This window comes from Andrographis paniculata, unplaced genomic scaffold (assembly GCF_009805555.1).
Source record: "Andrographis paniculata isolate CXL003 unplaced genomic scaffold, ASM980555v1 Contig46END, whole genome shotgun sequence".
Taxonomy (NCBI): domain Eukaryota; kingdom Viridiplantae; phylum Streptophyta; class Magnoliopsida; order Lamiales; family Acanthaceae; genus Andrographis; species Andrographis paniculata.
Window position 1 is genome coordinate 1536716 of NW_026137580.1, and position 57219 is coordinate 1593934.

At 31.5% G+C, this 57219-nt stretch overlaps 7 protein-coding genes across 10 annotated transcripts; 4 read left to right on the top strand and 3 right to left on the bottom strand.

Annotated features, from left to right (window-relative positions):
- The first annotated feature begins 9937 nt into the window (after positions 1-9937).
- LOC127252719 (uncharacterized) lies at positions 9938-13146 on the top strand. Of its 2 annotated transcripts, XM_051277020.1 has the most exons (4): positions 9938-11604; positions 11804-11850; positions 11934-12095; positions 12865-13145. In XM_051277020.1, exon 1 carries the CDS (start codon positions 10011-10013, stop codon positions 11304-11306), a length of 1296 nt encoding a protein of 431 aa, XP_051132977.1. In that variant the 5' UTR covers positions 9938-10010; the 3' UTR covers positions 11307-11604; positions 11804-11850; positions 11934-12095; positions 12865-13145. The 2 variants fall into 2 exon arrangements, with proteins under 2 accessions (XP_051132977.1, XP_051132976.1); XM_051277019.1 differs by having other exon boundaries at positions 11804-12095; positions 12865-13146.
- Positions 13147-18681: 5535 nt separating this feature from the next.
- Positions 18682-21409, bottom strand: LOC127252597 (glycine-rich RNA-binding protein RZ1A-like). 2 transcript variants are annotated; one of them, XM_051276839.1, is made up of 4 exons: positions 21283-21409; positions 20177-20307; positions 19243-19765; positions 18682-18918 (listed from the first exon to the last, which is right to left on the bottom strand). In XM_051276839.1, exons 2-3 carry the CDS (start codon positions 20285-20287, stop codon positions 19253-19255), a joined length of 624 nt encoding a protein of 207 aa, XP_051132796.1. In that variant the 5' UTR covers positions 20288-20307; positions 21283-21409; the 3' UTR covers positions 18682-18918; positions 19243-19252. The 2 variants fall into 2 exon arrangements, with proteins under 2 accessions (XP_051132796.1, XP_051132795.1); XM_051276838.1 differs by having other exon boundaries at positions 19257-19765; positions 21283-21408.
- Positions 21410-24114: 2705 nt separating this feature from the next.
- On the bottom strand, positions 24115-25670 carry LOC127252343 (uncharacterized). 2 transcript variants are annotated; one of them, XM_051276484.1, is made up of 2 exons: positions 25556-25670; positions 24115-25028 (listed from the first exon to the last, which is right to left on the bottom strand). In XM_051276484.1, the coding sequence occupies exon 2, from the start codon at positions 24971-24973 to the stop codon at positions 24389-24391; it is 585 nt and encodes a 194-aa protein (XP_051132441.1). In that variant the 5' UTR covers positions 24974-25028; positions 25556-25670; the 3' UTR covers positions 24115-24388. The 2 variants fall into 2 exon arrangements, with proteins under 2 accessions (XP_051132441.1, XP_051132440.1); XM_051276483.1 differs by having other exon boundaries at positions 25189-25604.
- Positions 24980-26116, top strand: LOC127252370 (putative clathrin assembly protein At1g03050). The gene is made up of 2 exons (XM_051276525.1): positions 24980-25019; positions 25092-26116. The coding sequence occupies exons 1-2, from the start codon at positions 24980-24982 to the stop codon at positions 26114-26116; spliced, it is 1065 nt and encodes a 354-aa protein (XP_051132482.1).
- Positions 26117-29032: 2916 nt separating this feature from the next.
- On the bottom strand, positions 29033-30395 carry LOC127252625 (NAC domain-containing protein 104). The gene is made up of 3 exons (XM_051276890.1): positions 30092-30395; positions 29748-30019; positions 29033-29385 (listed from the first exon to the last, which is right to left on the bottom strand). The coding sequence occupies exons 1-3, from the start codon at positions 30252-30254 to the stop codon at positions 29245-29247; spliced, it is 576 nt and encodes a 191-aa protein (XP_051132847.1). The 5' UTR covers positions 30255-30395; the 3' UTR covers positions 29033-29244.
- A 13494-nt stretch (positions 30396-43889) lies between these two features.
- Positions 43890-45770, top strand: LOC127252570 (40S ribosomal protein S25-2-like). Its single transcript, XM_051276800.1, has 4 exons — positions 43890-43968; positions 44063-44137; positions 44261-44395; positions 45402-45770. Exons 1-4 carry the CDS (start codon positions 43966-43968, stop codon positions 45513-45515), a joined length of 327 nt encoding a protein of 108 aa, XP_051132757.1. The 5' UTR covers positions 43890-43965; the 3' UTR covers positions 45516-45770.
- A 6681-nt stretch (positions 45771-52451) lies between these two features.
- On the top strand, positions 52452-54079 carry LOC127252661 (uncharacterized). Its single transcript, XM_051276942.1, has 4 exons — positions 52452-52497; positions 52942-53225; positions 53317-53531; positions 53636-54079. Exons 2-4 carry the CDS (start codon positions 52958-52960, stop codon positions 53801-53803), a joined length of 651 nt encoding a protein of 216 aa, XP_051132899.1. The 5' UTR covers positions 52452-52497; positions 52942-52957; the 3' UTR covers positions 53804-54079.
- Positions 54080-57219: the final 3140 nt, after the last annotated feature.

Below are 57219 nucleotides of genomic sequence, written 5' to 3' on the forward strand. Positions count from 1 at the left end.
GACGCAACATCAATGCAAATCCACAAAACATGTATCAACAATTCTAAATCTAATATAAATTTTCGAAAGCAGCAGACAAACTAGATTTCATCCTTAAAATTAGAACTAATCTCAAATCAAAAGCATTAAGAACAAGTTTACCTCTCAATTAAAGAAGAGATCACAAGACAAAGATCAGCAGTGAATACGATGACTGAGGGATTGACGCTGGCGAGGTTCTCGTCGGACAAGGCAATGGTTGAGTTGGGGCGAATCCGCCGTCAATTGGGTGAGGTGAGCGACACTGACATTGGAGTAGAACTCGTTGGAGTTGGCGGCGACGGCGAGGTTGGGTGAAATCAATCGCTGGTGAGTATGTTGGACGGTGGAGAGAGGGAACAAGGTGAGAGAGATAAGAGACGAGGGAGAAAGGCAATGAGGATGGCTGGGTGTGCGTGAAATTGAAGAAGATGACGGAGATACACATACTTTTATTGAAGACCACTTTGTGTAATTTTTATTCAATGACTTGGAGTCAAATTTGATTGCATCGACACGTCGTATTTAGAAGTTTTTTTGCACTCATATTTGCTCTAAGATCGGATTTTTTTTTTATTTTTATTTTTTGTCTCGAAACAAATCAAAGCCAACTAAAATAAGCCCACAAGAAAGCTTGTGTTTGCATGTGCATGGCATATTATGATATAGCCAAGAAACCTCGACCCGATATTATTGCATATTGTTTGAATTTAAAAAACTGTTTACATTAAATGAGATTTGATCACAAATGTTATAACTTACAACAATAATGGTCGGGGAATTTTGTCCCCTGTCATCAAGATCTAAAGGGTGGAGGTATCCATAAAAAGACAATTTTATATTATATCTAAGCACATAAAATCTTTCCCTTTTTTTTTTTCTCTCATTCTTTCTTAACATTTTAAAGTAAGTTTTCTAGCATATTCTCCCCTTAATAAGCCTTTCCGGAATTGTCCGGTTCTTGTTTGATGTTATTCGCAAGAGCTTTGAGGATCATTCGATGGACCATGAATCAGAATGACTGATTACTTTTAAAAACTTATATGAGTATTAATTTATATAAGAAGAATGTCTTGAAAATTTTTTGAATAAATGCCGTTTTTTGCAAATATTATTAAAAAAGGAAAATACTTAAACACAAATATTTTTAATTATTTTATTATTTTTAAAGTAATTTAAATTACCTTTAAACAATAAGTTCTATATATAGAAGGGAAATTTTTTTCAATTATATAACTTTAAAAATACTGTAAATAAACAAATAAATTAATAATCAATTTGGCTACATTGTTTTAGTAGTGAAGCATTGCATTAAATCAATTGTTATATAAATAAAAAGCATAAACACTTCCCCGTAAGGAATAGTCTGGTGGTGTAGGGGTTGGACGTGTGAGATGAGAATATATATATATATATATATAAGCACCACAATTTTTAGTAAATTTTATATTTATATATTATCTATATTTTTTATATTATGGAAAATCTTGCAATTTATTTTTTCAACCTTTGAGGTCCACCGATAATAATGATTTGACATGATCCTTGAATGTAAAAATACATCTAGTCTCTATAAGTCTTATTCATACAATTTTTAGTGAAAATATAACTATAAGCCAAGATCGGGTTAAGATTATAATTTTCATTTGTCATAATTTATACATTGTTTTACAGTCTGAATATTTGACGATGAAAGGTCTACTCGATTTGTAGAATGAATTAACGAAGAAATTTGGACATTTAAAATAAATTAATCTCCTGAAAACTCGAAATGATTGACTTAACTTGCGTTTGCAAGGATTTTAAAATTGCAAAGGAGTTTAATTCTGTTATCCATCATATTATATCTCATTTAAAATTTTGCAAAGAAAATGTAATTGAGAATGATAAGTTGAAAAAGACTTTACCTTTAATAAAAAAAATTAAAAAATACTCACAACTCATAGTATATCTTTTATTAGTTACGTAAAATAATGAGTTATCGATGAAAAGTCATTGGTCCAACCCATTAGTTTCAGTCCATTTTCTAAAGCAAGCATAACATTTTCAAAACAAGTCCCATTAAAACTAAAATTAAGCAATTTTGGTCTCATTATAAAAAAAATCATCAATTCTAATCCTAATATAAACTATCTTAATCAATTTTAGTCTCATTTTTATAAAACTAACAATAACTGCTGACGTGGACGTAACAAATCGTGATGTGGACCAAAACGGCCGTGTTAAACGAGACACGGCCGTGCATATATAATCATCACTTACACGTCGGTTGTTACTCCTCCATTGAAGCATCTTCTCTAATCTCCCAGCTCAACCTCAACAACTTTGCCACGCCAGAAAACTCGTGGTTGGCTTTCCGGCATCGTTACCGTCCATCTCCCCCTCTGCTCGTTCTTATTGATCTCACCGGCTATGATATCCAGTATCTCTTCCTCTCCATCCATATCTTCTCTCTCCTACTACCACATTTTAACCTTCACTGGAAACTGTAAGATGTGACCTCGCATAACTTATTAATTAATAGTATAAATATAATTAAATTAATAATAAATTTAATAATAGATTCAATAATAATAGTAATAGTAATATTATTATTATGATTATGATTATGATTATAATAATTATTATTAAGTGGTACGTGGTCTAGTCAAATTAAAAGTGGTTTAAAATTACGTTATTATTATCCCACGTTGATAGAACGTGGGATAATGATTTTTTAACATTAGGATTCTGGTCCTTCATCTGCCTATAAAATGTCAGAATAAATTCATTTTATCACCAAAAAATAACTTATGTGTTCTGGCATTGAGGCTAAGAGGGAGAAACCATAAGATTCAACTCATCGTCCTAATCAGAAATCCAACTTATCGTTCTGTACATGAGAATGGTTTCGAATTAAGGTCAGTATGCATGGATATATATTTAATAAATCGTAATTGCAATAATTTTGTAAGAATCATGAAGTTCAAGGTTCTGTGAATTGTTTGGTTGTATTTAATTTTAAACTCACATATGGTATCAGAGCCGTAGGTTTTGAACTTGTGAATTCTCCGATTAATTGTTGAAATTATAAGGGTAGATTTTTCACTGCAATATGTGATTATTTGATCTATGAAAATTTTATTTATAAAAAAAAAAAATAATTATTATAATATCAATTAGATGATAATACACATATGTTTATGATAACTTTGTTATTTAAAGAATAATAATAATATTTGAGATATATGAATGATGATATTGTTATGAGTTGTTGAAAATTATATATTTATGAGATTAATTATCTGCTAGAGTTTATATTTAATTTTATATGCCGTTGTTATTATGTAAATTGATCACCGTATATATCAGATTAATAAAAATATTAACGTATCATTTTAGGATATGTTTATGTATATGCTTATATTTTAATTAATCACTCTTAAGGATTAAATTTAATAAAAATATATTATGTGATTAGTTTATCCATAATTAACTAAATTTTCATCCCACAAATTATGGAGTATTAGAGTATAATCATCCGATTTGAATTTATGTACGTATAATTCAATACGCATTGAGGATAAACCAAAATAAATAATAAATAATATATTTGTAGAATTTTTATTAATTAATTTGTTTTCCTACTGCATGCTATTTAATTAATACATAATTATGGCTATAAATTATTTTAATTAGATTCAAATATATTATTAAATTTGGTATTTAAATTATGATTAATACAATTAAATTTATATAATTCTGTTTGTGAATTGTATTAAATAAATTTAGATATATTTGAATATATTATTTAATTTAATATATTTTGTAGTCTCGTAACTAGACTCCTTATCATTTTAGTCCCGCAAGTGGAACCTGCCGCAAATTAGTCTCATAAGTGGAAAATTTTCGTTGATTTAGTCCCCCGACGCTAGAGACGTCCGCGTGGCTCGCCGAAAGCCACGTGTCCGCCAAGTCATTTTATTTTTATTTTTTCATTTTTTTTAAAATTTTTTTAATTAGACCAAAAAATAAAAATAAAAATAAATTTTAAATAAATTTTTTTTAAAAAAATAAAAGTAAAAATAAAAAATAAAATCCACATGGCCTCCGACGAGCCACGCGGGCGTCTCCGGCGCCAAAGGACTAAAACACAAAAAAATTTCACTTATGGGACTAGTTTGCGACATGTTTCACTTACAGGACTAAAATGATAAAGGGTCTAGTTACGGGACTAAAAAAACAGTTTACCCATATCTAAATTATGAATAATTTGTTAATCACCAAAGTGATCATATTAGAAAGATATTTATGTAGATATTAAATTAAATACAAAATTTACTTACTCATTAGAATGAGAATGACATTATGTTTTAATAATTGGTAAATTAAAATTCATTAATTATAAAATATTTAAGGATCAACCCATAGGTAGATAAATTATTCTATAATTAAGAACATGATTGAAAATTACTGAAGTACTTTCGTTAAATGTGCAAGATTATCTAAAGATGACATGCATGTTCAATTAAAGGGCATTAATTGTGTGAATTATGTTAGCGTCAATTATGTTTAATTACTAAGTTGTTGTTCACCCAAAGGAGAATTGCAACGTACATTTATTGTTTTTACCTTAAATCTGATTTGGAACTAAACGTGATTTAGTGAATAAAAACTCTGCTTACTTGTGGCATAAACGTTTAGGGCATGTTTCCAAAGAAAGAATTGTAAGATTAGTGAAGAGTGAAATCCTTCCGGATTTAGATTTAACTGATCTTGGTATTTATGTGGATTGTATAAAAGGAAACCAAACAAACAACACACACAAAGAAAGAAGCTACAAGAAACACACAGCTTCTTGAAATAATACACACTGATATTTGCAGACCATTTGATGTTTCCACTTTTGGAAAATAAAAATATTCCATCACCTTCATTGATGACTTTTCATGTTATGTTTATGTCTATCTATTACATGGGAAATCTCAGTCAGTAGACGCTCTAAAAGTACTTATTAAATAGGTTGAAAAACAACCAGATAGAAAAGTGAAAATCATCAAATCTGATAGATGTGGTGAATATTACGAAAAATATAATGAATCGGGTCAATGCCCGGGTCCGTTTTCCAAATTTCTTGAAAAATGTGGCATATGTGCTCGGTACACTATGCCAGGTACACCACAACAAAATGGTGTAGCTGAAAGGCGTAATCGAATACTCTTGGATATGGTTAGAAGTATGCTTAGTAATTCTTCACTGTCCATATCTTTGTGGATGTATGCACTTAAAACTTCCATGTACTTATTAAATAGGATTAACAGTTCCTAAAACTCCTTTTGATTTGTGGACTGGCAAGAAACCTAGTTTAAGGCACCTGCATGTTTGGGGTTGCCCGACAGAGATAAGAGCTTATAATCCACATGAAAGAAAGTTAGACTCAAGGACGATTAGTGGTTTCTTCATTGGTTATCCCGACAAGTCTAAAGGGTATAAGTTTTACTTTCCTAATCATAGTACAAGAATTATTGAAGTTGGAAATGCAAAGTTAATTAAGAATAGTAAAGTTAGTGGGAGTCAAGAACCTCGAAAGGTTGACATTCAAGAAGTAAGGGTGCAAATTCCTGTACCACTGACTCCTAATAATGTTGTTGTTCCACCTGTTATTGAACTTCCTAACACTGGACAAGAACAACAAATTAACGAACAATTAACCCACAATGAAGATAATGAACTTGAAGTAGATGAACCACGTGAAATAGTATTTCGAAGGTCTGAAAGACAAAGACGCCCTGCTATTTCAAATGATTATAAGGTATACCTACAAGAGTCTGAATGTGATTTAGAACTTAATGACGATCCAACTTCATTTTCACAAGCCATGGAAAGTGATAATTATAATAAGTGGTTAGATGTCATGAATGATGAGTTAAAATCTATGAAACATAATGATGTTTGGGATCTTGTCGAGTTGCCTGAATGTTGTAAACGAGTCGGGTGTATATGGATCTTCAAGACCAAACGCGATTCAAATGGCAACATCGAAATATACAAGGCCAGACTAGTTGCCAAGGGTTTTCTAAGAAAAATGATGTTGATTATAAGGAGACATTTTACCAATTTCTAAGAAAGATTTGTTTAGAATTATCATGGCTTTGGTGGCTCATTATGATTTAGAGTTACACCAAATGAATGTGAAAATAATATTTTTAAATAGAAATTTGGATGAGAAAGTTTATATGGAGCAACCTGAAGGTTTCTCCATTACATGAAAGGAAAATACGGTGTGTAAACTTAAGAAATCAATATACATGCTTAAACAAGTTTCCTAACAATGGTATCTCAAGTTTCATGATACCATAACTTCTTTTGGATTAAGTATAAACACCGTCGATAGATGTGTGTATCTGAAAGTCAGTGGGAGAGCAAGTTTATTTTTCTGATTCTATATGTTGATGATATCTTGCTTGCAACGAATGATCTTGGTTTATTATGTGATACCAAGAAGTTTCTCTCTAAAAACTTTGAAATGAAGGATATGGGTGAGTCATCCTATGTGATTGGAATAAAATATTATGTGATAGATCACAAAGATTGTTAGGATTGTCTCAAAAGGCATATATCGACAAAGTTTTGGAGAGCTTCAGAATGGAAAAATACTCTTCTAATGTCGTTCCAATTCAGAAAGGAGACAAATTCAGTCTCATGCAATATCCACATAACGAATTGGAATGCAAACAAATGAATGAAATTCCTTATGCATCAATTGTGGGAAGTCTAATGTATGCGCAGATTTGTACGAGGCCGGACATCAGCTTTTCTGTTGGAATGCTTGGCCGATACCAAAGCAATCCATGATTAGATCACTTGAACGCCGCAAAGAAAGTGTTGAGATACCTACAATTGACAAAAGACCACATGCTTACATACATACAGAAGGTCTGATTGTCTAGAGGTGGTTGGTTATTCAGATTCTGATTATGTTGGATTTGTTGATACTAGAAAATCCACTTTTGGATATTTGTTCCTACTAGCCGGAGGAGCAATATCATGGAAAAGTGCAAAGTAGTTTGTCATAGCTGCGTCCAGTATGAAAGCTGAATTTATGGCATGCTTCGAGGCCACAGTTCAAGAAAATTGGTTGCAGAACTTTGTTTCAGGGCTTGGAATAGTCGAAAGTATTACCAAACCGTTCAAAATTTATTGCGGTAATTCCGCAACAATATTCTTTTCAAAGAACGACAAGGACTCCAAATGTGCCAAACATATGAATCTAAAATACCTTGCCGTTAAAGAAGATGTTCAGAAACAAAATATGTCAATTGAGCATATTAGCACCAATCTTATGATTGCGGATCCGTTAACTAAAGGATTGTCTCCAAAGACATTTATTGCACATGTTGAAAGAATGAGCATTATGAATGTAATTTGATGAACATTATGTTTATGTATTTGACATATCGAACTCCTTTATGCATTGTTTTTTAAATTGAATATTTTTCTGTTTATTTATTTGTGCGCATGATTTTTTGAACAAGATGTAGTCCATCTTAGACATTAAAGTGGGTCATTATCGATGTTTCCAATTATGAATGAATTAAGTAGAAAATTAGTATGTGGTACATGGAATGAACTATGTTGATTCATTGACATAAAACCGCCATGACTCATATTAGTATATACTTAAAGAACGATGTTAGACTTGTACCAATAAAGTTTATTTTTTTATTTAAACCATGAAGGTATATTCTGTCACTCGGCCAAGTGAAAGAATGTAAGAAGTGACATCGTATCACTTATTAATTAATGATTTAAATATAATGAAATTAATAATAAATTTATTATTATTATTATTATTATTATTATTATTATTATTATGAAATGGTACTTGGCCTGGTCAAATTAAAAGTGGTTTAAAACCACGTTATCATTATCCCACGTTCTATTTTTTTAATGTTAGGATTATGGTTCTCCCTCTACCTATAAAAAAATCAGAATAAATTCATTCTATCACTCACGAAAAAAATAACTTACGTATTCTGGCATTGAGGCTAAGAAGGAGAAACCAGAAGATCTAACTCATCGTCCTAACCAAAAGATCCAACTTATCGTTTTATATATAAGAATGGTATCGAACCAAGGTAGTATACATGCATATATGTTTAATAAATTGTAATTGCAATAATTTTGTGAAAAGCATAAAGTTAAGGTTACGTGAATTGTTTGATTGTATTTAATTTTGAACTAACAGAAACAACATCTGCGGAATCAACACCGCTATCTAAAATTTCCCCCTTAACCGCCAGATCGCCTAACAGTTACGTTAGTCGCAGCACCAAGATATACACCAACATCGTTGACGCCGTAGCGCAGCCATTGCCATCCGATCGAGCGAAAGCATTCCTTCTTCTTAATTTTGTTATGTCGGTTGCCGTTTGCTTCGCCGCTGCGCTGTTAGCAGCAACATGAGTGTAAAGAAAACTAGGAATCTGACGGCCAGATTCTTCACCATGTCCGTCATTATCGGCCTTGGTTCCCCGCCTCCCGCTCAATCCCTAATATTGTAATCTTCATCTTCATTGTTTTTGTGTTTCTTCTTTTTCTTCTAATGGCTACATAAACTTTCTCAGCACTTTATTGCAACTGTTTCAGTTTTGATTTCTGCTTAGATTTCCCGTTGGATTGTTGTTGCAGGAATAACACTCTATACATACACAATAAAAATTGATTATGATGGGAGGAAGGGAGAAGAAGGGGAAATGTGCATAGAAAGATTGGGGAAATTAATAGCAACGCATGTGTGGGAATTGAATGGATGAATCAATCCTTATGGCCTGCAATTAAGAAACAATACACGACTTTTCCGATAAAAAAACAATACACGGCCGTGTGGTGATTTATTACGAACGTGTTTTAGTGACGTGTAAGTAGACCTGTTAAACGAACCGAGCCGTTCATTAACTTGGCTCGGTTCGGCTCGATTCGGCTCAGTTAAAGCTCGTTCGCGAGCGTTAACGAGCCGAGCCGAACAACATAAACAGGCTCATTTGATTAACGAACTAGTCCGAACTTTGTTCGCAAACATTCGTTTAAATAATATATTTATTATAAATATTATATATACATATAAAATTATAATTTATAAATAAATAAAATATTAATTTAAAATATTTAAATAAAATAATTTTAAATTTTCTTTATAATTTATATATAAATTTAAAAAAAACAAGACAAACGAGCTCGAACGAACTCGAACGAGCTTAATCGAGCCTAAACGAGCCAAATACGACACGAGCTCAAACAACAAAAATTCTTAACGAGCCGAACTCGAACACCACAAACGAGCTCGAAAGCTTAACAAACAAGCCCGAGCCTTGTTCGCGAACGTTAACGAACACTTAAATTTTGGCTCGGCTCGGTTCGATTCAGATAGTTAATAGCTCTACGTGTAAGTAATGATTATATATACATGGCTGTGTTTTGTTGAACACAGTCATAGTTAGTTTTGTAAAAATGAGATTAAAATTGATTAAGATAATTTATATTGAGATTTGAATTTTTTATAATAAAACTAAAATTGATTAATTTTAATTTCAACTGGACTTGTTTTGATTTTTCCCTTTTAAATAAGAAAGTATATTTTTATTGAATTATAAATATATATTAAATAATTAAAAAAATCAAATAACTGAAAATATAATTATATTCAAAATTTGCTCGATATGACGATAAAGGAAAAAAAAAGAAATAACACCCTTACATGTACATTGAACATGCCCCAAATGAATACGAAATTGGCTGTCTATGTAATACGGTCGTGTTCAAGTTAACCCGGTTCAACTCAAATAAATTTTAATTTCAATGAGAATAAAAAATTTTAAATTGATAAAATTGTAATATAAACATCACAAAAATAAGTCTTTTGTTCTATAATTTTGTAATAGTAGAAGAAGAAGAAAAGCCTTTTGGGAAAAATCTCCAGCGCCATCATATCTGTCTCACCGTCTCCTTCTTCAATGAAGCTCCTTTCCTCCGAACCGAATCCCGCGTCAATCGCCTCATCAAACTCGCCACCGAGGAAGAGGACTCGTGACTTGCCCAATATGTTCGATTGCCATTGCTGCGGCCGCCACGCAGACCGCGACAGCCCTAAAGATCGCCCTCAAGTCTTGGAAAGCGTCTGGCGGATCGTCCTCCTCTGCAAGAAATGTCGCAAGGCTATTCAATCTGGTGAGACTTGTTCTTATTGCTTTCAGGCGACGGGGACTTCGGGAGATCTTTGTGAATGCACCGTGTGCGGGCGCAAAATTCACAAGGATTGCGTTAGGTGTAACGGCGATCACAGTCCTTGGCGCTATTCGGGGGCGGAGTTGGATAGGTATGGGGTTTGTGTGGATTGCTGGGTTCCTAATTCGCTCAAAAATTCGTCTAGGGTTTGCAGGAGGAGTTCGAATGAGCGTAGGCTGAAAAGTAGGACTGTCAATAAGCATTTGTCAAAGGTTGAGAAGAATGCACAATGTAGCCGTCAGGCATCGAAGAAGAATGAGGAGACGGAGAATTTGGCGGATTTGGAAAACAGTGAGTTGGATTCATTGGGTCAAAATAATAAGAATTTCAATTCAAATTCTGCTACAATTGAAACTGCATCACAGGTGAATCAGTTGCAGGGAACTATGAATAGTTTGTTGAACTGTGTTTCAAAGACTAGGGGTTCAAACAATTTGGAGAATGAAAAATCTGGCTCAGGAGTGAAGAAGTTTGAGGCATGTGCCAATAATTCGAATATTGAATTTGATGGATTTGGGATAGAAGTTCTAAGTTGCAGTCACAAGCAGAAGAAGGCATGCCTGGTAAATGGTTCTGGTGATGTATTTGATGGTTCGAGCAATGTTCGCAGATTGAATGTTGGATTATTATCTTACGAGCAAGATAGGGAGCAAAAGAAATGGCCTTTAAATGATGAGAGAGCTGGGGATTCTGAAGGTAGCCGTCGTAGGAGCAATACTGATGTGTTTGAACTTTGTGAAATGTTTACAGATTCTGATAGATTTAGGAAAGGTCTTGTGTACAAGCGGGACGGGAGAAGGAAGAAATGGCAGCTGGATGAAGGGAGCAGTGTCGCGCTTTCTAGGTTTGGTCGGGAGCTTTTATGTTACAAGCGCACGAGGTTTAGGAAAGCGACATGCCAAGTAAATGGTTCGATTGGTGTTTATAATCTGAACAGTGGTGAGGGGTTACGTTCCGAATGGTTGACTTACAAGCGGGATAAAAGCCGTAATAAATGGATATCAGCTGGGGCCCAGTCTGTCTAGTCAGCTGACCAGTAGAGTGCGTCGATATTTGAGATGGGATTAAGGCGGGGTTTCAATCAAGAACAGTGCTGATGCATCGGATAATTCTGTATATAAATGGGTGAAAAGAATGATAGAGCAATGGAGAACTGGTTTAGCTAAATTGGACCGGCACTTAGACATTCTGTTGTTTTTCGCTTAACAGTTCCAGTTTCGAAACTGTCTGCTGTTCCTGCTTATTTACTGTGAATTTCTCTACCAGATCTAACTTGTCTGATGTTTGGACTCCTTTATCATCATCTGCGCAAAGCAGTGAACGGTATCTAGTGTCTTAATATAATGTAATGTTGTTTGTAATTATTTCTGTGTTTGTTTGTGATTCCTTGCCTAAATCATTGTGCGCGCTATAAATTTAGGGGTAGTTGTTGCCGCTTTTGATTTTGATTTGATTTTTTACGCTGCGAAATGATTTTTACTTTCCTTAAGTGCTGGTTGATTTATATGATTCTGATATGCAGGGTATCTATTTTCTTTCCAACAAGAACAGCGCTGATTTTGCTATTAGGTGCGCTTGAATCGGAAAATCTGGGTATAAGATTGGTCATTATTCGTGAGAACCTAAGTAAAACTCCATGGTATATATTATAGGAAAAACTGAAGCTGATATCAGCTTTAGTTTTACATTGGTCGAAATTCTTGGAGACATTTTGTTGGGATGAAGTGGTCTTGGATCATTGTTGCACATTTGGGAAATCGCATAATAAAGTTGGCGTCAACAACCAAAACCTAAGGAGCCGTAATGAAAATCAGGTTAGCAACAATAACTCTAGTTATATAGATGATAGATCCCCTTTACCCTTCTTTGACTTTTCTGTAACTGGATGATTGTTCTTCCATTTTCATTTGTTTGAAGGTTGGAATCTGTCTAATTCCAGTCATTTTCTTTCCAGTTATAGGATATAATAGTTTTACAAAGTAATTTTGCAGAAAGTGTCTTAGTTAGATTAGCAATGGTATTTATTAATCGATCTTGAAAATTTAGCATCATTTTAAGTGAGGATTTGAAAGCGAGGTTGATCGAACTCTCTTAACTCTGCTGAATCCTAAAAGCAATTTGTTAAGACTTTAGACCCGTATGACTGAATTCTAGAAAAACCTTCCAACTTGTTACAACTGGAAAAAGTTGCGATCGCAATGTCTGAACTGACTTTAGGTCTGTGCCAAGAATATAAATTTCACTTCCTTTTAATCCATCATAGTTTTCGACTTTGTGAGATATATTCCTTGTTAGATTTGTGATTAAAATACTTTACCTGTACTCATAAAACAAATAGCTATTTGCTTGCTATTTACAATATTCAATATATTAGTTATATTGCAATTATGACATCTTCAGTTTATATGATTGAAGCAACAATTCAACCATTAGTTCTTGAACTGGTGAAGTTTCCGATTTGATGACCAGTTTGATTTTTTGACTTTATTTATTACTGTTCAAAGAAGGAAATAGGAGCATTGATGCATAAGGATGAGTGTTGTTCTGTCATATTGATTGAAATGATTATCCATTATAAACTAGATGTTGCAGCCATGTCTCTAGTTGAAGACATTTAAGACTGCTGTATTGCACGTGGAGCAGAGACTAATTTGTCCAAGAACACGGAACATCATCAATAACTTTCCTGATCGGTAAGTTGATTAGCTTCCCTACTTGTCCCATTTCTTATGAAATGAAATGGCTTAATGTGATCTACTGCTGTCCGAGTGCATTTAAAATAACTGAAATAAACTTTTGAAATAGTTCTAATGGTCTTGAATTTTTGAATTTGATCAAGCTTGTGATTGGGTGGAAGAAATTGCTATCTATGTCTATAATCTTGATTGTGTGATAAATTTATAATCTTTAATCAGAGTTTCAGATATTATAATTCTATAAATGTGTATCTTGATTCCAGTCTGAATTATTCACATACTTTAAACACATAAGTTCGTGTTTACTTCACTATATGGGGTTAGTTAATCTTCCTTTTCGTAAATATATGATGGGGATGGATAAAATAGTATATTAGTTGTAATCACTTATGTGGTAACATTGAAATAGATAGTTGTATGTATGTATGTATGTCTGTAATGTAATGCAGATGATCATCTTCAAAATCAAAACCGTTACGCGGGATAAATATGCGATTTTGATTTTGAACTAATAATAGAATAGAGCAGAATTGAGTGACTGTGGCTGTGCTTGGGAGTGGCAATCGATCGATTGATTGATTAAGAACAGTAGATGAATAATGCTAAAGCTTGCATGTATTCTTCGAAGATGGCACTACAAGTTCATCCCTTAGGGTGTGTTTGTTTAGGGGTTTGGATTTTAAGTTGGGATTTGAATAGTACAAATTTTGAATTTGAATAGTTGTATGATGTGATATAAATAGGTGTTGATGTGATGTTTTGAATGTAAAATCGATTTTTAGTATAATATAAAAAATAAAAAATAGGTGTTTGATTTGATGTTTTGGGGGAAAAAAAATGAAATGAATAGTATAAATCCAATCAAATCCCCCAAACAAACACACCCTAAGTTGTCTCTTGTGTAGTGTGTTGTTCTAGTGCTTAGAGCTCTTAAACGACCGAGCAAGCTCGAATATCGGTTATTCAAGCTCGACTCGAACTTATCATCTATGCAAGCTTGGCTCGGCTTATTAAGAATTCGAGCCAAAATAATGGTTTGAGCTCAGCTTGTTTATAGAAAAAATAATTTTCGAGCTTGAACTCGGCTTGTTTATCTCTGTAAACAAGTTGGATCGAGCTTATGATAGTTTAATAGCTTTAGAGTAGTGCTTAAAGCATAATTGTTCTGTCGTGGATTTGGATTAAATGAGCTGTGTTGTGTTATAATAACATGAAAGTAGTTTTTTCTTTTTTTGTTTCATGGTGATCTTCTAATTTCTGTTTTGATGTATTCTTGTAGGCGTTTTAGGGAATTTGGTGCTTGGGAAAAATAGGAAGATTCATAGTTAGAAAATTGAAATAAACAAATAAATAAAGCTAGCAAATCCATGTGTTTATTGATAGTTTAGTACCAAGAATAAAATTGATAAGAAATGACAATAATGTATATATATATAATAAATCTTTGAGAATAAGAATTAAATTATTATATTTATTGGTAAAACATCAAATTCAATTGAAAATTGAAAAAAAAAAAAAAACTGCAGGATTTGATTAATCGATCAAGAAGAAATGGTAATTCGACCAAGTCTCTTTGGTTTATGGATTTTTTTTGTTTTTGTGGAATTGAAATTGTAGGTAGGATTTATATTTTTTGGGATTTATTATATTTGAGATTTGGAATTTTATGTTTGGTTGGTAAAATTATGTGGGATTTATATTTCTGATTTTTTTTTTTTTTTATATGAGTTGAAAAATTTGAATTCTTTATATTTTAAAGGACATAATTATCCTCTTAAGAATTTTATTTATTTTGATAAATTAAACTTTTAATTTATTATTAATATAAATTGAAAAGATATCAATAATTTTAAAGGAATGACAATAGGTACGTCTAAACTCGAGACCCGACCGAACTTAACCTATTTATTTGAAAAGTTGAATTCAATTATTTTAGTATTAGGTGTAAGTCAGAGGTAATATATTAATAATATATCAACTATAAATATGAAAAAATAATTTATAATAATATAATTATATTAAAAATATTTTTTGAGTTTAACTTATTAATTATTTTATTATAATATTTTTTTAATAAAATACGAAAATTTTAATTTGGATCAAGTATATATGTAATTTTAAATTTTTTTTATAGTAGATATAATATTATTTTTTTTTTATAAAAGTAAAATTAAAATTTTAGAAATGAAATTGGAAAGTATCAGAGTACCTGTAAAATCAAAATTTTTAATCTTTTTTTTAAATCTCAGCATATTTTAAACACTCTCGTATTATAAAAAATAAGAAATACACTTTACAATAAAAACTATGTCCAAACTCAATGAAACTATTTTTCCATGATTTTGGCAGTATATGATATAATGAAAATTATGATGATGTAGTTCTCCGCAACATTTTCCATCCCTCTAATTGCCTCCTTCCTCGTGCATACCACTTCTGTATACCTTTTACAAATACTATAGCCACAGAGGCGGATCTAGAAATTTTTTTTTAATGATGGATATATTATTAAAAAATATATATTAAAATAATAATATTAATATTTATAAAAATAAATTATTATTAATGATATATAAAATAATATTATAATACTATTATATATATTTAATATATAAATTAATTATTTTCATTGGATTGAATTTTAATTATACGAACACTCATGACAGTTTAAATTTTAAATAATTCATTAAAATATTTTTGGATAACAATGATATTTTTAGTGGTGATATAATTATTTAATTATAAAAAAATTTCTTATTGTGTGATAAAATCAGTATGGCACTTGCAACCATTGCCTTTACTAGAATCCGCGCATCACATGCTTACTTTATATTCAAATTTTATTATTTGAATTCTACATTATTTTTTTTAAATACTTGCTTTTATTTTAATTGTCTTCATTTCTTTTTTTCTTTTTTTTTCTCACTTCAATTAACACAGTTTATATTTTTGGTAAAATTTATTACATTTAAATATATGTTAATAAATCTTAATAAGATTCATTCAAAATTTCTTCATTTTTATCTTTCTCTTTGATCAACAAATACTTTTACTACATTTTAAACTTATATTTTTTTATAAAATAGATTTATCTTAATTATAACTCATTATTATTAATGTATTAAACCACATTTACTAGAAATAAGGTGTCCAAATGATATAAGTCATTTTAAATGGGATGGATGAAAGTAAATTTTTTCTTTCTTGAAACAAAATATTTTTTAGAAAATATTATTTTAATACCAAATCCAATTAGTTTTCCCAAAATTCGTCCAAAAATTTTATTTGACTATTTCTACAACAATATATATATATATATATATATTAGTACTTATAATGCTGATTAAATCAAATAAATGCGATACTAATTTGATAAATTTAGCACACTAACATGTCATCACAAGATATACCATACCACATGAAAAAATTAACATACTAAGTTAAACAATTAACATTTCATTACCGGACAAATAATATGTTATATGTTATATAGAAATGTATATTAGGTGGATTATATATTATGTAAAAATAATATATTGTGATATACTATACATTGATTAACATTTGCAATGTGAATTATATACTGCGTTGTATAATACTCCATATCCGTATTCTTTTAAAAAGAAATTTTAGAAATATTAATATTATATTAAAATATACTAGGAATAAAATAACTCCATATCCGTATCCTTTTTAAAAGAAGTTTTAGAAATATTAATATTATATTAAAATATACTAAGAATAAAATAAAAATAATTAAAAATAATTTATTAGTATTATGTGATATAAAGTAATAATATTTGTGTAATATATTATAAATTGAAATTAATATTTTGTTATGAAACAGACCAAAATAAAAAAATAAATAATTTGTCGAAGGAAGGAAGAAATATATTTATTGTGTTATTGTTCACTTCCGTACTACATGTATTTATCTAATATGCTATCAAAATGTATATATTATATTAATATATATTGTACTGATCCAATCAGGATGATAATGAAAGCATCTATATGTGTGTATATATATATATATATATAGCTATTAGACGAACCTAGCCGTTCGTGAACTCAGCTCCGTTCGGTTAAAACTCATTCACAAACATTAACGAGCCGAACAACATAAACAGACTTGTTTGGTTAACGAACGAGCCCGATATTTCTTCGCGAACGTTCGTTTAAATAATATATTTATTATAAATATTATATATACATATAAAATTATAATTTATAAATAAATAAAACATTAATTTAAAATATATAAATAAAATAATTTTAAATTTTCTTTATAATTTATATATAAATTTTAAAAAATACGACAAACGAGTTCAAACGAGCTTAATCGAACTCGAACACAAACACGAACTCAAACAACAAAAATTCTTAACGAGCCGAGCTTGAACACTACGAACGAGCTCGAAAGCTTAACAAACGAACACGAGTCTTGTTCGCAAACGTTAACGAACACTTAAAATTTGGGTCGACTCGGATGTAAACAGCTATATATATATATTGATGCAGATAAGGCTAACAATTAATCACATTTGCACTGTTTAGCCTGTTTAAGCATTTATTTCTGAATTGGCCATTTAGAAATACTATCCCTGCCAACTTCCCTTCCAATGCATGTATTACTGACTAGTCTCTCGAAATAAAAACACGAGAAATGATAACATAAATATATACTGAAAAAAAATAAGCACAAAATCACAAAGAGCAGGAGTATAATAAACTCGTACCTAAAAAAAAGTGAACCATATCACCAAATAATGAAAACTAACAGAGACAATCAATCTATTAACACAATCAATCTAGCATGAAGATCCCCTAAAATGCAAAATATATCCAATTTAAAGGCTTAGTTGAGCAAAAATGAAGCAGTAGCAAAATAGAAAACAAATTATACTCTTGCCATAGCATAGTAAGCCAACAACAGAGAACACAATCAGCACAATTTTGCGTACCTGTGTAGCCAGCCTTCTCCATCGATCTCTCTCCAAGATATGAAGGCCAACATGATATGAGAGTAAGTAGAGTAAGAAACGAAACACACATGATGTGGATGAGGATGAGGATGAGCTCAGGCGATAAAAGAAAGCGTTGAGTCGAGTCAACTCAACAGAAACACAACAAGAAAAGGCCTCCCTCCGTCCCTCCAAACAAGACAACACCAGACATGACTGACTGACCGACGGACCATGGCAGTTGCTTTACTCCCCTTACCCAAGAACTTGCAGACTGTCTTTCACAACCAAAAAGCTTTTCTTTTTCAACTATATTTATGTTTAAATGGAACTCAATTAGCAAATGCAACCGGACCGGACCAACCATCAACCAACTCCCCAAACACGCCACTTATTAACCAGGCACCCTGCCAAAAGTTTAGCAAAATTAATGCCTGACATTAATAAATATTATGATCTTGCTCTAAGACATCTAATCCAAGATGAATAAAACCATAATAATAATAAAAATTACCCGGTGAAATCCCTTTTAACTAAAGAAGAGTTTAGAAGAAAGGGTTATGGCTTCTACAATGGCCTCTAAGTTTCGTGGCACAACCATAACCGAGGATTAGTCGTGCGTTACAATCAGCAACTCCACATTTTCACATCAATCCAGGAACCGTACAATTCTCCATACACAGTCACATACCGTACTCCCGTGAGAGCAATTATATAATTCCAGCAGCATTTAGCATAGGTTAATCAAGCAAGCAGACAACCAGCAGCATATTATCATTCAAAAGCGCAAGACCAGATTCGAGTTGCACATCACGCAGTAAAAGGACCCCAATGAACAAAACCAGCGATCATTTCAGGGACACAATTTAGTAGATATTAATCTGGTTTCACAATTTCACAAGTACGAACGGTTTTAGGAGATGACATGAAAGGACTCCACCATAACTGCATCCCCAGTCTAAGGGCCTCGACTTCAGCTGTCACAAGTATAAAATGAGAACATAAGGCTCTATAAAAGCATGAGAAGATATTATTCCCTCCGTCATGTAAACTTATGCCCATTTGACCGAGCACAAGTTTTTAAAAAAGTGGGTAAAAATAAAAACCTTTTCTTTTTATGGTAAAAAAAAATAATAAAAAAAATGGTATTTATTTTACTAAAAAGGGAAACAAGAATAAGTTTGGATGACAACAAAAAAAAAAATGAAAATGAAAATAAATTTGGATGACAACAAAAAAAAATGAAAGAGAAAATAAATTTGAATGACAAAGGGAGTATCAAATTATTTCATATCACGAACCAGGAGCATATTACCCAGATCGAAAGCCAGAAGAACCCCGGCGGTCATATGGTCCTGCACGATCACGATTGTATCGATCACCACCTCCACGACCACCATCATCTCTATTACGTCCTCCTCCAAATCGATCCCCACTTCGATCTGGGCCAAAACGACCACCACCTCTGCCACCATATTGATTATCCCTGCCTCCATATTTACCACCTCTAGAACCCTCACTAGGACATTCTCTAGCAAAGTGTCCCGGTTTGCCACACTTAAAACACTCTCCTCCACCAGATCCCCTCCCACCTCCATAATCATTACCTCGGGGACGATCACGCCCTCGATCACGGTCTCGTGGACGTTCATTATCATAGTCCCTGCCAGAACTTTGGTTAGGCTGTGCTTTGTCAACAGTTATCGTACGGCCATCTAAGTCAATCCCATTCATGGCTTCAATAGCCTCTTCCATTGCTTCCTTTTCATCATAGGTGACAAAGCCAAATCCACGAGAGCGCCCAGAGACCTTGTCGATGACCACCTAGATTGAAGATGTTAAACTGCTTTCATGGTGTGAAGCTATGCTTGTATATCTTCGTAACAAATCAACTTTTAAATCTTGGCAATAAAATGACTAACTGATAGTGCAAATTAAGCTAAATTATTTCTTTTTATATTGTATATGGAAATGGGAAGGGGGAGAGGGTTGGCAGGGTTGCAGCATTTGATTATCCAGTGAATATAGGTGCTAATGGATGGCATCACAATCATTCACCACAAGAATGTGCACATCATAATTGAAATGATATATATATATATAATAAGAAATCACAAAAAGATGATGCTGAATGAGTTACAGATGTAGTTAAAGCCCTAATGCATCTGACACTCCCTTCAGCGAACGCTAAATACTTAAAAGTAAGAAATGTAATGCAATAAATTAACATGTTACCTTCGCCTCAAGAAGATGCCCAAACTTCTCAAAAGCATCTTTCAGACCCCGATCAGATGTTGACCATGATAAGCCACCAATGAAGCATCGGTACTCGGAATCATCAGACATATTTCAGACTAATTTTCTTCCTAAAAGCACAAAAGAATGAATTGGGAAAGGGAAAGAAGCACAATGAAGTAACTGGATCTACGCAACAAAAGGAAAATCATGTCAAGCCATAACGGCTAACCCCAACATAGTCCGAGCACATATCAGGAACCTAGGATGATTTTCCAAATCTAATATTCACTAGGGAACAAAAGGCATTGCAAGATTGATTCTTTCTTTCCGGAATTAGATTTTGCATTAGCACTTTGAAAGTAATAACATATGAATTCTTGCTTCGCAGAAATATCAAGGTGTTCATCTTCTAAATTGTAGAATCAGTATCCCCCAATATGATAACAATGAAGCATATTACCATTATCAAATAATTAAAACTACATTTGTTTGCTAAAGACATTTTTCTTGTTTCTCTCCGGAAGAAACAGGTGCTTGTTTAACAAAACATGAAAATGGAAAAACAGAGAAATTAGCATTCAACTTCAGAAGATAATCATTTTATTCCAAAATATATAAAAAAAGTATTTTCAAAGCCAAGATATGGTTTTAAACTTGATAAACCCTAAATTTGTGACAAAAGTGTGTAATTGAAACTTGACAAGACAGTCGCACCAAGTTGCTTATCTATCTTCAAGCATATCATAAAAATTCTTCCAGCATCTCAATATCATCTCCTGCTTTTCGATATTCTACCGGAAAGGTTTCATGATTGAAAACACATGTACCGCGATCACAAAAAATCATTTTAATATGCTCGTATACCACTTCCATAACTGCTTCTCCGAACTCAATCATTATAAACTCAAACATCCTCTACCAAATTCTCCGAAAATCCGCAAATCACCTATAGCACCGAACAATCGATTTTTGAAAAAAATAAAAAAATAGAAAAGCTATTTTTTTAGAAAAAAAAGCATCTTACAGAATTCAATTCAGATCTATTGGCTACATAAATTTCATTAGCAAGCGCAATTAAAAAACCCTTCAAAACTGAATTGCACCTGAAGGAGAGATGAGAGCAAGGGATTTCCACAAACCCCCCTGGGTAGTCTTGGAGGATCGCAGTACAGAAGTGCCGGAGGAATTTCCGCTTTCGGATATTTATTTGCGAGCATATTGTTGACTCCATCAACGTTTAATCTTGTCCGTCGCCAACTGATAATTCTGACCGTTGGATGGAAATGGTACTCCTTCAATGCCAACTTTCTCAATTACGATGGAATTGGAAATTTGAAAGGACTACATGAGTTGATCAACAATCATTAAAAGAAATATATTCATTTTTTGTTTTTAAAATTTAAAAAACTTTTATATAGATAGAAATTTTGAATTTAATAAATTACTTAGTTACACTTTTTTCATAAATTCAAATAAAAATAATATATGTTATTGTTGTAAGAAAATTATTTTTTTCTATTTTATTTGGTAATTTCAAATATTTTGAGTCTCCACATGAGATTACCAGCCTAATTCGGAGGAGTGAATCGGTCCGCCCAAACGGCCCCAATTCGGCCCAAGATGGAATATGATGAAAACTTGGTTAGGGTGTGTTTGTTTGGGGGTTTGGATTTTGAATTGGGATTTGAATAGTAAAAATTTGAATTTGAATAGTTGTATGATGTGATATAAATAAGTGCTGATGTGATGTTTTGAATGTAAAATTAATTTTTAGTATAATATAAAAAATGAAAAATATGTGTTTGATTTGATATTTTTTGGGAGAAAAAAATTAGATGAATAGTATAAATCCAATCCAATCCCCCAAACAAATACACCCTTAAAGTCCATTTTTGAGTAATCAAGAAATAAATTAAGAATCTTTTGGAAAAAATAGAAAGTTGGATGTGAAATGTGAAGATTTAGTGAGCAAGCAAACTAGAGCTATTGTACACATCTAATAAAAATTGAAAAGAAGAAAATTTACGTGTAGTTGATATGGTATAGATGCGGTGATGACATGTCAACGGTGTCACCACCACGTCAGGATCGGCGGACCATCGTGGCAATTTTTAACACCAAAGGGTCCTTGTAGAAATTTTTTTATTTTTATTTTACTTACGAGACTATTTTCAAACATAATCCACTTAAGTTCTAAAATAATAAATAAGATCAAATAGTTTACCGAATAGAAAATGCTTTAAACAAAAAGCTTTTTTCACTATACAAATAGGATTTTTGTATTTTTGAAGTTTTATTTTTTAATAATTAATAAATATTTATTATAACTTTTTCTTAAAAAAAATTACTAATAAATAGTATTAAGATTTTATTCTATAAAAATATTTTTGAGAGTTTTAAGTTTTTAAAAAAAGTTTAAATAAAAAATAATAATATTGTCCCATCATAAATGCTCATTTTTTTTTTGTTTGTTTCATAAAAAGATGATTTTTTAATAAATTTATCAATATTAAACATACTTAACAAATATAAATCAATTTAATTAAAATTTTAACCTATTAAGACTCCTTTATCTTCATCTATTTTCAATTAACAAATATTTTTATTTACCAATAACAATTTTTTAAAAAACTAATTTATGATAATAATTATATATTGTATATATATTAATGAGATATTTAAAAATATTTAAACATCATATTTTAATTTTTTTAATTATTAAATAACTAATCCCTATTATCTAAATAATTAATTTATATCACCTATATTGTTGTGTTTAAACAAAAAGCTTTATTTTTGTTTGAGACGAAAATAGAATATAGTATGATAATTAATAATCTTTTTAAATAAATTTAAACAGTGTAAAAAAAATTTTCAAAATTATTGTCTAAGCAAAATCTTAAAAAAAAATATGCATATAAACAAAAATTTATCCAAAATATCCTAAACATTTATATACAAAATATCCTAAACATAATAATAATAATAACTAGTGTGCTAATCTATTGCAATAGTATTAAATTTACTATATTGATAATATCCGGTAAAAAGATACAAATATTCTTATGGTAAATTAATAATTGATACAAAATTTATTATGCCACGATTTTTTGGTCGTGCCCATGAAAATAAAGTTGGTACTATAAAAATAAAAACGTAATATATAAAAGTATTAATAAACTCTTGTATTAATGATATACTAGATTTTTGTCGTCAAAATAATAATGAATAGATGAAATCTATCTTGTAATGTTATAATTATTTACTATTTTATTTTATTTTCTTTTCTTTCAATCTAAGATATAAAATAGTTTTTCAATAAATATTATATTCAATAATTATTTTTATTGATTAGCAATATAATTATTATTAATTTTAAAAATAATAAAAATTATATTTCAAAATTATTAAATTTTCATCACCCTTAGTTAGAGGTATAAATGGACATAAAATTATATTATACTTTTTTTTAATCATAAAATTAAATCAATTTTTATCTTTAAAAATGTAGTAATTATAATTTTATTAATTATGATATACTTAATAATATTTAATACATATTTATTTTATTAAAAAAATAAAGAAAATGATAAAAAAAAATGATGAAGTGAACTCCATATCGATCTCTTATACATATATATTCCCTCCGAAGGATTCTATTTTTTCATTTTTTTCGGTTCCAAAACAAGGATACCATTTCTTAATTTAATTTAGTAACCGTACTACCTACTTAACATAATAAATATCCTTCCAACTTAAAATATAATTTACAATATATTACACAAATGTCACAACCTTTGTATCACACAATATTAATAAAAAACTTTTTACTACAACATAATATAATACGAATATTAAAAAATTTAAATAAAAAAATAAATGTTACTTTTTATTGGAGGACACAGGGAGTATTATAATATAAAACAAAAAAAAAAAGGAAAAAAAGAGAGTGCTGCAAACGCGATTTTAGAAAAGCGACAGCTGTTCCACATTTAAAAACGCGACTTTAGTAAACCTGTCTATCTGTCTGTGTTGGCGGAGGAAACGTCCTCCTGGCCTGGCTGCCCATTGACTTCCAACGGATGCCCTTCATTCTAGCTCAGAAACTTCCGCAGAAACACCCTGCGTCGATCAAATCAGATCACCGACGACAACAAACACACCAATATCATCATTCAATCCAATTAATTATTAGAATCCAATAATTCATTAATTCTCCCTGATCGATCTTCGATGGGGCCAAGCAAGATGCGAAAGGCCATCGGGCTGGTGAAGGACCAGACGAGCATCGGAATGGCGCTGGTCGCCGGCAGCAACAGCGTGTCGGACCTGGAGATCGCCGTCATCAAGGCCACCAGCCACGACGAGCGGCCCCCGCACGAGCGGCACGTGCGGGAGATCATCCGCCTCATTGCCTTCTCCCGCCCCCTCGTCGCCGCCTGCGTCGCCAAGATCGGCCACCGCCTCAGCAAGACCAGGAACTGGGCGGTGGCGCTCAAGACCCTCCTCCTCGTCCACCGCCTCATCAACGACGCCCACCATTGCTACCGCCACGAGCTCTTCTCCGCCTCCCGCCACGGCTCCCGCTTCCTCAACATGTCCACCTTCCGCGACGCCACCTCCAAGGCCGACTCCTGGGACTTCTCCGCCTTCGTCCGCACCTTCGCCCAGTACGTCGACGACCACCTCGACTTCAGAATAATGCAGCACCAGGCCGAGACCGCCTCTGCCGCCGTCTCGACAACGAATCCCGTGCACGATATGAGCAACGACGCCGTATTCGCCAGGGTGCATCGCCTCATGCGGCTTCTCGAGAAGTTTCTCGCATGCAAGCCCACTGGTAACGAATCTGTCAATTAAATTATCATCTCACCTAAAATGTTAAGTTTAAATAAATAATTTGAATTTATAGGTGCGGCGAAGCGCAACAAGTTTGTTATCGTTGCGCTGCAACCGATAGTGACGGAGAGCTTCAACATATTCTACGACATGACCGAAGTCATCGCGACCTTGATCGACCGGTTCATGCAGCTCGAAGTGTTGGACATGGTTCAAGTTCATAGGATCTTCTTCCAAGTTTCGCAGCAGTACGACGAGCTCGACACGTTCTACTACTGGTGCAAGAGTAACCGAATCATGGGCGCTTCCAAGTACCCGGTCGTGGAGAAGATCCCCAAGGCGAAGCTCGACACGATGTACGACTTCATCCACGAAAAGTCTAAACTTCTGCGCAGCAACAAGACAGGCGCGGAGCCAGACGACGAGCGTGTAATCAAGGCATTGTCGCCGGTGAATGTATATATAGAACGACCAGATAACACCAACGAAGTAAGCAAAGAGATGATAAAGACTCAAGAGGTAGGCGATTTGCTCGACCTGAGCGAGGATTCGCCGTGCGATAATCAAGATCCCGGGAATAAGATGGCGTTGGTTTTATACGACGGGAATCCTCCAGCCGCAACCACAACTACTCCAACAAGTATGATCACCGTCCCCCAATGGGAAGCCTTCAGCGATTCATCGACCACACAATGGGAAACCTTCGACAACAACACGCCGAGCAATTGGGAGAAGACCTCACTGAATAACCACAAGGCATCATTCAATCCATTCATGCTTGATGGCACGGCGCCTACGACTCCTTCAGCTCTGCCTGCGCCGCTACCTGGCAATGTCGGCCTGCCATATAACGCCGACCCTTTTGCTGCTTCTCTTGCCATAGTTCCACAAACGACGACGCACATGCCCGACAAAAACCAAAGATTTTTATTAGACCAGCAGCCACATTGGATTCAGCCACCAGCGCAACAATATCCAAGAGACGGAATGGGAATGGGAATGGCGAGGTGGACGGGATTAGGAAATGGACAACAATTACAACATCAGCAGTATCCGTATCGACAGCGTGTCGCCGGAGGTTATACGCAGGCGTGGTGAAGACAAGTTTTCGGCCATTGTTCTGTACAAATGCAAGCTCCAACTGGTTAGCTGCTCTAACTATGAACACTTAACAAAAATGTATGTACAGTACAGTACAGAGCGAAGATCCTGTAAGTTGCAGAGATCTTTGAAAATAAGTAGACATGAAATTAATTAGGTTCAAAATCATACAATATGTTGGTATTAGAAGAGGTGCAACTGTACGTAAGATCAGAAATCGAAATAAATAAGATGTCAAAGTAGTTGAGAGAGGCAAACACCATTGGTTATTGTTTTCTCCAAATGATTGAGGACTTTGATCGAACAGGTAGCGTGCGAGCAGGATCGTCCCCACTCGAGTCGAGACCACGCAGACCTATAACCTAACAATGGATTAGAATTTTCAAAAATCTAAACATGGACGCGAATTTACAGCAGTTTAACAGCAAGCAAGCAAACCATGTGATCTTTCGTCGGTGCCCCTCAAGTTCCTCTTTAGATCTGCCGTTGCATCCCAATGATTGCTACAACAGTAAAACAAACTAATTGTTCACGAATTCAACTGGATTTGGTTTATTTGAGTTCAAGTTCGTTTGGTGCTAAAAAGGCTGAATATGAACATACACTTTAGTTTGTTATATTTATGAATGAACTCAAGCTTCTTCACGAAACGATCAATTCAATAGGACTTTCTGTCTCTTGAATTATTTTTTTTAATCCTTAATTTTTATATTATAAACGTATTATTGCAATACAAAAATATCAAAATATCTTACATTATTTCACTAACTAATAAATATCAAAATATTGCATTTATTATTTGCAGTTGATATTTGAATATTAATTATTATATAAAAATGTAATACAAATTAAGGGAAAATATAAAATATTTTTATGCTAACATTTGTGGAAAAAAAAAATTATACAAATATAATAATATTTTTAATATTAAAAAATAAATGATACCTTAGAGCCGGACAGAGGAAGTATTACAAAATTCTAAAAATCTCTTTTCAAATGGAACAAAGAAAGTATTTATTAAAAAAAAATTAATATTTTTATTTTTAATAAATAAATTAATGAAAATCTACCTGTTCAAGCGACTGATTTTGTGCTCAGTGAATCCTATGTTCGTGAACCCGAAGCGAGGACATCAACTTTTCAAGTGACATTTTGGACAAATTTTTGAATTCTTCTATGGCAGCAACACAATGGTCAAAGTTTGGAGGTAAACTTTTGAGAATCTTCTCGATTACCTTCTTGGTTGGACGGTGTCTTTCAGACTTTCAATGTGATTTACAATATCAACGACTGTTTTAAAAAACTTATTCACACTTTCACTCTCTTTCATCGCCAAGTTGTTGAAATCCTTTTATAGAGATTGAAGGCCTTCAGAGATAACTCGTTCATTGCTATGAAACTCCTCCTTCAACATTTTCCATGCATATTTTTCTTTCTTTTATTGAAAATTCGCTTGATAAATTCTCTTACCAACTTCTTGCTTGATATAGCGAAGTGCAGTGCAATTTTTTTTCTTATAGTTTTTGCACTATTTTTGCTGAGATCCTGTGAAATAAATAAATTTTGCATTTTACAACTATAATCATTCTAATTATCTCCTTCAAATATTGAAACTTTACGGAATATAATACTCAAACATAGTGGGTACTGTAGAATTGAACATTGTTTTAGCGATTTGATATCAAATTTGTTAGATAGGATAAATGATAGATGAAAAATGCAGAAGAAAAAATATCACATGTTGCTGAGGTGTAATATGCTATTTTTTTTTTTTTAATATATAACATATTTTTTCTCATATTCCTCATGAATTAAAATACATTTAGATATATTCCTAAACAAATTGGCTCTTAAAATACATATAATCATTTTAATTACTTTTCAACTTACAAAATAATTTTTCAACAAAAATGGAATACACAATGTATGATATGACATATGTATGTATGATGTTTTTTCGTAGCTAGGGAAGAGTTGGATGTGATTGCACCGTCACAAGTGACTGAATGCTTACCTAAGCATCCACCAATGAGTAGTAGAAAATGTTGGCCACCAAAGCTAGCTTTGGTTACATTTGTTGTGACTGACACAAAACGACTAGTACCAAACACCAAAATGCCAATCAGCAATCATAACCCCATCCATCTATGAATAAAACCCAAGAAACCATATATATATGATATTATATATATTGTATATATATTTCTAGTGAATTTCTATGTTTCTCCAAGCCTGTTAGGCCAAATCACTGTGCAATTACTGTACACAGTAATTCGGACGTCAAATCGAAACACTTGCAAATCGCTACAGTGCAGCATAAAAGACCCGCAGTGCAGCAGATAAGCTGCACTTTATTATTATTTTATTTAAAATATAAATATAATTCGAATATTTCATTTATTTAATATTGATAATTATTATGAGTTAAAAAAGTATATACAATATATATTATTTTGTAGAGAATAAAATTTTCTATAATACAAATAAATAAAAATTTAAATATATATATTGGATATAATATAAATTCATAATCAAATCATACAATATAAATTTTATCAATTAAATTTAATACACATTTATATTATTTTATTAATTATGCATCATATCAATATACATAAAAACTCCCCAAATCTTAGTCAAAATCAAACACAAAAGAAACAATAAAATTCAAACTCATCCCAAAATTCAAATAAAAACAAAATTCAAATTTTCCCAAACCTCCCTGAAAAAACACACCCTAATTCCACCATTCCATTCCACTTATGAGCCATTCTTGGCACGTAGATCCTCGTTAGGTTAGGGCCCTCAATTCTTTTATCAAATTTGAAGCAACATTAATTCACTTTTCTTGATCTCCTCGTATCTTCATACACAAAATTCCAATATGGATTTTCAAGATTCTAATTCGAAAAATGAAATTAGCTTGATTAATTGCATACATACATACATATATATATATTCTAGCTATCGATACATATGTATAATATATATATATATATATATTGAATTAAGCAAAAAGTTGGGGACATTCTACACTTTAGGATCACAACATGCATACCTAAACCCTAGATATACTTCTTATTATATTTCTTCTTCTGAACCCTAATGTTTTATGAATAATTCACTTAATTTGGGAAGCTAATCTCATCAAGATCGTCGAGTGATAGGAACACTTCATCCAAGCTTGAAAGCTCTTTCCCGTCGTCGCCATTGTCCCCGTTGTTGTTGCTCTCGTACACTCGACAAACAACCCATCTACTATAATCCTACAACAAATACAATTTTCAATATATATATATACAAACACAATGGGTGTGTTTTTTTTTTTTTACCAAAAACCAACCAGTTTTTTACTATTTGGTCCCTGACGTTCCCTAAAAAAAAATAAAAATATTTTTTTTTTCTTACAAACTCGCCATCAAACATTATTTTAATACCAAATTCAAATTTTTTTTTTTTCCCAAGGTAATAAAAAGAAACACACCCATGATATCTCAATCCCAATTAAATTAAACTTTTTTGGGCACTAATTACTAAAAATATCAATGAAACAAACACACATTGTAACAAGATACCCCATTCGATTTGTTGCTAATTAGATATATTGATTAATGATGCATGAACATACCTTCTTGGAACTTCTTTTTCGCGATGATCGGGAGGATGATGAACACGAATCCGGGAGTCTATACTCTTGCATTATCCAATCGCTCTTCACACCGTGCGGTGGCTCACCTAAGTAAAAGGCAGAATGCTTCTTTACGCCGATTACCTTTTGTTCGCTACTCGAACATATTTGTTCCTCGACCCCTATAGGCTGCCAGTATCCGCTCCCCGCGACCCTATTTTGTGTCCTCCTGCTATAGAAGTACCATATTTTCCCTTCCTCCATGGCTTTGCCTACGTGCATGTAATGATTATTGATCAAATATATATAATTGTATGCAATTAATACATTTGTGTTTTACTTACCACTTAAGTCCCAGGGATCGTATGGGTAAAGATCAAGATCTGGAATGATGTCTGGATGGAAAGGCAAGAGATTAGCCTTACGATGTAGGAAGTGGACAACGAGCTCTTCGTCGGTCGGGTAGAATCGGAAACCGGGTGGCAAGGTGAAGTTTTTATCCCCCATGAAAGCCCACGAAAGAGGAGGAGATCAGAGAGCAATTTCTTGGAGGTTTATGCATGTGTAAAGTTTAGGATCTACATAATTAATTAAGGGTAGGGAGGATGATATATGTTCATTTTTGTGAGTGGAAGTGGGAGTGGATTAATGTCGATGGAAATGGTGGTAGGGAAGATAATGTGATAGGTATTTATAGTGTCTGAAGGAGGAGGGATTGGATCTCATATATATATATATATATATATATATTGACGTGAAATGGAAGGACTACTGGGTAGTGTGTGTGGTTTGATCATCACCTGCGCCACCATCATATATACTTGTACATATATAGATAGATTAATGGCATTTGGGGTTTCTTTTTCTTCATTCAAAAGAAGTTTTGGTGTCTGGTTATATTAACTACTCTCCCTCTCTTCCTCTCTCTCTTCCTCTCTCTCTCTCTATATATACATATACATATATATATATATATGTGTGTCTATAGTAGGTTTTCGGAATTAGGATATTATGCTAATCTATTTGTCTCATATATCATGTGTATGATGTCGTTTTAGTCTGTGTCTCACGTCTCATACTTTACTTATATTTTTTTAAAAAATATTATATACTTAAATTTTTTAATTTATAATTATTTTAATCTTAATTACACTAATTAATTATTGTAATCTAAATTTATAGTTATTTGTATTGCACTGTAATTATTTTTTATTAGTACATATCTATCCCGTTGCAAGGTAAATCAAATAATTTACCTACTCTGTGATAATATAATACAATATAGGAGATCGTCTCCATAAAAAAAAAAAAAAATAGTGTAATTTACTCTCTTATATCTGATACAGTAAATAAAAATGAAGGATTTTATTATAATCTAAGAAATTAAAATAACAAAGCAATTTATTTAATGGAGAACTATCAATCAATGGAAGTGTACTCAAATGATTATTTAACTATTATACTCATATTTTATCATTGATTTAATGAAATTGATTTTATTAGATTATCAATAAATTGATTATAATTATAACAATACAATTAATATTTTCTTAAAGTGTCATAACTATAGTATGTCCAGTTAACTACCCAAGATAATAAACTTATGTACACCTATAGGAATGATTGTCTAACTTAAAGAAGCTCAATTCAAAACAATTACTACCTACAATAAGTAATTAGATGCCTAATCTGAGAAATTAACTATTCAACTTTGTTGTCATCTATTCTTCAAGTGTCAATACAATTACTAATATCTCACCTGAATTGACGGTTGATTATTAGATTGAATTAAATACCAATACAAAAATATATATCAAATTCAACAATTATAAACTATATTTCCAAAGTTATACAAATATTGATAATCAAGAGATTTTTTTATAAAATAATTAGAAATCCTAAAAAAAATACAAGTACCAAAACATCATTATCACTCGAATTAAAAAAAAAAAAAAAAATCTACTCCATCGTCAAGTAACAACTAACACAAAACAAAAATAAAATTATAGTATAAAAGAAAATATTCTGTCAGTTTTCTGCATCTACAATGTTAGTATATACTCTGTGTGTCTCCTTCTTATAAGTGTGCTTCCTTCTTTTTTTGTTTTTTTGTCATATTTTTGTATCAATTGGACACTTGGACCTTTAATTAATATTCATGTCAAAAGAGTTGAGTTAGTCATAATCATAACCACCTAAATGATCCAAAGCTGATTATTATTTTTTTTATTTTTTCTCTAAGTTCATCAATTCTTTTTTTTTTTTTTTTTATTTATATATTTGCCTCCTACATGACATAAATAAATAATACACGCATACAAATTAGATATAATTGAGTAAGATTGAGAGAGTATTTAATAAAATAATATCACAAAAAACAACATAATAGTTCAAATAATTATTTGTATATAATTTTGTCACAGCATATATATATATATACATAATTGGGAATATTTGTATAATTTTATTATAAAGCATGCCTGCTTTCATCTGAATACTATATATATATATTTATACATATATATTATTGTATAATTTGATTTTTTTTATTATTATATATATACACATATTGAGAAATTAATATTGTGGAATATTAATTTAACAGTAGATGGGAAAGGCAAGGTATGTCCCACTGATGCCTTAAACATTGGATGCTTGTAAAGTAAGATGATTGCTAGATGAAACATGATGCCATTATTCATACATCTGTTGCTGCCATTGGAGGACTGCAAGAGCTGTAGGAGAAGATCACTATATAGCAGCAGCTAGGTGGGTGGGTGGGTGGGTGCATGGTTGGGTGGAAGAATCAATAGGTGGTGTGGTGAAGAACCATGATAATGTATCTCTCTCTCTCTCTCTCTATATATATATTGTACCTATATTATTTGAGTGTTAAGGATCTCTCTCAATACATATATTATATATATATATAGAGAGAGAGAGAGAGAGATGTATGTATATGTGTAATATCTTTGTTGAATCTGCATACGGACTATGGAGTAGAAAAGCAGTAAGGGTGCATGTTGTGTGTCTATATATATAAATATATATATACACATATTTATAAAATTAGTTTGTGTATTAAAAAGAAAAGTTTATTAATTAATATACTACTCTGTCGGAAGCATCATTCATCATACCATCTGATTCATGCTTAGATCATCAATGGCTCATGCCTTCCACGTGGCATGGTGGCAAACTAATGATTGAGTTCATGGATTATTACGAGGTTTAGCGCATACCATTACAAACTTTGCAATATATACCTATATATATACTCCATTTTGAAATATTAGTGGGATATGATAAATATTTATTGCTTCATAAACCTTTTTTTTTTTTTTTAATGACTGTTATAATTTATATTAAAAAAACGATTTTTTAATAACTATTGTTATTGCATTTAATTTTCTAAAATGCGCAAATATTAACGTGTTTCGTTTAAAAAACTAATAATAATAATAATAATAATAATTATTATTATTATTTTAAAAAAAAACATATTGTGATCTACCTAAAATATATACTTGTTATACTAGTAATTGTCAACTCATACTCATTTCAAGTGTGTTTGTTCTGTGAGATTGTTAGAATTTTATTTTATTTTTTGTAAGGTACAAAGAATTGTGTAGAAAATATAAAAAATAATAAATGTGTGTAGTGTATTAATTTTTTTGAGAAAATATGTGAGAAGAAAAAAGAGAAAGAACAAAGCCTATGTAACTTCTTCTTTGTAGATTTTACATATTTTAATTATATAATACCCCTTTCATCGGATTAAATTTATATTATTATTTATTTTTTGGTTATTTGTTTATACATTTATCTATTCTATTTATAATAAATAATTTTATTTATTCATAATTTTATTATCCTTTAATAGATATTATATAATTAATTTATCACTAATTTTTCTATTTACTCCATCGTATTTCTATAAATTCTTTAATAAATTTTTCATAATATTCCTAATTTACTTTTTATTTACTTTATTTTAATATTAAAAAAATTACTATTTCTTAGTCTTCGTGTTCAAGCAAACTCACATAATTTTGGTGAGAGTATTAATTTTGTTTTTGTCAAGAGTTTAGAGAAAAGTTTACGAGATATACATATTTCTCTTGATGAAGAGGATGCGCACATAGAAATTTATACATATATATATAGGCTTTGTTCAAGCAATGTTTTTAGATGAATTGATTTTTTTTATATGTAGTATGAGAAATGTGTCAAAAGTATAAAATATATTATTTTAAGTTGAATATTTGACTTTTTGACTTTATTGTAACGAGTATTTAAAGGTTTTTATGACTTCGACTTTTGCAAGACGTATTTCGTGTTGTTTATTATTATTTTTTAAAAATCACAATCGAAAAATATTATTGAGAGCACAGAACGATACTTGTAGTCTAACAGAGAGATATCTAAATAAAATTCTATCAAACCGAAGAATGAATCAAAGCCTAAACTAATACAATAATAAAGAGTGTATAACTAATAGCTCACACAAAAGAAGATAAAAAAATGAACAACCCAAGCCAGATATTCAAACATTTTCTTTCTTGAGATGAATGTGCTCTAATTTTGGATTCACCGGAGTTTACACTACTCTTTCAAATATCTCAGTAAGTGAATGATAAATCCACAATATGCTGTTGATAGTTTGTTCATGATGATCACTCTTATTAATTCATAGTTGGAAGCCTATTGTGATGCAAAAATAAAAGAAAACCAGTTATTGGACATTGTGTATTTTTAAAATTAATCTTACCTCATAAAAAGTTAAGAAACAAAGAGCAATGAGCATTTTGATCCACGAAATATGAATATAAGTATGAGTGCTACAATATGTGAGTTATTGTGGATTTTATACCTTCATCAATCTTTCATTTATTTTTATGTATTACTGTTTTGCCTTACTATTTTACTGTTTTTTATCCCATTGTATTCAATCATCTCTTCGTTTTAGTGATTGTTTATTAATTCTTTTGAGAAATTAATACGCAGTTCGGATATTTTCTTGAGGAAGCTCAAGAATTTACCAAATTTTCGATCAGCTCGATCCGCCAAACCGTCTAAAAAGTATTTTGAGCAATAAAAATGGTATCCACATATTTTTTAGTATATTCTCTATACCAAAAACATCAAACAATATCATATCCCATATTGATCTATAAATTTATATAAATACCATACCAAAAATTTGGTGTAAAGAAAATTGAAAAATAATATTTTTCGATATAATAAACACATAATACCAAAACTTTTGGTTTTTTCACCATTTGAATTCTTATTTAGAGAGTTCATTTTTCTATTCAAGATCATATTGTATGAATTCGTCTATGTTAGTTTCATAATACTTATGCAAAAGAGCATATGGAGCATAACAAAAATTGTATTTAAATAGTAATTTAATTTATATTTTATTTTACGGTGACATCCTGGACATCATTACAATTCATAGGGTGAAAGTTGTTAGGACTGAGTCAACTTAATACTAGTATAATATTGTCTGCTTTGGGTCGAGTCTGCACAGATTTATTTTTTAACTTTCTCTAAAAAACTTCGTATAGTAGAGTTCATGTGAGACTTATAAAATATGTGTTCTTATCATATTACGAATTTTCATCTATGATATATATTTTTTACCTCGCTGTTGATTGTGTAATCCTGTTTGAATTTTTTTTAGAAATATTAATTATAGAATAGCAGTTGTTGTATTTTTTTATTTCTAGGATCGGTTATAGGTTTAATATGTATTTCGGTACTTCATGATTTTTCACAATAGTGCAGACGCTATTTCCAAAAATCTATTCATCAATTTTACTTTTTTTTTTTTTTTCTCATATGAAATTTTCAACATATGTTATCAAAGCGAGCAACGATGAGTGCCTCAACCCAGTTATCTGTTCTAGTTTTGGATGAAAAAAATTACAACATGTGGAGCATTCAAATGAGGGTTCTTTTCGATTATCATGAATTGCTTGATATTGTCAACAATGGAGTTCAGGAGTTGGCGATTGATGCAACTGCTGCGCAGAGAACAACCCATTTTGACTTGAAAAAGAAGAAAAAAAAAATATTTTTTTTTTCATCCATCAAGGGATGAGTGACAAAACTTTCGAAAAAAATGAAAGTGCAAATTCAGCAAATGAAACCTGGATATTTTGTTGACCAATTACAAAGGAGATGAGAAAATCAAGAGGATGAGACTTCAAACATTATGACGACAATATGAACTTTTACATATAGAGCCTTCATAAACAGTTGAAGCATATACTGCTCGCGTTCTTGCTATGACAATAGCATGAAAACGTATGGTGAAATTCATTTTAGAGATAGATACGGTTGAAAACATTCTTAGAACCTTAATTTCTTGGTTCGAGTATATAGTAGCTGCAATTTCAGAAGGGAATAACATATCTCAAATGAAAGTCAAGTGATTGTCGGGTTCACTGCGAGTGCATGAACAACGTATGAACATGAACAAAATTTTCACGCCTGTTGAGCAAGCTCTTCAAGCACAAACCTGCCTCCGTAGTGGGAATAACCAAAAGGTTAAAAATTTCAGAGGCAGAGGCAGAGAAAGAGGACGACGTGGTGGCTATCAATCCAGTCGATGATAAGGTCAAAATTGTAACCAAGGAGATCACTCTTCCAAAGGTTATCAATTTGCTTCACGAGTTCGAGGTCGTTGTTATAGTTATGGTCACAATAATAGGAAATATAAAGATAGGTATGACAAACCCAACATTGAATATTATAATTTTCATAAGCATGGCCATTTTGCAAGTGAGTGTTGACACAAAAGTGAAATTCAATAAGTTCATTGTATGCAAGAATGTGGCAAAAGTGAGCAAAATGAAATCGGACATGCATTGTTGATGGTTACTGCAGAGAGTGAAACACCAAGTTTTCATCGATAGCTCATAGATACGGGATGTATGAATCATATGTGTGCTGTGAAAGATATGTTCAATGAACTCGACGAATCATTTTGCACAAGTGTCAGGTTCGGTGACGGTCGATCAGTACCCGTAGCAAGAAAGGGTCAAATTCTTATCACTTCAAGAAATGGAGAATAAAAGTACATTAATGATGTCTATATGAATACTAATTTGCCGAGTGTGGGACAACTGCTCGAGAAAGGGTATGCTATGACAATTCGAGATAATCAATTTGCGATTTTTGATGGAAAATGGTAAACCTATTCTTAATCTTTTTTGTCAAACAATTGTATGTTCTTTGTGAATATTTTTAAAGGTGACTACAAGTGTCTTATTGCTATTCTCAATGATGATTATTGGATTTGACATCTTTGGTTTGGTTACTTAAATTTTCAAAGTTTGAAGAAATTAACTAAATAAAATATGGTGAATAGATTGTTGTATATTAATCAACCTAATCAACTATGTGAAACATGTGTTACTGGAAAGAGTCACATGCTCTCATTTTCCGGAGAGTTGTGGCGAGCAAAGCATCCTTTGGAACTTATTTAGTCTGATGTTTGCGAACCTATGAACACATTATATTTGGTGGTAATCGATACATATTAAAATTTATTGATGATGCTACCAGAAAAATTTGGGTATATTTCTTGCAGAAAAAATATAAAGTTCTTGAATGTTTCAAAAAATTCAAAGCTTTGGTTGAGCGGCAAAGTGGATGCAAGATTAAAATATTGCAAAGTAACGGTGGAGAGGCGTATACGTCCAATGAGTTCCACCACTTTTTGTGATAAATATGAGATACATAATGATATAACATGTCCTTATACCCCGCAATAACTATGTGGCTGAAAGAAAGAACCGAAGAATTTTGGACAGGACAAGGAGTATATTGAAGAGTAAAAGCATGCCTAACTCTTTTTTGGTGTATCTTGTTCGGTTTACTTGCTCAATTGATCGCCATCAAGAAGTGTTCTTGGTATGACTCTTACGAAAGCATGAAATGGATTCAAATCAAATATGAAACATTGGATCCATTGCTTATCTTCATATCTCAGTAGCAACTAGAACAAAGTTAGATGATCGGACTGAAAAAACAGTTCTTATTGGATGCAAGAAAAGTGGCTACAGGCTGTTCAATCTTTTGACAAAGAAAGTGATTGTTAGTCTGGATGTTATCTTTTCTGAAGATGATGCATGGAATTGAAGTATTGAGATGAATTATAGTTCCAAAAAGCATGTTGTTTACACCTTAAATATGGGGGATGAAGTTTCTGATGCAAACAACACTGCAATTAAAACTCCAGTAATTATTGAAGGTAAAGCAGAACATGATATCCAAAGGCCTGTACGAGAGAGCAAAACACCAACATATCTACAAGATTATGTGATGACGACGGATGATGAAGCTAATGATAAATTAGTGAATTTTTCATTTTTGGCCGACACTAAACCAATGATGTTTGAAGTAGCTGCACAAAATCCCAAATAGATGAATACCATGAAAGGAAAAATTATGTCAATAGAAAAACACAAGACATGAGAATTAACTTATCTTCCAAAGAGGCACAAGTCAATTGATGTAAAATGAGTGTTTAAAACAAAAATGACATCAAGTGGAGAAGTTGAAAGATATACATCGACACTCCTGGAAAAGAGATTTGAGTAGAGACTAGGTTACGACTATAAAGAAGTCTGCGCTCCGGTTGCTCGAACAGAGACAATGAGGATGATGGTTGCTTTGGCTGCCCGAAATAGATGGAAAGTTCATAAAATGGATGTTAAGTCGGAATTTCTAAATGGACCACTTGAAGAGGAGGTATATGTTCAGCAGCCACTTAGTTTTGTGCAAAAAAATGAAGAGGATAAACTCTTCAAACTCAAGAAGACATTATATGGCCTTAAACAAGCATTACGTGCATGAAATAAGCTCATTGATTGCTTTATTCTTAGTGCTAAATTTCTAAAGTGTCCAATCGAGCATGATCTTTACGTGAAAAATAATTTTGGTGAAGATATACTCATTTTATGTCTTTATGTTGATGATCTGGTCTTCACTGGAAATAATCTTGATGCTATTGAAGATTTTAAAGTCTTTGTGACGAAGGAATTTGAAATGACCGATCTTGGTTTGATGTCTTATTTCTTGGGTTTTGAAGTTCTGCAAAATGAAGATGGGATTTCTTTTTGCCAGAAGAGGTATGCCACAAAGTTTTTAGAGAATTTTTAGATGCTTAATTCTAATCCTACTAGAACTCCCATTGAGACTGATATGAGATTAGTTAAGGAAGAAGATGGACGTTCTTTTGATTCAAATGCTTTCGGTGAAACAATATATTAAAATGCGATTTGTAAATGTATTGATTTGTATTTCTACAACACTATAAGCTTGGTATTGTTTATAGATACAAATGAGAACCAATGTGGCAAGAACTACAACTTATTTTTGGTCCCCGGCCACACAAAGAAAATTATCATCTTCATGATGATAAAATGTTAAGTAATTCTATTGCTTCCAACTCAAATATTGATGCAAGTAAGATTATCAGCAATGTTTTTAAACTTTCAAATATTCTATTTTTTTTAAAAAAAAATTGATTATATCCAATTGCAATTCAAATGATTTTCAATGCAGTGTATGTGAGTGATTCGTATGATGAGCAGCATAATGATGATCCCATTTTTTTTATTTTTTTGTTATGAGATTTTTATTTTTTATTTTTAATGCAGGGTGTCTATATCATATTGAAGTTGTAAGAGTTTTGAGGCAAATTCATATAAAGCATTCCTATTTGCTCATGTTCGATAGGAATTGTTGAATAAATCAATAAATTGGCTCATGTAAAGTAGTTTGTATTATATGAAGGTGGGTAATGAAACATTTCTATATCAAGTAGAAATAAATCATTATAGATCTAATAAATACTTATATATTGATTAAAATTTATATATGTTATACTAATTCAAATTATTTTTTTCAACAAACCATGTTAATGTAAATAAATAGGCAACAGAAAGAAAATATCCATCTACAAGAAATTCTAAATTAATGACAGAAATATTAGTAAATGTAAAGTAATATAGTCATTTACCTAATGTTTTTCAATTTCATTTGTTATTATTCACAGCTGGTAACCTAAGTTTAAGGTTTTACACAATTAATCAAATCAGACATCTGGCTTCAGTTAACTGCTGATGCATCGCATGAATATCACACTGGCCAACAAATATCAACCGCTATCAAATTTCAGTGTAACTTTTGGAACACATACAATGATAAACAATATTTTATCTAACAATAATGAACTAAATTATGATTAGATGCATAATTTAGTTTTTTTTTTCCTTTAAACATAAATTATTTTAGAAATTATTTTCCTTAAATATTCTTAAACACATGAGGGTGACAATATTAGAACTTATCTTTTTATTTTTCCCTAAAATTACACAAACCAGCCCCAATCCATACACATATACACATTAATACCATAAAAATAAATAACATGAACGATGATTACATAACTATGCAGAATAATCAAGTTAAATTAAAACAAGCAGTTAAGTCAAATTATAAAAAATATGTTCTTTGGACTGCTAAAACAAGTTATATAAGCTAACAAATGAAAACACTAACATATAGTATAACACCAATGGTACAACAAATGAATTAAATGCAAAATATAATTTTTACACCAAAACTATGAAAGAAATCCAATCACATGGATATAATACAATGTATTTAATCAATCACCTAGAAAACATACATTATATGCATGTTAGTTTTCACACTTCACAACAAGTACATATATACATTTTCAATAATAGTACAAAATATTTTTTACAATTACAAAACAAAATAAAAGTGGCCACTATATCTACTTTGGTGTATGCCACTTCAAAAAGTATATAGTACAAACTTTACGCCAAATATATGTTTCAAAATATTACAAAATACATGTCCATCAGTGCTGCAAACTTTGAAGATGTTCCAATGCATTAGTTAGAGTATCTTGATCACAAGGCCAACAAATTGACAGTTAGTTTTCACGCTGCAATTTTTCTTTATTGATACGTTTTAACGAAAATTATTTCCACAAAGACTTTTGATTATTTCATTTATTACTAGCTGCAAGGAAAGCCAAACTTGATTCAAAGTATTTGACTTTTTTTTTTTTTTTTTATCGTTGAACAAGGTATGAACAGCTGCAACTAATTCATCAATGGACTTGGGAGCCTTTTGGTACCGTAAATACTGAATTGAATTAAAGAAACCAAGATCTAGTACATTCAGATCTAAACTATTTGAAGGTTGTGAACAAAGATGAATCTCAAATCCATCTCTGTTTGCAACCAAAACAAACTCGGGATCATTGATAGAGATATGAGGTTTCGCATTATCATGTTGCACATAACAATCTTAGAGCGAGATTTTGGCCACTTGTCTCGAATTTCTGGTATTACTTTCTCTATCAAACATGTTCTAATAACATCACTGGTAATACTAGTTACAACTTTAATCTCTAAGGTTCCAACATCTCTATTCTTACTTTTCCGTTTCGCCGGTTCTTGATATATAAGGAAATATTCCTATTTTTCCATCAAAGAACTCAAAATTATTGCCACCCAATGTTGGACGTGCTACGACAGCCATAAACATAATCTTAGGTATGAAGTTTTTACTTTGACATTTCGGTGTGGATCCGCTTTTTCGAGAGCAAGATAATAAAGTTTTCGATAAATAAAACTATTTTTCATCAATATGTATGTAATTAAACATACCTTCAAAAGTAGGACTTTCGTTTAGTGTACTTTGATAAACTTTTGAAATGCAAAAATCAAGCCGTGCCTTTTTGTTTGCATTAGATAATGAAGGCTTAATGGTATTTGAATGGTGTATCAGAAAACCTTCTTTGAATTAATTGTGAATTGTTGATTTGGATACCTTAAGTACAGTGCTAAGTGAGCAAAGATTGGAACGTTGTCGTAGAAGCACTTGTGCTACAACACCAGGATCAATTTGAATCTTCTTACGACCGCTTTTATTTGCCCTCGATGATACGTTCACCACTTCGCCAACAAGTATATTTTTTCTTCATTGAGCCCATATTCGTTGTGCAATGTGATCAGTAACTTCAAATTGATGAGCATTTTGTTTGACGAAACCAAATTTTACTTTTCTATCTCTACTTTGCTGTAAAAGAATTTGGAACATCAATTTTCTATCCTCGTTAGTAAGCCTCTTTCATTTGGCTCTAGGCACTCTAACATCATTTTCATTTAACACGGTTGAATCCATATTTTAAAATTTTTCCAAAAAGTGTGAGAAAGATAAATGAAATAAATATTTGAAGAAATTTTTTTTATATATGGCTGAAAAAGTGATGAAATTTTCAATTCATTTGGCGGCAAAGCAAGATTAATAAAAATGCCGCCGTAAGAGTAAAATAAAGGAAAAGAAAAATTGATTTGACAGGGTGTGTTTGTTTGGGGGATTGGATTTAATTTCCACTATTCATTCCATCCCCCAAAAAAAAAACATCAAATCAAACACCTATTTTTCATTTTTTATATCATACTAAATATCAATTTTTCATTCAAAACATCACATCAACAAACACAGAATGTTTTGAACAAACACAATTTTTTTTTTTTACAAAATGGGATACCTCACAAAATTAAATTGAAGTTAAAACATGCATACAATTGCTATGCTGTTGCATTTCTTCGGATTGTAAATCTCTTCGAAATGAACAATAAACCCATGACCTCACGGTCACAAGTTCAACTCCTACGCCATCAGGCCATCCTTAGGGGACTATTATTTTATATTTTACCTATCATAACTGAAAGTACTTTTTTATTGTGGCAATTACATGCTAATATTAAAATATTTTTATTATTTTATATAAATTACAAATATACTATCGCAACACAAATACATAAAATATAGAGAACACAAATATCAAAACTATCTTACACACTTTTACTAAATGATAAAATACTATTTCATTTTTCTTTTGGAGTATTTTTTATTAAATTAAGAAATAATAGAAATAATAGTATTTTATTGTTCAGTAAAAGTATAAATTTTTTTGACATTTTTACCTTTTGATTTTATTAAAATAATTATGTATATAATGATATATTTGTAATTTAAATAAAAAATATTTTTTATTAATATATAATTACTTTTACTACAATAAAAATAAACTTATAAATGGAAGAGACAAAATGATAAAAAAAGGTTATAAAAAATAAAAATAATAAAAATTAATGCATTATTTCATAACCATGCGTTCACGGGGTCATGTAGAGTAAAATAATATTTTATTAATATTTTTTGAAATATATATAGTTATATAATATCGGGGCTGTTTGGTAAAGAAAAATAAAAATGGAGAAATAAAAATATCTTCATTTATCTTGTTTGGTATAGATAATAATTGAAAATTAAAAAATAAATTATTTCTTATTACCTATTTTAATTTCTCTCATGTACGAAGAGAAATAGAGAGAAATTAAATAAAAAAGTTTGTGTATGTTTATTTATTTATTTATATTTAACTTTTACGATTTAATTTGTATTTATTTGTTTTTTACTATTATTTATGATTTTATAATTTTTATATTATACACCTCTCATGAAATATTATATTTAAATTATTATTAAAATAAACTATCAAAATAAAATATAACTAAAAAATTCTTTCTCTGTCCGCGTCTAAGGTCGCATTTACCTTTTGCGTTATTACTTAATATTAAAAATATTTTTATATTTATATAATATTTTTTGTACAAATATTTTATATTAGTATTTTTTTTATATTTTTCAATCTAAATTCCCTAATGTACTCAATAAATGAATCCATTCTCACTGTATGCTCAATTTATTTTTCTACAATTCTATTGTCTAATATCATTTCTCTCATCCGCATTTTCATTCTCTGTATCAGCAGCACCTTTAATCAATAATTGTATGAATATTTTAAAAATGTTTATATAATTACGGCTTTTCTTTTATAAATGGATACTATTTTCTATTTTTGAGAATTAAAATGCCTGTGAAGATACTGGGTTATTTTGTAATAAGGCCCAAAGTTTTAACAAAAATTAAATGGGCCGGCCCATGATAAACCCTAAGCCCATTACCTATTGCAAGCACAGTCTTGCTTCTTTGTACTTATTCTAGTTGAGAGTAAAAACAACCCTCGGAAAAGTAATCCGCCTGTATCCGCTTGCCGCTCTTGGCTGACCATACGAGTTTCTCCCCAATGGTTCGTCGATGCTGTTCGATATGAGTTTTGAGCGAAAGCACCATGTTTCCGTAATGTTTAATTTGAATTATTATTTATTTATTTTCTTTGGCAGGCGCCGAAGAAGGATAAGGCTCCTCCACCGTCATCTAAGCCGGCGAAATCCGGAGGAGGCAAGCAGAAGAAGAAGGTTGGAATCTACTTGTGTTTTTGTTTGTTTGTTTGTTTGTTTGGTTTTTTCCCTGCTGAGTTTCTGTGGGTCGAATCAGTAATTTTGTGGGGGAATATTGTGGCGAAAATGCCATAATTGCAGAAGTGGAGCAAGGGAAAGCAGAAGGAGAAGGTGAACAACATGGTGTCGTTTGACAAGGGCACGTACGACAAGCTGCTCTCCGAGGCGCCTAAATTCAAACTCATAACACCGTCTGTTCTCTCCGATCGTCTCAGGGTAATTCCACTATTCATGAATTGAATAATGCGTGCATGTTGATGGTTTCGAAATCTGTTCCTAAAGTATTAGGTCTGCATTTATATTAACATATGCAATTTGAAGATTCTTTAGAAGTGATTTAACTGTTAGTTTAGGTTGAAAGTGTCTAGCTCCCGCAGTTGAAGAAATTCACACTTTTGAAGCTACTTTTATATCCTTTCACTTCTGATGTGAAATAATTTTTTCATAATGTGATTGAAATCTCTAAGACTGTAACAAGAATATTTTTAAGGGTTTTCAATTCCTGTTTATCTAGTTATTGGTGGTTCATGAAACCCTAGCTGCTCCTACATTCCCTTTGAAGTTGCTTTATGAAGCTTGTTGTCAGTTCCTACGGGCTTGTTTATTTTGTGTGAACTGTCAAAGGATTATTTAAACAGTAATGTAATCCGACATAGTAGGATTTAATAGTTCATAGCACAATATTATATGATTACTTGAGTTATTGGCTCTGATAGTTTATACTACATCTACATGTTGTCGAAAAGTTAAGAATCTTTGGAGTTTTAATTCTTGTCTTGGTCTTGAGGTATAAAGGTGAAGGAAAAAAAAAATGGAACATGGACTGAATGTGATATACCCTAGATTAGATTTAGACAAAGTTATGAGGATTGGATTACCTATATCAACAAAGTACACCTTTTTTATAAGCGCATTTGTGAAAAACCATCAGAAAATTACGCATGAACAAGCATGTTTTTCTCAAGAATTTCTACAATTGTGGGAGGGAATCAATCTTATTAAATCCATTCAAATCCGAGGCTAATAGGCTATTTAAAATTAGATCTTTTGTATATTGCGAATAACACACAATTGAAAATGAAGTGTGCAATAAAAGCATAGATTTATGTTATGTGCTGCAATTGTCTTTTAATATATTTATTCATCCGCAATTTGGATATGATTGTATTGCAAGATTCATTTGAAATTCTGATTGTTTATGATACATACTACTCCCCAACAGATTAATGGGTCACTTGCAAGAAAGGCTATTAGAGAGCTGATGGCTGGAGGACTGATAAGAATGGTGTCAGCCCATTCAAGCCAGCAGATATACACCAGAGCCACAAACACCTAGATGGCTATTGTTTTCATCGATTTGGTGAGCTTAATGCAATTTTTTTGTATTAAACAACATGCATGCATTTTTAGATTTGATGCTGAGATGAGAAAATTATAAAATTATTTATGTAATTGCTATCAATCTTACTCCTAAAATTACTTTGTTGGTATTGATGAACTATAAAAGGTAGGCAGGTATAATTGCGATGAAAGGCAAAATGTAATAGATAGTTATATTATTAGACTCTAATTCCTGAGCCTATATTGAATATGTAGTAGATCCCGGTTGTTTAGGTAGGGATGGTAAAAAGTAAAGTGACAGTATTATAGCAAATTTATTAAATAATTGATAAAAAAAAGATAATGAGGTTAGTAGAAAAAATAATGAGAAATTGATTATTATGTATTAAAATAAGGGTAATAAAATTGGTTACTATAAATGAATTGTGCAGTATGAATTGTGCAGAAATTTAACAGTGATATAATTTTAGGAGACTAAGAGAATAGAATTTTATTGGTTATTAAAAGTGTGTAAAATGATTTTTATATTTTTATTCTTATAATATAAAAAAATGAATATTTTTATTATAATACTAGTATATTGGATTAGGAAGGAGGGGGTATATATTTCGTGGCTAATATATACTTTCTCAGTCCTAATACATATCCGTCTCAAAATAATAGTCTCATTTTCATAAATACTCGTATCACCGTAAAATTATTTTTTACTTTATTATTATTATTACACAAATGCTACTATTTTTAGGACAAAAAAGTTTTTTATTCATACTTTTTATTAATTATTAATATAATATCAATATTTGTTAAATTTCGTATCCAACTCTAAGATCATAGTTTTGAGACGGGGAAAAGTATATAATATATATATATATATATATTCTCCGTTGAATGATGTGGAATTTTTTACCATTTTTTTTTTCCAAAAGAAAGTTGTAGTGGTTCCTACCATAAATTTATATCCTACACCCTAAACTCTATTACGCGGCCCCGCCCCAGCCCTCTTCTTGTGTCTATTGCAGTCTCTGGATGCAACGAGGGCTAGGGGTGCACTGAAAACGAAATTGGTAATTAGCATATTTGAATTTGTTTTTTTTTTTTAGATTTAAAAAAAAAAATAATTCTGGCCAAATTCAATTTCAAATTTATGTTTTTCAATTTTAATTTCTCAATTTGAAATTAATTTAAATTTGATATTTACCAAATTGATCAAATTCAATATAAATATAATAAATTTGAATTATGATAATTTAAATCTATTAGTTTATTTAAAATATTATACTAATATAATTAAGTATAAATAAAATAACATAATATAAGATAATTAATTTTTTATTTTTGGTGAATTGGTGTTATATAAAGTAATTTGTTTGAAAAATAAAATATATGTATATATGATACTCCCTCCTTCCGTCCAACTAGAAAGTATATATATTTCTATTTTGGGACGTTCAATTACAAGGTAAACATTTACTTTATATCACAATCATTACTTTTACACCAAAAAACAAGGGTAAAAATGTCATTACACTATTTTTAACTACTCACTATAATTAAAATACTATTATTTCTTAAATACCTCATTTTTTTCCACAAATACTCTTACTTTACATCACAAAAACAAGGGCAAAAATGTCATTACACTACTTTTAACTATACTATAATTAAAATACTATTATTTCTTAAACATCGCGCCAAAAGTAAATGTATACTTTGAGTGTGGACGGAGAGAGTATTAAATAAAATAGTTATTTGAATTTGAAGTCGGTAAATTCGAATTCAAAAATGGTAAAATTAAATTCGAATCAATTTCAAAACTATTGAATTTAGTATATCCGAATATTATTTAAATTACCAGCTTATTGAATATCGTTTAAATTACCAACCGCCATTAGGAACCGAATGGCCTAACCGCCCTGCCACCTAACCGCCAAGAAGATTATATAAGAGATGATAGGATGCTGAAATCGCCCCGCTGCCATTTGTTTGTCTTTTCAATTTCTCTTTTTAGGATGTCACCTTTGGATTGGATACATATGTTCGACTACTGTCGTGAATTTGATGCGTCGATATTTGAATTTAGATTGTATTCTTTTGTGAGTTTTACTATTAGTTTTTTTTTCCTTGAAAAAAATATCACATCAAACATTTACTTATCTTTTTTAAAATTATACTACAAATTTATTTTACATTAATAACATTACATCAACCTCTATTTATATCACATTAAACAAATATTCAAATTCAACTTTTTACTATTAAAAAATTCAAATCCAAAAACTAAAATTCACAAACAAACACACCTTTGGATTTGTATTTGGAACAAAGTTTGATTCATTACTTCAACTGATAGATCAACTTTTGGTATTTGGAAATAAAAATATAGTAGTCCGATGAGTGTTGGTTTGGTATATTTTTACTAATTTTTATTATTCATCAATTTTTGTTTTTCAAAAAATATCAAATAAAATATTTAATTTTTATTTTTTTATATTATATAAAAAATCAATTTTACATTCAAAATTCATATCGTATAATTATTTAAATTTAAATTTTTTACTATTCAAATCTTAGTTATAAATTAAATTTATATCTTCAAACAACACACCTTATATATTTCTTCTATCTCACATATAATATTATGTTTTCTTTCTATCCATCCTACATATAAGTTAAGGCTCAAAACACAAGTATTCAAAGGATTCAATTTCTTGAGATTAAAATCCTCGATAATGGTGCTAAATTATGATATTTAGTGAGACAGGTGTTTTAAATGGATTTAAAATTGATTGAATCTTGACATATTGCAAATGGTCATATAGAATTAATAAAGATCATGTTGTTGTAGACCTTAAATTACTCCCTCACAATTACTTTTATACTTTTTTTTACTGCTTAGTTTTGAAGTTGAACATAAGAATTTTAAGTATTACAATTAAATCAAAGAAAATACTTAACTAAGTCTAGATGATCAGAAAAGCGGTAAGGGTGGCTTCCCGGTGAGCGAGCCGAAAATAGTAAGTTGAGGATTTAAAGAAAGTAGTTAAGTGACCGGGCAGTGAAAGTGCGTAGAGAGATGGCTGACAAGCGGCAAGTGCAGTGAAAGAGACGGTAAGCGGAGCGGAAAAAATGATAGATGAGCGGTATATGTATATTGAAGATGGTGGGCGAGCAATGGCTGATAGTGATAGTGAGAGGGCGACCGACAATATATCAGTGGTGGAAATGTTCAGAGATGCTTGTGGCTGATCTGTGCGTTACTTAATGACTAGGTTTTCATCAATGCAATAAGTGGATGGTGTAGGTGAACAACGAAACATAAATATTACGAAATGACAGAAGAAGTGCATGTGATTATACTTGCTCATTTAAATCAGAATCTTGACTCGTTGATACTTGTTCTCAAAAGATTTATAATTAGACTTTAATGACACCCAGATTCATAACACTATAAACAAAAAAAGTTACTGTCATTAGACATTTTTTAGACCCGATAGACAAGCGAATATGTCCAATTAGTTATTATGAAATCTGTCTCATTAGTGGCTTTATCCTTATGATGCCTTTCTTTAATCAAAATTAAATTTAAATTAGTAGTTAAGCAAGTCGATAAGGCTTAACTACATTGAATTACCTACAATCTGTTAATGAATACAATACGAAAATAGGCCTTGATAATATATTCTTCTGAAGAATTTCCACAGCTTGTCAAGACTCCAACTTAAACAATCAAATATAAACATAGATTTGGGAAGAAGATGAACACGGAGAAATCATAATATTTTATTATTAACTACAAAAGCCGTAAATCTCTGCATCATGAAGCACTAAAGAAAGCAATAACAAAGCTGTAAATTTGCCTAGAAAACAACTAATGGGCGGTCATGGAAGGAGAAGAACTCCACTTCCTTGACCTCCTAGCTATAAGAACTCCTTTATATGATTGAAGCACTCGGAACATGAACAAAGTAACTGCTAAGTAAACACTTGAGTGTAAGTAATTTTACAATTGAGGTTTGACTCTATTTATAGAGTTTAGGAACGGCGGTTTAGCGGTTGCCGGATGACAGTTGAAAGCAGTTGAAATTGCTGAGCAGTTAGATAGTTGGTAGAAGTTAATTTTTTGAATTTGTTGGAATTTCCATAACTCCCAACTTGTCGATTTACTAGTCTGGAATGAGAGGCCGCAAACCTTTCTCGCTTGCTTGGCTTGGCTGAAGGGTATCGGCACAACTCAAACGATCCTATCATCGTTGGCCGGTTTCTGAATGGTTTGACCGATGGGAGATCAACATTTAGATGAATTCATGATAGCTTTAAGATCGTGCTAGTCAGCGGTGAATGTTTGGTTATTGGCTCGGGCGCAAGCGGAAAGAGCATCGATTTCCTCTTACAGGCATGTCTTCGTTGGTTTCTCATACTTGGTTATTTCTGAGCCAGAACATTGTTTAAAAAATGTCAAAACGTTAATAATCTCAACAAACATGTATTAGATCATGTCAAGCAAAATAGATCAATAAAGTACGTCATAAATAAGATATTGTGATAATTTTCACATGAATTTAAATGATACACATTTTTATCAAACGGTAAATATGCTATTATTTGGAGTTATCATTCGACCATAATTGTTGATTTGTAGTGCGTTGCTTTTGTTTTTGTTTTTAGGGAGGTTTATTTGATTGGGGATACCTAATCTTGAAGATGCCAAATGCTAAGATTGAATTAAGCACAAATGTTCAGTTTTATGCAATAACAAATTTACTTATATGATGAAATTAAATCTGAAATAGTTGGTCATGGGTATTATACGCTGGACTTGGAATCGTCAATCTAAATTGTAACCAGTCTATCCACTCTAAGTCCAACACGTGTTGTTGTTATTATTATTTTTTTTTATGTAAAATCAAAACTTAATTTTATACTATTATTTTCAAGTCGGTCTTTATTGCTCAACCCGCTTCGTTATTTATTTATTTATATTATATCAAATTCAAAAATTCAAACTCAATTATATTTGTAGTCCCTCTCTTTCTAACCCATCCAAAATTATTTTTTCCTGCGATGCCAACGACACCAAACGTCTCTACTGCTGACACAGTTTATCTCCATTCCGGTTTACCTGTCTCTTTCTCTCCCCTACTTTTTTTCCTGCCTTTTTTTCTTTTTGCCTAAACCTATCATAAACGGAGAAATACTATCAGATTCCTCATGGTAAAAAATAATTAGGGCAAAATTTTCCAAGCTTTGCAATTGTTTGCCGTCGCTGCTATTCACCTATCACGGGAGAAAATTCAAAAACCGAAACTATAATTTTTACAAAATTTAGTAAATTTTTTTCTTCCCTTCTCCGTTTCTCCTCCGCCTTTTAGTCAAATACTTCAAACTTTTGTGGATTTTCATTATTTATACTACATTGTTGATTATCTTATTTGAAAAAATAAAGCATTGAACTAAGTTTGTTTGGATTTGAACTAAGTTTTTTTAGGATTTTAATCAACTCTAAACAAGCAAAGGAACTTTAATTCTTTGTTATGGACGAAAAATGACTTTTTATTCAATGAAAATTATATTTACCAATTTAGTTTGGATATTACGAAGGTTGAATTTTTTTTGCTCCGTTTATCTACAATGATTTATTTTATATATAGAAGTTTCAAGTTACGGTATGCTTGTTTAGTGATTATATTTCAAAAAATTGTTAGTGTCCAAAGAGGAACTCGTCTAATGCTGCATACAGATCAATTACATGATGTAACATGAAATTATATGTTTAATTAAGAAAAGAGTTTTTTTTTTCTCAAGCATAAAAGAATAAAACTATATAATTTATTTTCGGTCCGATTACGGTGCTATCACATTAGATGTCAGCACCGGGTTGATTTTCTCCAAAAGCACAGAGTAAATATTACGTGAGTATCAATCTTTAGCGCAAATAACACTGTGTTCTTGAAATAAAAGTTATGTGTTATTTATTTATTTTTAAACTGGTACCCACAAAAGTAGGTCTGGTTCTCTATATAAGTGCTATAGAATGTATATTGTGCTCATATTTAAATATATTTGGTATTATCTGAACTTTGAATGAAGCTATTATAACAATTGAATAGTGCTTTCTAAAAATTTGACGGTGCTATATGAGAAAATCAGTACCGTAACAACGGTCATTATCTTTAAAAAATATCACATCAAATCACATGATAATTAGTAAAAAAACTAATAACTAAACAATCCTTCTAATATTATGTATTCAGCCTAACTAACTTCTGAACACTTCACTTTTATCTGTGTAAGTATGCAATACCGCTAACAAAAAAACATATTTAAATAACAAAAATTAGATTAGAGTTTATTTAGATTAGAGCAACAGAACTATCTTGCTTACATAAAAAAAAAAAAAAATCACCTGATTCGTATAAATACTTACACCACTAACCAAATGCGTCAACTATTTCAAAATGGGGGAAATATATTATACTATAAAATAATATAGTAGGAAATTATTCATGTGCGAAAAATGAATTAGCGAATAAATTTTTAGTTAATATAATACAAATATAATATATCAGAATAATCAACAACAAAGCACATATCAAATACAAAATATTTATATCAATACCCCACACGCAATAAATATAAACTGATATAGAAAAGAAAAAGTCTAGATTAGGTATTAGTTTATTTATTTATTTTCTCTTGTTAAAGGCGCAACTGAAAACTAAATTTAAAATTTTAGAAAAAACGACTGTAACTGTAAGAAATGTGGCGGGAGTGATATAGCAGTTGCACGTGCATGCCACGGTGGCAATTTTAAGAAACGGTATAAATAGTGCGAGCGCACCGACTTTTGAATATGCGCTTCAGAAAAGTGAAGGAGCAAAAGTCTGGTTCTGAGCTTCTGGTGTCTAATTGCTTCTGCATTTGCTCTCACTCACTCCGCGGGATTCAAAATCTGTCGATAACTCGGCGCCTTCCATACGGTTAGCGTTAGATGATGAATTTCAATGCGTTGAATGAATTATGTTTATTGCTGCTATTTCTGTGATTGATTATGGTTTTGAATTTTGAATCCAGTTGAGTTGATTGCGATGATAGAACCTAATGATCCGAGAGATTTTACAAAGTCTGTTTTGAACTTGTTCTTATTGTTATTATGTTTTCCAGAGATTTCGAAACCTAGAAATAGCGCCGCTAATTCGCATTGCTTTGGTTAGATTAATCTGCATCTATCGTCGATTTGGTTGTTGCTTGAAATTTTACCTGGAGAAAAGGTAATTGGTGTGGGGGGGAGAGAGTGAGAGAGAGAGAGAGAGAGAGATATCTTTATTTTGAAAATTTGCATAAATATTTCAAATCTTAATTCTGGAGTAGCAAGAATTTTGGGCATAGATATATCTAGCTAGATGGCTGAACGTGTCTTGCAGTAATCTCCACTAGTCTATGGCGGGCGGAAAACTTGATAAGGGAGAAGAAGCTGAGGTTTATGAATATGGCTGGCAGCCGAGTCTTTGTGAGGACGAAGAGGTTGATGAATATGGCTTGCCTTCGGATATTTATGTGGACGACGCAACTTGGATCTCATATTTAGAGCGGCAGGATGAGGCTAGATTTCAAGACGTAGTTAGAATATTAGGGCTGGGAGACACAAATGTAAGGCCATCTCAGCCATTGCATTTGCAGGTGCAGGTGCCTAATAGTCCAACTCCAGGTAGTAAATTCGAACCATCTATAATATATCTGATCTGATCTGATCTGATCTACTCTACTCTGGAAATGAAATGGTGCAAATCTACTATCAGAGGCTATTGGCGTCGGCAATGTCAATGATGGAAAAGAAGCAGTAGCTTCATCTGAGACAGCTGGCGGGGCCTCAGAATCCTCCGTACTGTCGGTCGCAGATGTAATGGCATGTTTTCAGTTTCGCCGGGGAAGCAGCAATGAGAATACAGAGGAAAAACCAGAGACGAGTCGGCAGCAGCAGCAAGACTCCACATTCACCCTTGACAATGACGAGGTCAAAAATCTATATAAATTAGTTAATTCATGCACATTGTTTATTTAACCAAAAAGCTTACTAACATATTTTCATCTTTTCAAACTTCCCTTCAACTTGAACAGTTCCCGACTTTGGCTTTGGCAGCAACTCACTCTCCTCCTCCTCGACGCAACCGCAACCGCAACCGCAACAGAAGAGATCCTTCTTCAGCTGTCAAACCGAATAAAGAAGCCGCAACTTCAACTTCTTCGGCTTCTTCTTCTTCTTCTTCTTCCCGAAACAGAGCTTAGCAAACGTGATGATAAGAGATCCTTCCTTCCTACTTGTGTCTGTGCTAGACTGACTAGAAGCATTTTTGTGACGGACAGACATTCGATTCTCAGGTTAGTTAGTAGATACATATAGGTATAGTAAGTAGAAATAATTCGACAAATTAAATACTACTCAAAGATGATCAAAGTGCATGTGCGATTTGCCTGCACCTTGGTTGGTGCTTCTGTATTTCTGCATTCTACAACAATACAATCATGGGTAAGAATAATACAGCAGACTGGTATTATATTGTTGCTCCTTCTCTTCTGCTTCTGCTGCTGTTAGATTCGCAGGACCGACTGCCTCTCGAGTATTACAAAGGTAAAGAAAGAGGAGATGGCACAAGGCATAATCAAGGCAGGTAAATATTGATTAGGGATTAAGAAGAAAAAAATAAAATAAAATTGTAGTATTGGCGAAATAGGATCATTCGCCATGAGCTGTGTTATACTTAGCACTAGTCTTGGTTTAGTATGCCACACTACACAGCGCATTGTGTTTACTTAAAAGAAAATAACAAATATCTACATGTAATAAAACTTGGTACGAAAAAATTACTTTTTATTTATAATAAAAAATAGGGACATATACATAGGCACCATGCACCATGCGACAAACTCGATAACTCAAATTATAACAAACTAACCTAATGAATAAAATCAAATAACAAATAACTAAATTCCCCCTTCCTTTCTTTCTTCCCCTTGTTCCTCTTCATTCTCCTTCTACTATATTCTCCTCCTCCTCCTTCTTCGGCAGCGGCAGCCACAGCAGCTCGTACCGCGTAGACCGGTTCTCGACCATTTGGGGAAAGCTTATGTCCTCCACGTCTCAACTTCCGTATGGGACAGATTAGCATCTATAAATACTGTTGCTGAAGTCAGCTTCGAGAAAGATGCGAAAATTTGGCGAGTTTTGTCGAAAGATACAGTTGTAATCACTCTACATCCGACTCGACGACCGGAAAGCGCTCCAGTAGATGGGAGTTGGGCTATTAATCAACCTCCTAAAAAATACCAACATCTGACCGATCCTAGTAAAGGCGTCGGCAATGAGATTGATAGTGGCGCATTGATCGGAGTATGGCGACATTAGGAACAATTTGTGACAAGAACATCATGTGTCCATGCGAGAATTGATAAGGTTCGGTTACAAAACATATCAATCAAGCAAAATTCCTATTCTTGCTAGATCGATACTTTTGTGAGACATTTTGTTGTCGTATGATATTATTTGAGATAAAATATTATTTAATTTTTGGATAAATGATGAATATAGCAATAGATTTGCATAAGATAATGTCTACAAAATCTTAACTAATATTTGGATAACGGGATAGCTATAAATATCCATTGATCTAGTTGAGGGAGGACACACACGCATACATATACAATTTTCTCTTTATTTCTTTTTCTTTATTTATTTCTTTCCTTCATTTCTTGCGTCGTCGTTTTGATTTCTTTATTTTTTCTTTTCTTCTTTGCATCTTCTTTTTTATTATTATTTTTTTTTTCAAATACAGTTCCGGATCATTTTTTAAGGAAGTTGGAGAATTTTCCCGACTTTTGGCTGGCTCGTCCCGACAAATCGTCAACAAATATTTTGAGCGGCAACAGTAAATTAACTTAATCAATTATTTTTATTATTAATTGTTATATTATCTGTAGACATATATATACACATGCACAATATCATATATATATATGTGCGCGTGAGCTGTCTATATACCTAGAGAAAGAGAGGAGAAGAGGGAGAGATTTCATTCAATTTGAACGTATAAGTATATACAGTATTTAAGTAGTAACTCCAAGAATTACATAGTTAAAAAGTATATGGGGGATAAATATATATATGCATATCTATCTAGATGTGTTATATAGTTTTACTTAAAAATGTATATGATCTAAATAAACTATATATTTGATTAGATATATATGTTGGAATAATTGGTATAACTGAATTTCACAAATGTTAACCACAATGACAATGCCAATCAAGAAATCCTTAGTTTTCCACCACCACAATGACAATTTCAATCAAGAAATCGCAATCAAGAAATCCTTAGTATTATACAATCACACCCGTTACAATGAAGTATTAGAACATTATATTCGAAACTAAATAAATTTGTAAATATATATAATAACAATAATCATGCTCAAATCACCATTAAATCAACAAACGAAAACCACATCTATAAGAAAAAATAAAGATCAAGAAAACAAACCTAAATACTTTGTCACATGTAAATTTCGGGCCAACTATATATATCCAATCAACAATCCCACCATTTGAAAACGCAACGAATTACGTGAAAACTTTTTATTGTTCTCTGAATATAAAAAAATTGATATATTTTAATTATAATTTGATAAATATATTATAATTAAAATAATAATAGAAAAAAAAAATAAAATAAAAACTCACCAGTATTTCAGCTACATGTGGTGGAAGACTTCTTCTTTGGAAGAAAAATTGCCGCCTATTGAAAAAAATATATTATGATTGAAATAATAATAGACAAATAAAATAAAATAAGAACTAAATAAAAAGAAAGAAGAAAAAATTGGGGAACGAGGGACGACTGTTGTGGATTTTGTGGGGGAAGAAAGTGGAGGATGAATGGAATAAAGTAGGGGAAGACGGTAATTAGGATTTCTGTCACTTCTATTTCTTCGATTATATCTTCTTCTTGTCGTGTAGTTGGATAAATAGGAAGTTGGCTCGAAAGTCCGTAAATATGACAAAGTTTTTTACACTACTCTGCATCAATATCATTAATTATCAAATCCAAGTTCTGATTTGATTTGGTCTACCCTTCAAACGAAGTTGTTTTCTCCGTCCGCTTGCACAGTATTCATCTACCCACAAAATAAATAAATAAGAAAAACATATTTATTTCAAAAGTAGATGAAATCAAAAATAAAAAATAAAAATCATAATTTCTACGAATTTCCATAAATTTGACAAAATTATTTTTTATTCACGTACCTTTTTATTCTTTCAACCTTTTGTAGTCTTACACATTAATGATGTTGAATCTTCCTTCGAATTTTTCCTCATAAGTTAGCGTAATGTTTGAGGTTGAAGACAATGCAATGAGACGCGAAATTGAAAAGTATACCGAATCTAACAGCAACAACAGAAGGAGAAGAGAAGGAGCAACAATATAATGGCGGATTTGTCTGTCACAAAAATGGTTCTAGTCAGTCTAGCACAGACCCAGGTAGGAAGGAGGGATCTCCTTCATCATGTTTGCTAACGTCTGTCAATATAATGCTCGTGACGAAAACTATTTCTTCAGACTGCAATGTCAACTTCAACTTCTTCTTCTTCCCAAAACAGAGCTGAGCAAACATGATAAAGGAGATCCTTCCTTCCTACTTATGTCTGG

Coding starts and splice junctions, on each gene's coding strand:
- LOC127252661 (XM_051276942.1), top strand. CDS start 52,958: ATGGCGGGCGGAAAACTTGATAAGGGAGAAGAAGCTGAGGTTTATGAA. Junction 53,226..53,316: donor GCCTAATAGTCCAACTCCAG/GTAGTAAATTCG, acceptor ATCTACTATCAG/AGGCTATTGGCGTCGGCAAT. Junction 53,532..53,635: donor TCACCCTTGACAATGACGAG/GTCAAAAATCTA, acceptor CAACTTGAACAG/TTCCCGACTTTGGCTTTGGC.
- LOC127252570 (XM_051276800.1), top strand. Junction 44,138..44,260: donor GAGGCAAGCAGAAGAAGAAG/GTTGGAATCTAC, acceptor CCATAATTGCAG/AAGTGGAGCAAGGGAAAGCA. Junction 44,396..45,401: donor TTCTCTCCGATCGTCTCAGG/GTAATTCCACTA, acceptor ACTCCCCAACAG/ATTAATGGGTCACTTGCAAG.
- LOC127252719 (XM_051277019.1), top strand. CDS start 10,011: ATGAAGCTCCTTTCCTCCGAACCGAATCCCGCGTCAATCGCCTCATCA.
- LOC127252597 (XM_051276839.1), bottom strand. CDS start 20,287: ATGTCTGATGATTCCGAGTACCGATGCTTCATTGGTGGCTTATCATGG. Junction 19,766..20,176: donor GGCATCTTCTTGAGGCGAAG/GTAACATGTTAA, acceptor TCTTCAATCTAG/GTGGTCATCGACAAGGTCTC.
- LOC127252625 (XM_051276890.1), bottom strand. CDS start 30,254: ATGGGGGATAAAAACTTCACCTTGCCACCCGGTTTCCGATTCTACCCG. Junction 30,020..30,091: donor CGATCCCTGGGACTTAAGTG/GTAAGTAAAACA, acceptor ACATGCACGTAG/GCAAAGCCATGGAGGAAGGG. Junction 29,386..29,747: donor GAAAAAGAAGTTCCAAGAAG/GTATGTTCATGC, acceptor TATTTGTTGTAG/GATTATAGTAGATGGGTTGT.
- LOC127252370 (XM_051276525.1), top strand. CDS start 24,980: ATGCGGCTTCTCGAGAAGTTTCTCGCATGCAAGCCCACTG. Junction 25,020..25,091: donor TCTCGCATGCAAGCCCACTG/GTAACGAATCTG, acceptor TTGAATTTATAG/GTGCGGCGAAGCGCAACAAG.
- LOC127252343 (XM_051276484.1), bottom strand. CDS start 24,973: ATGCACCCTGGCGAATACGGCGTCGTTGCTCATATCGTGCACGGGATT.